The sequence below is a fragment of the Oncorhynchus clarkii genome, chromosome 12 (assembly GCF_045791955.1).
Source record: "Oncorhynchus clarkii lewisi isolate Uvic-CL-2024 chromosome 12, UVic_Ocla_1.0, whole genome shotgun sequence".
Classification (NCBI taxonomy): domain Eukaryota; kingdom Metazoa; phylum Chordata; class Actinopteri; order Salmoniformes; family Salmonidae; genus Oncorhynchus; species Oncorhynchus clarkii.
In genome coordinates this window covers 16,490,930-16,543,212 of record NC_092158.1, presented here as the reverse complement: position 1 = coordinate 16,543,212, position 52,283 = coordinate 16,490,930, and the positions used below count along the sequence as shown (strand labels likewise).

Here is a 52,283-nt window from a genome sequence, read left to right as displayed (position 1 = left end):
GATAGCTCAAGCTGGTTGACAGCTCTGGCAGCTTCTGGCCGACTGACGGCTCTGGCGGATCCTGGCCGAATGGCGGCTCTGGCGGATCCTGGCCGAATGGCGGCTCAGGCGGATCCTGGCCCGAATGGCGGCTCTGGCGGATCCTGGCCGACTGGCGGCTCTGGCGGATCCTGGCCGACTGGCGGCTCCTTGCAGACTGCCGGCTCTGGCGGTTCCTTGCAGACTGGCGGCTCTGGCGGCTCCTTGCAGACTGGCGGCTCTGGCGGCTCCTTGCAGACTGCCGGCTCTGGCGGCTCAGGACAGATGGGAGACTCTAGAGGCTCTAGACAGACGAGAGACTTTAGCGGCTCTGGACAGGCGGGAGACTCTAGCAGCTCTGGACAGGCGGGACTCTAGCAGCTCTGGACAGGCGGGAGACTCTAGCAGCTCTGGAGAGACGGGAGGCGCTAGCAGCGCTGGACAGGCGGGTGGACCTGTAGCCAAAGGACGGAGAGACAGCCTGGTGCGGGGGGCTGCCACCGGAGGGCTGGTGCGTGGAGGTGGCACTGGATGGACCGGACCGTGAAGGCGTACTGGAGATCTTGAGAGCAGGGCTGGCACCATCCGCCCTGGCTGGATCTTCACCCTAGTCTGGCAGATGTGGGGAGCTGGGATGTAGCGCACCGAGCTAAGCTAAGCACGCGTACTCTTCCCCCCCTGGCGCTTGAGGGCACCAGGCTGCCCTGCATCACGCACTGCTATCATCCACTACGCAAATCTGCTTTCCCTCGTCACGCGCATCAGCAATATTGGACTCACCTGGACTCACTCATCACCTGTTTATTTCCTCCCCTATATTTGTCAGTTCCCCAGCTCTGTTCCCTGCTGCTGCATTGATTGTTCTTTGTTTGTGACGATGTTACTTTGTTTGCTGACGCTGTTACTGTCTCGTTCCATGTCCGTTCATTATTAAATGTTTGACTCCCCGTGCCTGCTTCATCACTCCAGTGTCATCCATGTGACAAATGGTTTGAAGAAGAATGCAAAAACCTAAGAAAGAAATTAAGAAACCTATCCAACCAAAAACAGAGACCAAGAAAACTTGAGCCTTCCCTATGGTGAATAACTAAAGCAATACAGAAATACACTACGGAGAAAGAAGGAACAGCACGTCAGAAATCAGCTCAAGGTAATTGAAGAATCCATTAATCTAACCACTTCTGGGAAAATTGGAAAACACTAAGAAATAAAAAGAAATTAGAAATAAATAAAAGTAACAAATAATGAAAGAGCAGCAGTAAAATAACCATAGCGAGGCCATATACAGGGGGTACCGGTGCAGAGTCAATGTGCGGGGGGACCGGTTAGTCAAGGTAATTGAGGTAATATGTACATGTAGGTAGAGTTATTAACCTGTTGGATCTCTAGGGGCGCTATTTCATTTTTGGATAAAAAACGTTCCCGTTTTAAGCGTGATATTTTGTCACGAAAAGATGCTCGACTATGCATATTCTACAGTTTTTGAAAGAAAACACTCTGAAGTTTCAGAATCTGCAAAGATATTGTCTGTAAGTGCCCTAGAACTCATTCTACAGGCGAAACCAAGATGATGCGTCAAGCAGGAAATGAGCAGAATCTCTGAAGCTCTGTTTTCCATTGTCTCCTTATATGGCTGTGATTGCGCAAGGAATGAGCCTACACTTTCTGTCGTTTCCCCAAGGTGTTTGCAGCATTGTGACGTATTTGTAGGCATATCATTGGAAGATTGACCATAAGAGACTACATTTTCCAAGTGTCCGCCTGGTGTCCTGCGTGGAATTCGGTGCGCAAACGCCAGCTGCTTGTACTTTTCCATTTGATTGAGGGGAGAAACCATGCTTCCACGAACGATATATCATTGAAGAGATATGTGAAAAACACCTTGAGGATTGATTCTAAACAACGTTTGCCATGTTTTCAGTCGATATTATGGAGTTAATTTGGAAAAAAGTTTGCGGACTTTTGAGGACTGAATTTTCGGGGTTTTTTTGGTAGCCAAATGTGATGTACAAAACGGAGCTATTTCTAATACACAAAGATTCTTTTTTGGAAAAACTGAGCATCTGCTATCTAACTGAGAGTCTCCTCATTGAAAACATCTGAAGTTCTTCAAAGGTAATTTATTTGAAGGCTTTGAAGGCTTTTATGTTTTTGTTGAAATCTTGCGTGCTGGATGCTAACGCTAATGCTAACGCTAAATGCTACGCTAGCTAGCCACTTTTACACAAATGATTGTTTTCCTATGGTTGAGAAGCATATTTTGAAAATCTGAGATGACAGTGTTGTTTACAAAAGGCTAAGCTTGAGAGATGGCATATTTATTTCATTTCATTTGCGATTTTCATGAATAGTTAACGTTGCGTTATGGTAATGAGCTTAGGTCTGTAAATAGAATCCCGGATCCGGGTTTGGTCGACGCAACAGGTTAAAGTGACTATGCATAGATAATAAACAGAGTAGCAGCAGCGTAAAAGAGGGAGGGGGACATGCAAATAGTCTGGGAGGCCATTTGATTAGCTGTTCAGGGGTCTTATAGCTTGGGGGTAGAAGCTCTTTACAAGCCTCTTGGACCTAGACTTGGTGCTCCGGTACCGTAATAGAGAGAACAATCTACGACGAAAAAGATTGCGCCGGAGGGGATGGCTGCCGTTTATTGGGCTCTTAGCCAACTGTGCTATTTTATTTATTTTTTTCGCATTGTTTGTAACTTATTTTGTACATAATGTTGCTGCTACCACCTCTAATGACCGAAAAGAGCTTCTGGAAATCAGAACAGCGATTACTCACCTTGAACTGGAAGAAGAATTTCTCTTTAATTAGTCAGACAAGAGGGATTGAAAAGGTATTAAGGAAGGAGATCGAGGTGCCTTGTGAGGATCAGCCGACAAGTGCCTAATCTGCCTTCGCCATTGGTACTATCGACCACCATTACTCCACACACAGAGACCTTTACTCCACGTACAAAGCTCTCCCTAGCCCTCGATTTGTCACATCTGACCATAATTCTATCCTCCTGATTACTGCTTATTGATTATTGACTCGGTCAATAAAAAAGTGGTCTGATGAAGCAGATGCTAAGCTACAATACTTTTTGCTAGCACTTCCAAAGACTGGAATATGTTCTGGGATTCTTCCGATCAGTCACTGACTTCATCAACGTGTTGTTAACTACCCGTCAGGAAGTCCAGGATCCAGTTGCAGAGGGAGGTTTAGTCCCAGAGTCCTTAGCTTAGTGATGAGCTTTGAGGGCACTATGGTGTTGAACGCTGAGCTGTAGTCAATGAATAGCATTCTCACATAGGTGTTCCTTTTGTCCAGGTGGGAAAGGGCAGTGCAATAAAGATTGCATCATCTGTAAATCTGTTGGGGCGGTATGCAAATTGGAGTAGGTTTAGGGTTTCTGGGATAATGGTATTGAAGGGAGCCATGACCAGCCTTTCAAAGCAATTCATGGCTACAGACGTGAGTGCTATGGGTCGGTAGTCATTTAGGCAGGTTACCTTAGTGTTATTGGGCACAGGGACTATGGTAGTCTGCTTGAAACATGTTGGTATTACAGACAAGTGAAGACACTTGCCAGTTGGTCAGCGCATGCTCGGAGTACACGTCCTGGTAATCCGTCTGGCCCTGCGGCTGTGTGAATGTTGACCTGTTTAAAGGTCTTACTCACGTCAGCTACGGAGAGTGTGATCAGTTGTCCGAAACAGCTGATTCTCTCATGCATGTTTCAGTGTTACTTGCCACGAAGCGAGCACAGAAGTAATTTAGCTTGTCTGGTTGGCTCGTGTCACTGGGCAGCTCGCAGCTGTGCTTCCCTTTGTATGTATGTAATAGTTTGCAAGCCTGCCGAGCTCCAAAGCTGGTGTAGTACGATTTGATCTTAGACCTGTATTGACGCTTTACCTGTTTGATGGTCTGTTGGAGGGCATAGCAGGATTTCTTATAAGCTTCCGGGTTAGAGTCCCGCTACGTTTTATCTTGTAAGCAGGAATCCGGAAGGTAGAATTGTGGTCAGATTTGCCAAATGTAGGGCGAGGGGGAGCTTTGTCCATGTGCACAAAGCCTTCACTATCTCATCCTGGAGTGAAGGTGGTCTAGAGTTTTCTTTCCCTCTGGTTGCCCATTTAACATGCTGGTAGAAATTAGGTCAAATGGATTTAAGAGCTCCTTGGAGCGCCGCTTCTGGTTGAGCTTTTTCCTGTTTGTTATGTTGGTAAAAAGACAGCTACGAAGAATATAGATGAAAACTCTCTTGGTAGATAGAGTATCTCATGATAAGCTGTAGACCACACTATCTCAGGTGAGCAAAACCTTGAGACTTCCTTTGATATCGTGCACCAGATGTTGTTTACAAATATCCTCTCTGGCACCAGTGGGACGGTAGCGTCCCACCTCGACAACAGCAAGTGAAATTGCAGAAATCCCATAATTCACATTCCTTAAACATACAAGTATTATACACCATTGTAAAGATAAACGTCTTGTAAATCCAACCACAGTGTCCGATTTCAAAAAGGCTTTATGGCGAAAGCACACCACGCGATTATGTTAGGTCAGCGCCTAGTCACAAAAAACCATACAGCCATTTTCCAGCCAAGTAGAGGGCTCACAAAAGTCAGAAATAGCGAATAAATTAATCACTAACCATTGATGATCTTCATCAGATGGCACTCACAGGACTTCATGTTACACGATAAATGTGTGTATTGTTTGATAAAGTTCATCTTTATGTCCAAAAACCTCAGTTGAAATTGGCGTGTTATGTACAGTAATCATTGTCTCAAACAAACATCCGGTGAAATTTCAGAGAGCCACATCAAATTACAGAAATACTCATCATAAACATTGATGAAAAATACAAGTTTTATACATAGGATTAAAGCACACCATGTGATTATGTTAGGTCAGTGCCCAGCCACAGAAAACCATACAGCCATTTTCCAACCAAGGACAGGTGTCACAAAAGTCAGAAATAGCGTTAAAATTCATCACTTACCTTTGATGATCTTCATTTGGTGGCACTCCCAGGTCTCCATGTTAGACAAAAATGTTTGTTTTGTTCTAAAAATGTCCCTCTTTATGTCCAAAGACCGTTTTGTTGGTGCGTTTAGTTCAGTAATCCAAAGGCACAATGCGCGCTCTCAACATCCAGACGAAAAGTCAAAAAAAGTACAATAAAAGTTTGTAGAAACATGTCAAACGATTTAAAATCAATCCTCAGGTTGTTTTTGTCATAAATAATCAATAATATTTCAACCGGACAAAAGCTTCGTCAAAAGAAAAGGAGAAACAAGAAAGGCGCGCTCCCGATCACACGCTGGACTCATGGCTGAAAATGTCCACTGTCTACTCATTGAAAGTGCTGTACCTCCCTCATTTTTCAGAGTAAAAGCCTGAAACAATGAACTGGGTCCTAAGTCTTTGTATGGTGGATAGGCTTTCAATGGAAAAACAGCCTTTCAAAATAATAGTACTTCCTGGATGGAGGTTTTCGCCTGCCATATAATTTCTGTTATACTCACAGACATTATTTTAGAGTGTTTTCTGTCCAAATCTACTACTTATATATGCATATCCTAGGTTCTGGGCCTGAGTAGCAGGCAGTTTAATTTGGGCACGCTTTTCATCCAAAATTCCGAATGCTGCCCCCTACCATAGTGAAGATATACATAGACCGCCACCCCTTGTCTTACCAGAGGCTGATGTTCTATCCTGCCGATATAGTGTATAACCCATGTTGATCATGTTGTTGTTCAGCCTCGGTGAAACATAAGATATTACAGTTTTTAATGTCCTGTTGCTAGGATATCTGTGCTTGTAGTTTGTCCAATTTATTATCCAGCGATTGTACGTTGGCTGATAGTACCAATGGCGAAGGCAGATTAGGCACTTGTCGCCGGATCCTTACAAGGCACCCCAACCTCCTTCCGCAATATCTCTGTCTCTTTCTCCTGCGAATGATGGGGATGAGGGCCTTGTTGGGTGTCTGGAGTAAATCCCTCTCGTCCGACTCATTATAGAACAATTCTTCGTCCAGTTCAAGGTGAGTAATCGCTGTTCTTATGTCCAGAAGCTATTTCCGGTCATGAGAGACGGTGGAAGCAACAAAATAAGTTACAAACCATGCAGATCAAAAACTAAATAGCACGGTTGGTTAGGAGCCCATAAAACATCAGCCATCCCCTCCGGCGCCATCTCAGTTTTGTCCCTATAACAAATAACAAACAGCAAAAACATATACATGAGCAAATACAAATCTTAGAATCAACTATTAAAGACTAGCAGAACCCACTGGATTCTCCAATTACATTGAATAATACATGACAAAATACAAACCCTCCAACCCAAAAAGGCCTGTGGTGTTGATGGTATCCTGAATTAAATTATAAAATATACAGACCACAAATTCTAATTGGCTATACATAAACTCTTTAACTTCATTCTTAGCTCTGGCATCTTCCCCAATATTTGGAACCAAGGACTGATCACCCCAATCCACAAAAGTGGAGACAGATTTGACCCCAATAAATACCTTTGTCACGCCCTGATCTGTTTCACCTGTCTGTGCTGAGACAGGGATGCAGCTTAAGCCCCACCCTCTTCAACATATATATCAACGAATTGGTGAGGGCACTTGTACAGTCTGCAGCCCCCGGCCTCACCAAAACTAGAATCTGAAGTCAAATGTCTACTATTTGCTGATGATCTGGTGCTTCTGTCCTCAACCAAGGAGGGTCTACAGCAGCACCTAGATCTTCTGCACAGATTTTGTCTGACCTGGGCCCTGACAGTATATCTCAGTAAGACAAAAATAAAATGGTGTTCCAAAAAAGGTCCAGTTGCCAGGACCACAAATACAATTGCACACAAACTATACACACCAAAGCCTGAACATCAGCGCCACAGGTAACTACCACAAAGCTGTGAACGATCTGAGAGACAAGGCAAGAAGGGCCTTCTATGCCATCAAAAGGAACATAACATTTGACATACCAATTAGGATCTGGCTAAAAATACTTGAATCAGTTATAGAACCCATTTCCCTTTATGGTTATGAGGTCTGGGTGCCGATCACCAACAAAGATTTCACAAAAAGCGACAAACCCCAAATTGAAACTCTGCCTGCAGATTTCTGCAAAAAAATATCCTCTGTGTACAACGTAAAACACCAAATAATGCATGCAGAGCAGAATTAGGCTGATACCCGTTAATGATCAAAATCCAGAAAAGAGCCGTTAAATTCTACAACCAACTAAAAGGAAGCGATTCCCAAACCTTCCATAACAAAGCCATCACCTACAGAGAGATGTACCTGGAGAAGAGTCCCCTAAGCAGGCTGGTCCTGGGGCTCTGTTCACAAACACAAACAGACCCCCAAAAAAGATAATTACACATTGGAAAAAATTAACATAAAACTGAATAAACTAGAATGCTATTTGGCCCTAAACAGAGAGTACACAGTGACACAATACCTGACCACTGTGATTGACCCAAACTTAAGGAAAGCTTTGGCTATGTACAGACTCAGTGAGCATAGCCTTGCTATTGAAAAAGGCCGCCGTAGGCAGACCTGCCTCTCAAGAGAAGACAGGCTATGTGCACACCGCCCACAAAATTAGGTGGAAACTGAGCTGCACTTCCTAACCTCCTGCCCAATGTATGACCATATTAGAGACACGTATTACCCTCAAATTACACAGACCCACAAAGAATTTGAAAACAAATTTTGATAAACTCCCGTATCTACTGGGTGAAATACCACAGTGTGCCATCACAGCAGCAAGATTTGTGACCTGTTGCCACAAGAAAAGGAAAACCAGTGAAGAACAAACACCATTGTAAATACAACCCATATTTATGTTTATTGTTTTCCTTTTTATACTTTAACTATTTGCACATCGTTACAACACTGTATATTGACATAATACTACATTTGAAATGTCTTTATTCTTTTGGAACTTTTGTGAGTGTAATGTTTACTCGTCATTTTTTATTGTTTGTTTCGCTTTTGTTCATTATCTATTTCACTTTCTTTGGCAATGCAAACATAAGTTTCCCATGCCAATAAAGTAACTTAAATTGAAATTGAGAGAGAGAGATGCCAAGAGAGAGAAATACACAGAAAGACAACAAGATGGTAGGAAGACAGACAGAGAGAGAGAGAGAAAGAGAGCACGAGAGAGAGAGAGGGTGAGTGGGTCGAGGGTGGTGGAAGGTGATGTACGTGCTGAATGGTGCCTGTGTGAAGTTAGTGGAACAGCTGCTGGCTAGTCTGTGGGCTGACTGACTGGATGGGTCCATCTGGTAAGAGCATTACCTGGGTCCTCTTACCACTGAGGGGGCCTCCATTAGCTAGTCTTGGACAATCCTTCCTGAGAATTTCAGTGGGCACTAAAAGGCTGTGTAGTTTGTGAAATTATACATTTCCCCTCACATGTACTGTAGTTGTTTTGAGAATACCTTGGTAGGTACACCTTGTGCAATAATTACACTTCCAGGAAAAGTATAATTTCTCCACTTGTCCACAGTGGAGAACATTTTGAGTGATTTCACAGACAACTTCATTGATTGGTAGATAGACTTTATGGCCAAGCAAATGGAAAAGGTGTGGGTATTACAGCATACTAATTATCTAAACTGAGTCCTATTGGTCTCTTACAGGACATAAAGCAATCATGTAGGACCAGACATGTTTCCGGACCATGTAATCAGTGCAGGAAAAACTCTAGGCTATAACTAAAACCCAGAGTTTTTCCTGGTCAGGTCACCTACATATAAAGGATAAATTATCTGTCTGGAATGTGTCCTATCCTTGGCTAAGAGCAGACCTGCCTCAGGTTAGGTAGGTTTATTCTCAGGTTACACTAGCCTTTTTCTTAAACAGCCTCCTAAAATTACAGCTAAAGATGGAATAAATCTGCATCAGTAATACCGAATGCATTACATTTTAAAATCCTAATTTACATACATTGGCTGAGAATATATTTTCCAGTCTTCTTTTGACCCTCAAAAAAATTAAGCTTTGTATAATTCATACTTTCGACTGGTACGACCTGGAAAAACTTGGAACCTAAACAGACAGAGTAAGATGGATGAGATCCTCCTCACCATAGCACCTAGGGGCTTAACTCAAGTCAACTTCTATTCTTACCTGGACTGCCTTAGAAGACCATTCTAGAAACAAATTGGCTCATATGTTTAAAGACAAATACCCACAATCCCATAGGATGTGGGAGGATTATTAAGCCTTTGGCATTAGAGCTGAGTCTAATGACGGAGTAAAGCCCAATGTGGAGGCTGTAATTTGGGGTTTGGAGTTGCCTTCCCTCTACTGGACCAGCCTAAGCTCTGATACATGTCTTAGTCTAATTAGAAGATGAATAAACTCTCCTCACGGCTACTGATTACAATTGTGCAACTTCATTCATTTGAGAACATCCCCATCACAACACAACACATCATAACGCAGCACAACGCAACACATAACACAACACATCACAACGCAGCACATCACATCACATCACAGCACATCACAACCCAGCACATCACAACCAAACACAACAAAGAGTAATGACACTATACAGTACAATAGCAGCAAGACGTACTGTACTATGTGTGTGTATATGTGTGTAGGCTAACGCTTGATAAAAAGGGACATACTGTAGGGATAAGAAAAGGGGTTTAGGGATGAGAAAACCTGCACAATTTCACATCTGTCTCCAGTCTAAGAATAGCAGCAGCCTGTCTGTCTCTGGGGTTTGGGTTGATACAAACCCAGTTACACGGTTCACTCTGAGCTCACCAACCACACTATGACGTGACTCAGTCCAGGGTCTCCAGCAAACGGATGTGGGCTGTCCAATAATTAATTATATGCAGAACCTCACTTCTGTGGAAGGCCTTTGTGATAACTCAACCAATCAGAGGAGAGTTTAGTCTTTGGGTGTCCTACAGAATCTCTGTCAACTACTTAGATGGAGTCCACACCATAAAACACCAAAAGACTGAAGAGACATGCAAGTGACCACACAAAACACATGTGGTATCTGGGTACAGAAACTGTCTCGCTTTCTCAATGCTGTCTGCTGATGAAGCTTCTATCTTGCTCCTTCTGTTTGTCCATTTAAGGAGCAGCTTTGCACTGCTGCAGACATCTTGAACAGACTTCAGTTTAAGACTGAATCAATGAAGAATGCACTACTGACCACACATCTAGCTTCTTGTTATGCAACACAGCAGCAGTGCAACCTATAACTTCTTATATATACACATTTCCTGGTTTCCTATCTCCATCTGTGCTACAACTCTTAGTCATGAGTTTCTTCAGCGACTAGCTAGGTGTTCACTGCGGGAGTCTGGACTAGCGGAGTACTTGGAAACCACAAACGCCTTGAAATCTCAAAATGTAACAAGCCTCCATACTCTTAAAAGTCACAAAATACACAAAAAATGAGAAAAACAAACATTATTAAGCCTCCGGTTTGTTCATGTCTGCAAAATGTGACAAGTAGTTTGGTGCCAGATAGTGTGACAACCTCCGGCCGTGTGTTCCGGACTGTCTTGCGGTATGTTGGCACCAGTGACTGTGTTGGGCCCGGTGACTGTGTTGGGCCCAGTGACAGTGTTGGGTGTTGGGCCCAGTGACAGTGTTGGGCCCAGTGACAGTGCTGGGCCCAGTGACAGTGTCGGGCCCAGTGACAGTGTCGGGCCCAGTGACAGTGTCGGGCCCAGTGACAGTGTTGGCCCCGGTTGGCCCCGGTGACAGTGTTGGCCCCGGTGACCGTGCTGGGCTTGTTAAAGCTACAGTCTGAGATCTGGGAATTTATTCAATGGTCATTTCAATGAATGATATATAAACATTGATAATTGAAGAAAGAACTTATAAATGCTTCATGAGCTCAGTAAAACGGTCTTATCTTGGTAAACTATGCAGTATTTCGTTTTTTATGTATTATTTCTTACATTGTCAGTCCAGAATTTATTTTGTGTTATTACATACAGCCGGAAAGAACTATTGGATATCAGAGCAGCGGTAACTCACCAGCACTACCAGTATTACAACCAGGAATACAACTTTCCCGAAGCGGATCCTTTGTTCACACCCCCAGGGCAATTGAACTGATTCCAGAAGCCAAATAAAAACAACGCCGGCGGAGGAGAGGTACTCGGAGTGGTCTTCTAGTCCAACTTGTGGTGCGCACCCCACCCACCACTTCCGAGTATATTACTCGCTAATGTTTACTCTCTGGATAATAAAGTTGACGAGCTCAGGGCATGGGTTTCTTTCCAGAAAGACATCAGGGATTGTAACATATTCTCTTTCATGGAAACATGGCTCTCTCAGGATATACTGTCTGAGTTGGTACATCCAGTTGGGTTCTCAGTTCATCACGAAGACAGGAATAAATATATTTCCGGGAAGAAGTAGGACCGGGGGTGTGTGTTTCATAATTAATGACTCATGGTGTAATTGTGACAACATATAGGAACTCATGTCCTTTTGTTTACCTGACCTAGAATACCTCACAATCAAATGCAGACTGTATTATCTCCCAAGATAATTTTCTTCGATTATAGTCACGGCCATGTATATCCCCCCTCAAGCCGATACCACGACGGCCCTCAAAGAACTTCAATGGACTTTATGCAAACTGGAAACCACATATCCTTAGGCTGCATTTATTGTAGCTGGGAATATTAACAAAGCAAATTTGAGGAAAAGGCTGCCGAAGTTCTATCAACATACCGACTGTAGTACTCGCGCTACTAAAACACTCGACCACTGTTACTCCAACTTCCGCGATGCCTACAAGGCCTTCCCCCGCCCTCCTTTCGGCAAATCTGACCATGACTCCATTTTGCTCCTCCCTTCCTATAGGCAGAAACTCAAACAGGAAGTACCCGTGATGAGGACTATTCAATGCTGGTCTGACCAATCGAAATCCACACTTCAAGATTGTTTTGATCACGCGGACTGGGATACATTCCAGGTAGCTTCAGAGAAAAATATCAACGAATACGCTGAGACGATGAATGAGTTTATCGGGAACTGTATAGGAGATTATGTACCCACTATGACTTTTAAAACATACCCTAACCAGTTTGTCAGAATTTGTGGGGTTTTGTTTGTCCACCCGCCTCTTGAGGATTAACCACAAGTTCTCAATGGGATTAAGGTCTGGGGAGTTTCCTGACCATGGACCCAAAATATCTATGTTTTGTTCCCCGAGCCACTTAGTTATCACTTTTGCTTTATGCAAGGTTCTCTATCATGCTGGAAAAGGCATTGCTCGTCACCAAACTGTTCCTGGATGGTTGGGAGAAGTTGCTCTCGGAGGATGTGTTGGTACCATTCTTTATTCATGGCTGTGTTCTTAGGCTAAAATAGTGAGTGAGCCCACTCCCTTGGCTGAGAAGCAACCCCACACATGAATGGTCTCAGGATGCTTTACTGTTGGCATGACACAGGACTGATGGTAGCGCTCACCTTGTCTTCTAAGGACAAGCTTTTTTCCAGATGCCCCAAACAATCGGAAAGGGCATTCATCAGAGAAAATGACTTTACTCCAGTCCTCAGCAGTCCAATCCCTGTACCTTTTGCAGAATGTCAGTCTGTCCCTGATGGTTTTCCTGGAGAGAAGTGGCTCTTTGCTGCCCTTCTTGACCCCAGGCCATCCTCCAAAAGTCTTCGCCTCACTGTGCGTGCAGATGCACTCACAACTGACAGCTGCCATTCCTGAGCAAGCTCTGTACTGGTGGTGCCCCAATCCCGCAGCTGAATCAACTTTTGGAGACGGTCCTGGCGCTTGCTGGACTTTCTTGGGCGCCCTGAAGCCTTCTTCACAACAATTAAACCACTCTCCATGAAGTTCTTGATGATCCGATAAATGGTTGATTTAGGTGCAATCTTAGTGGCAGCAATATCCTTGCCTGTGAAGACCTTTTTGTGCAAAGCAATGATGATGGCACGTATTTCCTTGCAGGTAACTATGGTTGACAGAAGAAGAACAATGATTCCAAGCACCACCCTCCTTCTGAAGCTTCCAGTCTGTTATTCGAACTCAATCAGCATGACAGAGTGACCTCCAGCCTTGTCCTCCTCAACACTCACACCTGTGTTAACGAGAGAATCACTGACATGATGTCTGCTGGTCCTTTTGTGGCAGGGCTGAAATGCAGTGGAAATGTTTTTTTGGGGGATTCAGTTCATCTGCATGGCAAAGAGGGACTTTGCAATTCATCTGATCACTCTTCATAACATTCTGGAGTATTTGCAAATTGCCATCATACAAACTTAAGCAGCAGACTTTGTGAAAATTAATATTTGTGTCATTCTCAAAACTTTTGGCCTCCACTGTACAATGTAGAAAATAGTAAAAATGAAGAAAAACCCTTGAATGAGTGGGTGTGTCCAAACTTTTCACTGGTACTGTAGCTCATTACATTTATCCAGTCCCATCCATGTGCTTTATAGCAAAACCAAGTGGCAGGGCTGCCGTTTTCCTGATAAAATGAATTTCGGATTTCAGATTTGGGTTTCAGATCGCTCATTTCCTGTCAAAAGCCTGTAGATTAAAAGGAAGTCGGGATGCAGGGGAAAGGTGTTACATCTGAAGCCCTGAAAAGCTGAAAGAATCCCTAACAGTGTTTGGGAGGAGGAGGTGTGTGCCAATAAAATGCCTCCTGACTGCCAGGAGACCGACTTTATTGCTGTACTATTAACACACGTTTTTTCTCTAAAGTCTGAAGAGTGGCACAGATCAAAAAGTTGCATATTGTTTAGTCTGGCCTACTGTAAGTACAGAATGTTCACTGCCCACAATGAGGTCGTGAACCATGGAAGAACCCCTGCATGCATATACACACACACACACACACACACACACATTAATGGGAGCCAATACGGTGGAGAATGTTTTGGTCACTCCTCTGCATGTGGCTGTCTGAAGAAAGCTTAAACCATCTCCGACCCTGCTCCTCCTCCCTCAGTCAGCCTCCTGTCCTCCCCACTCAGCCACACACACACACAGACAGCAGCTGTTCCGTGCCTCACTATGACAGCCTAGCCTCACCTCTGTCTCTACTGTGAGCCATACACACCACACACATCCCAGGCAACAAACAGTACAGGAGGACCAAGAGCACCACTCTGCCTGATAAAGATAAGTCACTCCAGAGAAACAGGTCTGGGAACAGTGAGAGGACAGAATGGGGTTGTGGACGACACTGATCGTGGCTTCGCAACTGATCTTCAACCTGTGTTCGGAAGTGGGAGCCCAGGGCTCAGGTGAGTGTAGCTGACAATGACTTTCTTAAATTATTACTGAATGTGATGCCATTATGATCTTGATGTGGTCATTGAAGTCTGTTGAAACCATGCAATTGCACCACAAAGTACTTTTAAGGTATTGCTTTGTAATCACAGGACACAACCGCTAAAAGTAAAATTTCAACAATTTGATCTTAGCCAAAGACATACAGTTTAAGTTGACATAAATGACTGTGATGTCATCTTCAGATGCCCTTTATCAGTCTTCTAAAGCTCTCAGCACTCTACCTCAGAGTATTCCAATCGAGAACCATGAAGCTCTGAGGTAATGATTGATCTAACAGACACTGTGATTGAGAATATCACATACATTTTTCTCCAAAAGTTTAAGGTAACAAAATCAGTCAACACAAAAATCTATATTGCTCTCATTTAGATTGCAATCACCATTGTACAGTTGCTTTTTTACTTTGTAAAACGAGAATATCATATTCATTCACACTCAAGCCAATATACACAGAGGGCTAGACAGGACATTTGATACTCTGTTGAGTAAGAATAAATGTTCTGATAAATAGTCCTCTGTGTCCTGTGTGGTAAGAATATTGAAAATACATGCTTCATAAGAATGTTGTGTACTGACTTTAGACTGAGGAAGAGTAAGAGGTGATGACTGAGATGTGGCCGCTGTATTAATTGAGTGTGTGTGTGTGTGTGTGTGTGTGTGTGTGTGTGTGTGTGTGTGTGTGTGTGTGTGTGTGTGTTTAGTGGGGGGGTCTGGAGTCTGGAGTCTGGATATGATTTAAAGTACCAGCTATAGCACACACATGGGAATAATCACTAATGGTCTGCATGCAATTTTGGAGTCTGAAAACACACACACACATGCACCACAACACACAGGCCTTTAAATGGCATCTACACTGAGGTACAGGCCATAACTGTCACATTATTTTACAAAATATATTCACAGCTATACTGCACACAGTTGTCGCCGTTGATAAATAGTAAACATTTGACTCACTAGCAGTTCATACAAATATAAATTATTGGCAATTATTGCATGAGGTTTCACTATAAACAAACACAAGTTTGGACTTATTAAGTAAATTGTCAATTATATGCCTTGTGTTTACAGTACAACTTTGTTATTACTTATAATAATACAATATATACTATTTTGCAGACACTTTTATCCAAAGCAACTTACAGTCATGTATGGTATCGAACCCACAACCCTGGCACCACGCTCTACCAGCTGAGCCATACAGGACTTAAATTGATTATTTACCTATTAAGGCACAATATACATATCAGACAACAATAATGCAGTTGTTTATTATCTACTGCATCTAGGTGATTTTATTGTCACTTTATGACTTCAATTGACTTTATGTGGTAGATCATGTCACATGTGTCATACTGTATGTGAGCTGTTCAGGTGAATTTGGTTTTGTATAGCTTAACAGATCATGATAGGACAAGCGGTGGCTCTGGGGATGAAATCTAACCCTTTCTCATGGAACTTTGTGAGGAGATCCTGACACACAGATGGAAGAGAGAGAGTGTGTATAATGTGTCTAAACAGACAGATGAGAATAGAAAAAGAGTTGGTTTGTTTAGACTGTTTTATTGGTGCACCCCCCAGTCCCAGTTTGCAGGCCAAGTCAGGTTGAACCATACAGAGATCTATCTGTTAGTGTTTGCCTAACCTCCCTCCTCAAGTGACGGGGACAATAGTGATGCTGAAGCCTTTCACAAACCAGGCATCAGTGTGTTTGTAAAGGTGAGATTGAGTGCAGGAAACGGCATGAAAAGGAGGCTCCAGTCACGTTTAACCACACACCTTTAAAAGCACCCATGCTTCTCCCTGGTGAGCTGGAGCAAATTGAGGCCAGGCAGGGGGAACGGGAGGAAAGACTAGAGGCAGGAGAAAATAAGAAAGATGTCTGAAGCTGACAGACACAGATGGAAGCCCACGCACGCGTGAGCACACACACACACGCACACACACTGAGAAGAGAGAAGATGAGAGCAATTTTCTAGAAGCATTTGGGAGCAATTTGGTGCGTGCCTTCATTACACTGTGCCTTGTAGACGGCTGCTAGGACACTTGTGTATTCATGTACGGTCTCAGACTGGCGGGGAGGGATTCAAGGCACATCCTCCCACGGCCTGCTGTGTCCCGGAGGGACTTTATTGGAATAGAATTGTAACCTTGAGCCTAACCGTCCACTCAAGAGAAAGCTTCTCACTGTAACCAGTGACTGTAATCTGGTTTAGGTTATTAATCAACCTACCAGGTTGTTTATAAACACTACAGGGACAAGATTATCCACATGTATCGATCACATTTTAACTAATAGTGTAGAACTTTGTTCTAAAGTTGTATCTGTACCCATTGGATGCAGTGATCACAATATTGTGGCTATATCCAGGAAGGCCAAAGTTCCAAAAGCTGGGCCTAAGTCTTATGTGGATGATGTTAAAAATATTTGTTGGTCTGATGTGATTAATAAGGAGCATCCAGACACTGCACTTGATGAATTTATGAAATTGCTTCTTCCAATTATTGACAAACATGCACCTGTTAAGAAACTGACTGTTAGAACTGTTGAGGCTCCATGGATTGATGAGGAAATTAAAAACTGAATGGTTGAAAGAGATGAGGCGAAAGGAGTGGCTAATAAGTCTGGCTGAACATCTGACTGGCTGACTTATTGCAAATTGAGAAATGATGAGACTAAACTCAACAACAAAAAATAAGAAACTGTATTATGAAGCCAAGATCCATGATACAAAGAATAATGGGAAAAAAACATTGGAGTACATTAAATTAAATTATTGGCAGAAAGACAAATTCAACTCCATATTTTATTGAATCAGATGGCTTATTCATCACAAAACCATTTGATGTTGCAAATTATTTTAATGATTACATCATTGGCAAAGTGGGCAAATTTAGGAAGGAAATGCCAACAACAAACAATGAGCCATCATATTCATGCATAAAAAAAATTCTAATGAAAGTAAAGCATTGCAAGTTTGAATTTTGTAAAGTTAGTGCGGGAGAGATGGAAAAATCATTGTTAACGATCAATAATGACAAACCTCCTGGCATTGACAACTTAGATGGAAAGCTACTGAGGATGGTAGCTGACTCTATAGCCACTCCTATCTGTCATATATTTAATCTGAGCCGAGAGGAAAGTATTTGTCGTCCGGCCTGGAGGGAAGCCAAAGTAATTCCGCTACCCAAGAGTGGTAAAGCAGCCTTTACTGTTTCTAACAGCAGACCTTTAAGCTTGCTGCCAGCTCTTAGCAAACTGTTGGAAAGAATTGTGTTTGACCAAATACAACGCTATTTCTCTGGAAACAAATTAACAACAGACTTACCGCAGGGTTATAGAAAAGGACACTCAACATGTACTGCACTGACACAAAGCTTCTCTAATGTTAAACATGTAAAGTGTGGTGTACCGCAGGGCAGCTATCTAGGCCCTTTACCCTTTTTTAATTTTTTTACCAATGACCATCCACTGGCATTAAACAAAGCATGTGTGTCCATGTATGCTGATTATTCAACCATAAAAGCATCAGCAACCACAGCTAATGAAGTCACTGAAACCCTTAACAAAGAGCCTTGTATTTGGTAGAAATAGTAGACCTCAGCTGAATCTGGTAATGAATGAAGTTGCAGTTGAACAAGTTGAGGATAATAAATTACTTGGCATTATCTTAGATTGTAAACTGTCATGGTCAAAACATATAGATTCAATGGTTGTAAAGATGGGGAGAGCTCTGTAAGTAATAAAGAGATGCTCTGCTTTTGTAACATCACATTCCAAAAAGCAAGTCCTGCAGGCTATAGTTTTGTCTTATCTTGATTATTGTCCAGTCGTGTGGTTGAGTGCTGCAAGGAAAGACCTAGTTAAGCTGCAGCTGGCCCAGAACAGAGTGGCACGTCTTGCTCTTCATTGTAATCAGAGGCCTGATATCAATACTATAAATGTCAGTCTCTCTTGGCTAAGAGTTGAGGAGAGACTGACTGCATCACTTCTTCTTTTTTATAAGAAACAATGTGTTGAAAATCCCAATTTCTTTGCATAGTCAACTTACACACAGCTCTGACACACACACACACCAGACATGCCACCAGGGGTCTTTTCACAGTCCCCAAATCCAGGACAAATTCAAAAAAGCGTACTGTACTATATAGAGCCATTATTGCATGGAACTCCATTCCATCTCATTTTGCTCAAATGAACAGGAAACCTGGTTTCAAAAAACAGATAAAGCAACACCTCACGGCACAACAACATTTTTTTTAACCTTTATTTAACTAGACAAGTCAGTTAAGAACAAATTCTTATTTACAATGACAGCCTACACCGGCCAAACCCGGACGATGCTGGGCCAATTGTGTGCCGCCCTGTGGGACACCCATTCACGGCCAGATGTGATACAGCCTGGATTCTAACCAGGGACTGTAGTGACGGCTCTTGCACTGAGATGCAGTGCCTTAGACCACTGCTCCACTATTTGACCTAGATAGTTTGCGTGTATGTATTGGTATTGCTATATAGGCAACCTGTGACTTAAAAAAATATATATTGATGTAGTTCTGTCCTTGAGGTATTCTTGCCTATTAATGTTTTGTATTATGTCATGTTTCATGTTTTGTGTGGACCCCGGGAAGAGTGGTTGCTGCTTTTGCAACAGCTAATGGGGATCCTAATAAAATACCAAATACCAAAACTCTTTAGTGGCTTCTACATTCCCCTCCCTGAGCACTCAGTACAGTCTATCCATATGTGTGTGGTAAAAGTGGTCAAGCAAAAGACCCACTACGTTATTTGCACCGAGAAAACTCATTTTGATCTTGATCTTCCAGCCCATTCTAGTCTACTGACGTAAAGTATTGTCTCGGAACATCAAAACTACTAGCTCAAGATTGATCAAAATACCATACATTCTGATAAAAGGGAAAATGTTTTACCCCAAACTCTGCCTCATATGCCTCATCAACAACTAGCCTACTCTCTCGTGACGACCAGCATCTTCTCAGCACTTTAAAACCTCTAGCTCAGCAATCCTCACCATTCAGGTTGATGTGATCAAGTGGACACTACAGGCCAGGCAATCTAACATTTCTCCCCAGCTAGCCAAACTCACTGTGATGTTCCAGCCCAGTTTAGTCTCTAAAGTATTGACGTACACTTTCCCCCCGATACATCCAAAACACTGTCGTGTCTTTACTATCATTAAATGAAGACTTTTAGTTTTTATCAAAGATTCTCTGTAATTAGTATTATGCGATTAAACTGATTAATCATGTAACTGTAATTAACTAGGAAGTTGGGGCACCAAGGAAAATATTCAGATTACAAAGTTATCATTTCCTAATATAACTTTTCAGATATTTTATATCTGATCAATTAGTCTTCGAATTAATGAATTATTTACTTTACCTCACGTTAGTCTCATTCCAAACGTTGTAAAATGTTGGTTATCTGCACGAACACAGTCTTCACTATGAGTCATCCATACATCAATTGTCTTAAATCATTTATTTACTAACTAAGTAATTCACAGAAGTGCATAAACAAACAAACAAAGTAAATATGGTTACAAGAAATTATAGGGGAATGTGCCCTAGTTGGCTAAACCGGCATGGCGGCTTGTCGTATTAAAATGTAACAAATGGACCAGTTCGTAGCTGGATACTTCACCGATCTTTTATACCTTCTCCAGGAACATAAATGTTGTTCGGACCTCAAGTTCTGTGAGGTGGAAGAAATTCCCTTGTTCTCTATGAAACTTCACTCTGTCGCTATACTGCGTGGCCATGAGGAAGGATCTTCCTGGAATTTACGACCTCTCTGACCACAGCAGCCTAGTTGTAGGAGGCAGGGAGAGGGGGATGGGGCTTGCTGTACCCAAAGAGGGCAATGTCATGACAACACCTTGCTCAAAAACCATCCTATTCATCTACACGTGTCTTTATTCTCGCTGTACTGAGCAGCAGACCTTTACTTTGTTACTTGACTTCCTCTCAAAGATTACTTTACTTTATTTTACTTTAGTTTATGTTTCCATTTACAGTTATTTTACTCTATTTTATGTTTCTCTTCACAGGTATTTCACTTTACTTTATGTTTCCTTTTACAGTAATTTTACTATACTTTATGTTTCCCTTTACATTTATTTTTACTTTATGTTTCCCTTTACATTGATTTTTACTTTACATTTCCCTTTACATTGATTTTTACTTTACATTTCCCTTTACATTTATTTTACTTTACATTTCCCTTTACAGTTATTTTACTTTACATTTCCCTTTACATTTATTTTACTTTACATTTCCCTTTACATTTATTTTACTTTACATTTCCCTTTACATGTATTTTACTTTACATTTCCCTTTACAGTTATTTTACTTTACATTTCCCTTTACATTTATTTTACTTTACATTTCCCTTTTCATTCATTTTACTTTACATTTCCCTTTTCATTCATTTTACTTTACATTTCCCTTTACAGTTATTTTACTTTACATTTCCCTTTACATTTATTTTACTTTACATTTCCCTTTACAGTTATTTTACTTTACATTTCCCTTTATAGTTATTTTACTTTACATTTCCCTTTACAGTTATTTTACTTTACATTTCCCTTTACAGTTATTTTACTTTACATTTCCCTTTACATTTATTTTACTTTACATTTCCCTTTACAGTTATTTTACTTTACATTTCCCTTTACATAGATTTTACTTTACATTTCCCTTTACAGTTATTTTACTTTCCATTACCCTTTACAGTTATTTTACTTTACATTTCCCTTTACAGTTATTTTACTTTATTTTTTCCTCTGTAGTGTATGATCTCCTCAATTCCCCGGACTGTCTGCCAGACCTGCTGCAGGGTGGCTTAGTGGAGCAGGGCGTTAATGAGGCGTTCATCCTCACCACCTTCAAGCTGCAGCCCAAGACTGGCACCACAGTGTTCGGCCTGTACAACCCACGGGACAACAGCAAGTACTTTGAGTTCACCGTGCTGGGGAAACTCAACAGAGGTAAGGGGTAGGAAGGAGAGGCAGGGGCGTCATGCCCAATGAAACTGATGGTTTATCTACTTATACTCTGAAAATATAGAAGATATTGTTTCTTTTACTCATTATTAATTCAAAGGTATCGATTTCTGGCCACCATTTCCCCTCAAAGAAATGAGGTGCACAACGGGGAGAGGGATGCATAATACATTGGTCTTGCTGAATGCACTTTTCTGTACTATGTCAAATTAAATAACATTTTAATTGTCACATGCTTCGTAAACAACAGGTGTAGACTATCAGTGAAAAGAGTCTTAGTTCTCTCTCTCTTTTAATTTAATTTGTGTTTAAAAATCATTATTTTCGCTCTCTGCTTCTACATTATTAATGTATTAATTTCATTGACGCATTTGCTGTGATTCCCTTTTCATCACATGTCCTTTTCCTTTAACTATCAAGTTCTTCTCATCTCTCTCTCTCCCTCTAATTCTTTCCCTTCCTCTCTCCCAGCCGTGCTGCGTTACTTGAGGAGTGATCGGAGGATGAGCTCCGTGACCTTCAACAACATCCCGCTGGCAGACGGTCAGCGCCACCGACTCCTTTTCCACCTGAAGGGCATGCAGCAGGGACCTGGGGGGGTGGAGCTACACCTGGACTGCAGGCTGGTGGAGACGGTCCGGGATCTCCCCTCCGTGTTTCAGGGTCTGCCTGCAGGCTACGGTGTGGTGGAGCTGAAGAGCATGCAGGGCAAAGCAGAGGTGATGTTATTAAATATGTTTCAAATGGCAACCTATTGCTTTTATAGAGAACTTATTTAGACCATTGTCAAATTGGGTGCAGTTCAAATGTAGTGCATCATATGGAATATAGTTATTATTTACTCATAGATCCAGACAAAATCACAGAACCTTCAACCGAGGATTGGTTGTCAGTCTGTTTCCATTTAAGCCATTTGACCAGAGCTACCCAGACACTCCCCAAACCATTGCTTTTGTTGACTTTGTACTCAGGGAAACTATGAGTGATGTCACTTATTTACTCCTAGATCCTCCTTCCAAATTCAAATGACCCTAACCCCCTAGCCTGATAGTCTGTGCCAGATAGTCTGTTTCTGCTTTGGCCAAATGCTTGTCCATCGGAAATTAGAGTTGGCTACAGCAGGTAAAAATCGGGAAATCGGGAAACAAATTTGGTAACCACCTTGTCCTAATCTAATCAAACCCATCCATCAGCATTCAGCACTGATTCCAACTAATGTGTCCCTGTTGTTGGACTTCTTCATAAACAGGAAGAGCTGGAGGAGCTGAAACTAGTGGTGGGAGACACGTTTGAGAACGTAGCTTCTCTTCAAAACTGTCACCAACAAGGAGACTCAGTGCAGACTCTGGGTAAGAGTTTATGACAAAAAAAATACAAAAAATAAACCAACTTCTATTCCTGTGTGTTCCCTAGTACTGTCTAGTTTACACAGACAAAAACATTTTGAGGAAAGTATTTTTCTTGAACGTTGCCCAACTGTTTTTCAAGAAGCAAATAAATGGTGATATATTATAGATATCTATATCTATATATATATATCTATATATCTATATAGATATATATATATGTGTCTCTACTTTCGAATTCACACAAAGACAACAGTTACTGTAGATTGATGTTAAACAAGAACCCCCCCCCTCGAGTCTGTTGGTATGACTAATGTTATTTTCCAATGCTGCTCTCCCGTGCAGGGGTCAACACAAAACAGCTGTCCAATCAAATGCTTGATCTCACAAAGGTGATAAACGAGCTGAAAGATGTCCTCATTCAGCAGGTAACTATAGTGCTCAAGCTCATCTGGGAGCTATTAATAAACTGTACCTCCTGACCCACTGAGTCCATAAAAACTCAAAACATGTATATGTTGCTTTCTAAAGGTCAAAGAGACATCTTTTCTCAGAAACACCATCTCTGAGTGCCAGGCTTGTGGTAAGAACATCCACCATCACCATTATATTACAAATTATGTATTAAAGTTCTGTTATATGTTGTTTATAGATTGGGCAAATAGCTTTTTCCTGACCATGAGGAAAATCACTGGGTCCTAGTAATAAAACTAGTTTGAAGTATGTTCGCTTATAACACATTCATTACTAATACATGAGAAACCACTGGTATTGTGGAAACGAGTGTCATAAAAATATATTTCCTCTGGGTGTCTTTGAAGGACTGGGTGGAAGCGAAGTCATGAAGCAGAAGTGTGCCCCTGGCGTTTGTTTCCGCGGTGACATGTGTATTGAGACAGAGGACGGGGTTGAGTGTGGACCCTGCCCTGACGGATACACAGGGGACGGCTTCAGCTGTGATGATGTGGATGAGGTAGGGTGTGTTTGTGTGTGTATGTTATATTCAGGTGCATATGTGTTTACTGTATGTATTTATATGGTTGTAATAATTCTGAAACACTAACCAAGCGTCTTCTTTCATCTCTCTCTCCAGTGTCAATTTAACCCATGCTTCCCCGGGGTGAAATGTGTGAACACGGCTCCAGGGTTCCGCTGTGACGCCTGTCCTCTGGGCTACTCTGGTCTGGCTGTGGAAGGGGTGGGAGTGGTCTACGCACAGACAAACAAACAGGTCAGTCAACATAACCAACATTACCAAATACAGTCAAGGTCTCCAGGTCAGTCAACATCACCAGCATCATTAAATGCAGTCAAGGTCACCAGGTCATTCAGCATCACCAAATACAGTCAAGGTCTCCAGGTCAGTCAACATCACCAAATACAGTCAAGGTCTCCAGGTCAGTCAACATCACCAAATACAGTCAAGGTCTCCAGGTCAGTCAACAACACCAAATACAGTCAAGGTCTCCAGGTCAGTCAACATCACCAAATACAGTCAAGGTCTCCAGGTCAGTCAACATCACCAAATACAGTCAAGGTCTCCATTTTAATTGGGTAAAAGAAAAAGCTGCACACTCTAGTAGGTCTGTTGTAATAATTTATTCACCATCGTTTCGACAGGAAGGTTTAAAGTCAGTCAATGGACAATTCAAGAAGATTCATTTAAATTAAATATACTCCTACCCACCCGGTGACATTGTTATTAGGATAACTAATCATGGAACACCTTTTCAAGATATGTATCATAATAATCATCTCCAGTCTTGTACTTTATACGGTCTCTTAGGTCTGTGATGACATTGACGAGTGCAAAGAACCCAACAATGGACAGTGCACCGCCAACTCTCTCTGTCACAACTCTGCGGTAAGGCCTGAGTGTGTTACTCTGTCATAAATCTGCGGTAAGGCCTGAGTGTCTGTCTGTCTGATAGCCTGGTGGTCGACTAGATCGGTTTGTTGCTTCAGCCAACTCCTGACCTTCGTTTCCTTCAACAGAAATTGCTTGAAGCACAAACAGATCTGGCACCAGGCTAGTATCTGATAGCCTGGAATAAAAAACGGAATATTGCTCAGTTTAAACAATAATGCAAGGAGGGAACAATGTTAACTGGATTCCAAATCTCTGACTGCCTGCTACAAGTACTACATTTATTCCTATGTCTCTCATTGCCTATTACCCTACATTATCCCTGTAGGGTTCATATGTCTGTGGGGGCTGTAAGACAGGCTACACAGGGGACCAGGTGAAGGGATGTAAGCCAGAGAGGAGCTGTGGTAACAGTTTGACCAACCCCTGTGATGTCAACGCCCAGTGTTTCCAAGAAAGAGACGGCTCCATCACCTGTCAGGTGTGGTCCTAAGAATCACAAACTGGCCTCCATTGACAGAACTCTCCCTCACACACACAAACACACGCACACATACGCACATACACACGCAAACATACACACGCAAAAACACACAAACACGCACTGCCTCTTAAGTGTTCTCTCTTCTTTCTCCTGTCAGTGTGGGATTGGCTGGGCTGGTAATGGCTACCTATGTGGAAAGGATACAGACATTGATGGATACCCTGATGAGAAACTTAAGTGCAAGGATATGCTCTGTAAAAAGGTAACCATGACAACACAAGAAATACAACTATCCTGGGATAAACAACCCCCCCCTCCTCTCCCTTTTCCCCTCCCTCCATCTTCTTTTTATGGTGTTTCTGTTAAAGTGATAACCATATATCGGTCAATAAATAAATCTGTCTGTTTTCAGGATAACTGCATGCGCGTTCCTAACTCTGGCCAAGAGGATGCTGACAAGGACGGACAAGGAGACGCTTGTGACACCGACGCTGATGGTGACGGTATTCTGAATGAACAGGTAGACCTTATACCTTTACACACACACACACACACACACACACACACACACACACACACACACACACACACACACACACACACACACACACACACACACACACACACACACACACACACACACACACACACACACACATTAATTTAAATGCATTTATAAAGACCTTTTTACATCAGATTTCACAAAATGCTTATTTAGAAACCCAGCCTAAAACTCCAAACAGCACACAATGCAGATGTAGAACCACGGTGGCTCGGAAAAACTCCTTAGAAAGGCAGGAACCTAGTAAGAAACCTAGAGAGGAACCAGGCTCTGAGGGGTGGCCAGTCCTCTTCTGGCTGTGCTGTGCTGAGAATTTGAAGGAGCATACTTAAGTTCACACAGGACACCGGTTAAGACAGGAGATTTCACCAGATAAGACAGACTGACCCTATTCCCTCTGTGCCCCTCTCCCGTGCAGGATAACTGCTGGCTGAAGCCTAACGTGGACCAGAGGAACAGTGACAAGGACAGCCATGGTGACGCCTGTGACAACTGTCGCACGGTGGAGAACCCTGATCAGAGGGACACTGACAGTGATGGGAAAGGAGACGCCTGTGATGATGACATGGATGGAGATGGTACGTACAGCGACACATCACTGCCACATAGCTACAGTCCGTCACAGTAGTATGTTCCAACAGCCGCTTGTCTAGAATCCTTGAACATACAGTACCACCAAGCACCAACCCTACCCGGACCCAATGATTTATATACTAGATGATTGACAGGGGGTGCTGTTTTGAAGCCACCGCACCTACATCTTGGCATTCCCCATCTAGCGTAAAAAAAGGTTTCGGAAGCTATATAAATTCATTAATTCATTTCTACGTTAATTATATTACAGACACCTTAATGCATACTTTTAAATTATAGAATGTGAGCTAATCATGAAAAATATCTATTAAAAAAATTGTTACTGTCCCCACTAAAAACTTTTTTTTAAATACAAGTAATTTTGTCCTTGACACATTTAATTTAAATACTGTAGCGTTCCATTCATTCATATGGAGGACTGCTTCTTCTGGGGGGTGTCAATATGCCCGATCTGTGGCTTCAAAGCCTCTCACTAGCCAGTACATAGAGTAGCATCAGCAATCCAGGGTTTATATACATAATTGCCATGACCCCACTACTAAAATGACCTCTCAAGTTAACAGAAACATACAGTATGCCTTTATCATCCTCACTCTTTAATAATGTAGATGACTGTCTGGGTTTCTTTTTATAGACCCTGTCTACAGACGGCTTGACCTTTATGCTACAACCACAGTACTGTTGCTTTCCAGAGATAAATGAGAAATGACACACACGGCCTACCATATTTCAACAGTTCAATCAGATGACAAATGCAACAGTGCCTCCTTGTGGCACAACTATTGAACTATTAGAAACAGCATATCAATGGAAATAGAATCAACCACATGCAGTTTGCTTTTAAATCCCAATGCATTGATTCAACGTCAGTGGTTAAGCCTTCAAATCATACAAATCATGTTTTATAACTTTCTCCTGGGCCACACTTAAAGTTCACTTTTTGCATGTATCCAACCGAGATTCACACATGTTCTAAATGTGAAATATCTAGAACAGCCATCGCTGGTGTTCATACGTCACAAAGCAGCGCTCCTAAAGGAGTCCACTTGAAGCTGAAGCACTCATGTATTTCACCAACACTTCTGCAGAGTGGTGGGATACTATTGGTCAGATAACTTTACAAACTCAAACTTTGTAATTGAATTGGTCTCCAGGCTTGAAGAACTTCCTTGACAACTGCCAGCAGGTGGTGAACCGAGACCAGCTGGACCGGGATGGAGACGGAGTGGGAGATGCCTGTGACAGCTGCCCTGATATCCCTAATCCTAACCAGGTCAGACTGCTTCCACAGGCCTCCTTTAGGGTTCTGAGACCTGTTCAGTTTACAGATATAAAATGGGATATGGAGCAACTGGACTGTCCTACCCTGTAATAAATATTATACTGAGTGGTCAAAAAGTGTTTTAACAAATCTGTGCTCTAATTTTAGTCCGACATTGACCATGACCTGGTTGGGGATTCTTGTGACACAAATCAAGACAGGTACAAGAAAAACACATTTTAAAAGTGTCTGACTTGAGAAAACGTATGCTCTTAAAATATCCACTTCATGATTTAATTTATTTTAGTCAATTCATAATTGCAGTAGTCAATATATCCCTTTATTTTGACAAATATTCCTATTTTACTGTATATTTTAGTATACAGTGCATAAAGTAAGTTGCCAGTGCAATGTTACTAAACTGCCAGCCATTCCCTACTAGCCTGAGTCCCAGATCTGTTTATGATGTCAACTCCATTGCTGTAAGCAACACTCAGGCTAAATCCATTCATATAATGACCTGAACCTATCTTTTCTGTCCCTCCTTCCTGTGTGTCATCCCCTGGTCTGTAGTGATGGCGATGGTCACCAGGACACCAAGGACAACTGTCCCAACGTGATCAACAGCTCCCAGCTGGACACAGACAAAGACGGCCTGGGGGATGAGTGTGACGATGACGATGACAACGACAGCATCCCTGACTTCCTGCTACCAGGACCCGACAACTGCAGACTGGTGCCCAATCCCGACCAGCTGGATGAGAACAGTCAGTCTTTAACATTTCTTTCAAATAATTTACTTTACTGCTTCAAACAAATTGCAGAGCAACGGGACAATCTGAATGTGAATTCTTGAGTCATCACCTAAAACCTATTGCCTGGTGATCCAGTCTGTTTGTGCTTTGGCCAACACCTCTCTGTGTTAGTTTGTGTCCTGCCAAACAGACAGTAAATGGTGTGACAACTGTAGAAGAGTTGACTACACCAACAGTATGGGATCAGACTACATTTTAAGTGAAAGTAAAACACAAGAAAGTGAGCACCTATGCATTAACAAGGTTCTCTATCATATTAAATTTTATTTGTCACATGCTTCGTAAAACAACAGGTGTAAATAACAGTGAAATGCTTACTTCACAATGACATCTGCAAAAAAAATAACTGTAGCTTAATTGGTCTACTACTGTATCATTCATCATTGATATTCAACCAATTTGTGGCAGGTAGCCTAGTGGTTAACCCTATAGCTCCTGTATGTTGCTCTGGATAAGAGTGTCTGCTAAATGACTCAAATGTAACTCTCCACTCTACCAGTGTATTGTCTATGCTTAGAACCTTACTGGGCATCATTTCCTTTGTGTATTCTCTCCTTCCAGGTGATGGTGTTGGAGATGTGTGTGAGTCAGACTTTGACCAGGACAAGGTGATAGACAGGATAGACAACTGTCCAGAGAATGCTGAGGTCACTCTGACAGACTTCAGAGCCTATCAGACGGTGGTGCTGGACCCGGAGGGTGATGCCCAGATTGACCCCAACTGGGTGGTACTTAATCAGGTCAGATGGTCATTTACTGGATGGACTTACAACACAATAAGTTCAACATGGCAGAAATGCTTTGACTTTGTCAACATAACTGACATTTAATCTCTCAAACAGGGAATGGAGATTGTTCAGACCATGAACAGTGACCCTGGACTTGCTGTCGGTAAGAAAGACTTCCAAATCGTTATCAGGTATCGAACCATGTTATCTCATATGGTATTGTATCAAGTCGTATCCTATTTTATCGCAACATTTTTGTTGTGTATTGCTCCCTAGGTTACACTGCGTTCAGTGGAGTGGACTTTGAGGGGACATTCCATGTTAACACGGTGACTGACGATGACTACGCAGGCTTCATCTTTGGCTACCAGGACTCCTCCTCCTTCTACGTGGTCATGTGGAAACAGACTGAACAGACCTACTGGCAGGCAACACCCTTTAGAGCAGTGGCCGAGCCTGGCATCCAGCTCAAGGTGTGTGTGTGTGTGTGTGTGTGTGTGTGTGTGTGTGTGTGTGTGTGTGTGTGTGTGTGTGTGTGTGTGTGTGTGTGTGTGTGTGTGTGAGATTGTGTTTTTGAAGTAAGTACAAAAAGACAAAGATAGATAGATTAGGTTTAGGGTGTCTCTTGATTGTACAATTCACACACATGTGTACTATGGAGAGCCACCCAAAACACAATCTGTCTTGAACAGACCTACTAGCTGGCCACACCCTTCAGAGCAGTGGCTGAGCCTGGCATCCAGCTCAAGGTGTGTGTGTATGATTGTATGTGAGATTGTGTTTTGAAGTAAGTACGAAAAATAAAGATAGATTGTATTTAGGGTGGCTCTGTACAATTTAACACACACACGTGTGCTATGGACAGCACAGGAGGTTGGTGGCACCTTAATTGGGGAGGATGGGCCTGTGGTAATGGCTGGAGCGGAATGGGTGGAATGATATCATGACATCCATGTGGTTGATACCATTCCATTTGCTCCATTCCTGCCATTATTATGAGCCGTCCTCCCCTCAGCAGCCTCCACTGATGGAGAGCCACCCTAAGCCAAATCTGTCTTTGTTTCTTTGTACTTACTTCTTAATGACCTTCTCTCCCTCGCCATCTCCTCTCTCCATCGCTCTCTCCCTCCCCAGGCTGTGAAGTCTAAGTCAGGTCCAGGGGAGCACCTGAGGAACTCCCTGTGGCACACAGGGGACACCAACGACCAGGTGCGTCTGCTGTGGAAGGACCCCAGGAACGTGGGCTGGAAGGACAAGGTTTCCTACCGTTGGTACCTGCAGCACCGACCCCAGGTCGGATACATCAGGTGAGACAGCTGAGAGAAAATTAGAGAGAGAGAGTGTGTGTGTGATGTCATGGCTACATTTAATACACAATGGTGTACAACAATGGCTAATGTCTGTTGGGTGTTTGGACAGGGCCCGTTTCTATGAGGGGACAGAGCTAGTGGCTGACTCTGGTGTGACCATCGACACCACCATGAGAGGAGGCCGACTGGGCGTGTTCTGTTTCTCTCAAGAAAACATCATCTGGTCCAACCTAAAGTACCGTTGCAATGGTAAGCAGCATGCTTTCATCGAGTGTCGCAGCGGTCTTAGGCACTGCATCTCAGTGCTGGATAACTAAAAAAAAAATACAATTGTTTTGAACTCAAATTAGTCAAATTCATCAACCAAAGTGGCAACCTTAATTTAACTGACTCTTGGTAGAACTTGACTTTGACCCTTAACCTCTGACCTCTAACCTACACAGATACCATCCCTGGGGACTTCCAGGAGTTCAGCATGCAGCACGGCGTCGTCGACGGTCTCTAAGCATACAGAGAAAAACTGAAAGAGAGACCGTTTCTCCAGATGTGTTTGGAATGTACTGTATGTGGTGTGTGCGTTTGTACACAGTGGCAATACTGTATGTATGTGGTCTGTTTCCATGTCTACCCACTTCCCCAACAAAAATCTAATCAGCTTGTCTTCATGGGTGTTATAATCAGTGTCCTCAGTGGTTTAAATTAGGACTACTAGAGTAAAATATAATTCACATTTCACATTTCAAACTTAAGATTTTATTATTTGAGCTCATTTTGCAATAACATCCACAAACAGAAACATCAGCCATTGATATAAGCTTCCTTCTCTCTCCCTCTCTCAGAGCTTTGATTCTCAGTGTGTACCAGCCCCACACAATGTCATCACACAATATGGACATGAGAGAAAACACAGGAGATGAATCAGACCATGGGGACTTGGTCATGTCTGAGCATATTCCATTGTCTTATACCCTGGTACCAGATCTGTTTGTGCTGTCTTGTCCTGTTGGAAAGACAGCACAAACAGATCTGGGACCAGGCCAATTGTCTTGGACCTGTGACCTCAATCCTCCCCAGAGGCCTAGTCTTGACCAAGAGTTTTGTTATCAGTGAATATCCCGGCTCCTTAAAACAACTCTCTAGAGGCCAATAGAAAGCGATTTGAAAATGATTCCCAAATAAACTCAACTCTTCTGCCTGGTTTAAGTCTTAGTCCCCTGTGTAGGTGTTTGTAAGTTTGAAATGTTGATTATTTTATAAGTATAATGCTATCAACAAAGGAATTTCAAATAAAAAAATGTGATAAGAGATATTGTATTGTGTTTTTTTGGTCTTATTTATTAGCCTTATTGAATGTGTTTCTCCAGATTTTCATCGGCCAGTCTCTCAGTTCATGTGGCTGAAAGAATAAAGAGCAGTGAGGAAACAAGAATATTGACCTGTTAACCTAGTATTATTATTATTGCCGGTGACCATGTGGCACGGGCATCCATAAGGTATGCTAATATATTTAAAAAACAAATCTAATCTCATTCCATAGTCACCCTCATATTTTGGTCGTGCCTCCGAGCGAGTTGGTAGGGGCGAGGTGGTGGTTTGGGATGTATGACAAGTTATTTGGCTATAGAACTTCGGTGATAACAAAGTCCTGAGGGACTTTATGTGGCCTAATGTGGGAATGTATATTGATAGGCCTTCACCAAATGTGTCACTTAAGATCCTAAAAAGACTATTCAGGAAAGAGTTTAAAATGGATTTAAGATTGTATTTTTAAGGTTTATTTAATAGATTGACTTTCTATCATTGAAAACAAGTTTCACCCCAGCATTCCTGCTCGTACATTCTTGCTCTTGCTGTACAACCCTTTTCATGAAACTCAAAACTACACAAGAATATATTTATTCTGAAGGCTTTGTCAACAACAGAAAAAGCAACACAAAGGAGGTTTGAAAACAGTTCAGATACTCCACTAGAATCTGGTCTTTGATCCTTGCACGCTATTGGCTCTCAGCCGTCACCTGCTGAGAGCCAACTCTTGTTGCGAAAGCCCCTCTCAGACATGTTTTCCAAACTTGCGTAATAAAACCATGTAACCCTACCCGAATAAACTGATCTTACCTGACTGTGTTAGTCATTAGCTTTCATCATTGCTTTTCACACACAGGGTTTGTGTCTGAATTGAAATGGCAACCTATTCCCTATATAGTACACTACTTTTGATCATGGCCCATACACCTCAAAAGTAGAGCACTATGTAGGAATTAGGGTACCATTTCAGACACACAAGGATAAACATCTTTAAAAAGTGGAGCAGCGACAAAAAGAACACATTGGATTGACCTATGACCTGTACTTTAGACTCAGCTTTTCTCAGGAACATGCACAGAATGCATACTTACCTAACAGGGCTGATAGCCAACAGCTCATAAAATAGTTGTATGGAAAATTATTGATTCATATTTTCAATAATAAATGATTTATGATAATCTAGGCTATTATACCAATGTGCTGACCTCTAAGTAATTTCATCATGACAGATTTTGCACCCGGTTTCTGTGGAGTATCTCTGGTACCTTTCATTACTTGTCAGACTGGTTTCCCAACACTAAATGACATATAAGACCCCACCAGACACCAGAGACACTGAATATCTGAAACCAGCTACAGAATGGTTTCTCTCATAACATTTGTACAAGTATTGGATTCATAGCCTGTCATTGTATTGTAGGCTAGGCCAACAGTACATAATCCCACGTAAATGTAATTTGTGGCTTGCACTAAAACTAGTTCTCTCATTCAAAATGTATCTAACTGCACACTATTCGCATTCTCCATTTGATCTATTTATGGATCATGTAGGCCTATCCAATTGATTGCCTATATAGCGTGCTGACAAGTCTTGTTCCATTTCAGCCAGCATCATCTCTTTACTACTTAGTTGTTCACTAATCTGAAAGCCAAATGCCAAATGACAGATGTGGATAGGTGAAAGCAACCATATTGAATGGCCATTGGCCAGGTGCAGCCATCAACATATTGCTTACCAGTCCTTTCAGATGTGAAATCCCCCCAAACGGGTTAGGGAGAGAATGGGTGGAGTAAATGGACAGTTTGGAACCAGGTCAACATTTTTGCTAACCTGTTTATACCTCTCAGCCAGTGCTCAACCACGCCCCTCCCGGTGAAAGGCCAACTGTGATTGGTTCAAACACCTGCACACCCTTTAGTTCAAACACCTGCACATCCTCTCAACTCTTTAGTTATATTTTAACTTTAGGGTGAGGCTTTGAGGAACTCATCTGTTCCGGTCCCCCAATCAGCAGGAATAGGTCGCGCGGCAAACAAGCTCAAAGAACCAGTACAGTTCGTCACCATGTCCGAACGATGCGCGTTCGATACTAATGTCGTTACCCTCACGAGATTCGTGCAGGAGGAGGGAAGGAAGGCGAAGGGAACGGGAGAACTGACTACCCTCCTGAACTCTATCTGCACAGCCGTTAAAGCTATCTCCACCGCTGTCAGAAAAGCTGGGATTGCCAACCTGTAAGTTTCTGTGTATGCATGTGAAAGTCTTGGTGTCCATTCAATTGGTCCTGTGTTGCTCAGTTGGTAGCGCATGGCGCGTGTAACCCCAGGGTTGTTGGTTCGGTCCTCACAGGGTAAAGTAGGAAAATGTATGTATGTTAAATGACAATGTAAAATGGCGACAGATTAACATGAGAATATTTAAAAAGCCACATGGATTTTTTAAATATTTTTTCCACCAGAGATGTTTCCATCAAATTGACTTGTTGCGGATAAAAGGCTGTCCGTGATGACGTAGTGTACATAAAATACATATTGCGGTTGAATTGCCATGTAAGCTACCCCAAAATAGTGGTAAACTCCTTAATGTGCAAATATTGATATGATATAATAACCATCCTATCTAAATAAATTTGGAGTCACGTGATATGTTGTGGTCCTCCCACGACAACTCGGGAAAGCATGCAGTTGATTTAACTTCACAGTGTGGTGAATGGAAAAGGGGATGAGCTTAATGCTCCTTTCCAATAAATAGAGGGTCTTATTCTGGTGGCATGATGGTGAGTGCTTGGCTGCCGTTTTACAAATAAAAATAATATTGCTCTTCTCTATAATAATCTCATAATGTAGGTAGCCTACCTACACTGTATCAGCGAGCTGTTGGTTAAAGCACATGAGCCAACACCAGAATGGACACATTTTCTATATAATGAAACAGTTTTTGTGACAACCATCAGTAGAGTTTAAAATGTGATGGACACCCATTTAACTTATATTTTTATTTTTGGTACATGGGAATTTAAAGGCAAAGTTATTTGTATGTGCATTACGTCATCACGCACAGCATTTAAACAGTTTGTTTTAATGGAAATAACATCTAAAAAAATTTAATATTCACATAAAAATCTGTAACAAATTGGATGGAGAACTAGCTAGTGATATGGTCTGACAGTGATCATTTTTGTCACATCATGATGCTGCAGAAAATGTGAGTTGTGGATTCTTATCCCCTCTGTGCTGTATGGTAATCACAAAGCACTGGCAATAAGTGAATGATTATATCAATAGCAGGGACCGTCCAACCAACCAACCATATGCGGGTAGGGAGACTAAATCAAATATTTACCTAGTCGGATATTATGCATGAGTCTGACAGTCCAGCTAATCAGGTAATACTGTTGTCAACTTCGACTCGGGTCAATGTCCATCCAATTCTTTCTTTGGACTCAATGTTGTTTTCATAAATGCAAGCCAGAGCTATTGTAATGCAATAGGCTACTCTCAAATCATTCATTTATTTCCTCTTGAGACATGTCTATTGTCTTCATTAGGAGGAAGTATAGGCCTATTACCTATTTATTGGGAATTTCTTTATAGTCCTCCATTGTCTGGAATTTCCTTGATGACTGACAGTCAATGAAGGCCAAAATATGGTATCACTCTCTGTGACCTGTGAGTTGAACCAGACACTGCATGCCCACTATCACAGAGCCACCCTAGAAACACTTTACCCTTGTCCCTCCCTCCTTCCAATTGTGACAGAAATAGGCCTACTATGGTGATATTACTACTCACATGTCTGCCCCCTTCCATCTCTCTATCCCTTCCTTCTTTCTCTCTCCTCTTCTCTCCCTCCCCTCCAGCTATGGCATTGCTGGGAGCACCAATGTGACCGGTGACCAGGTGAAGAAGCTGGATGTTCTGTCCAATGACATGGTCATCAACATGATCAAGTCCTCTTTCACCTCCTGTGTCCTGGTGTCAGAGGAGAACGAGAGGGCCCTCATTGTGGAGCCAGAGAAACGGGTAGGGGTGTGTGTGGTCCAGATTGAAGTTGAGATGTGTCTTGTAACATCAATGTGACAACGTCCTCTTATTTCACAGGGAAAATATATTGTGTGCTTCGACCCACTGGATGGCTCGTCAAACATTGACTGTCTTGTATCAATTGGAACCATTTTTGCCATCTACAGAAAGGTTGGTGACTCTTTTGTTATTATTCCTCTACGAAGCCCTTAGGCCCAAGGCAAAAAAAAATTACTAAGTTGTTCAAATGAAATATTGTTGTTCAAACAAGTTACTAAGTCGTTTGAACAGGTGATCTTATTTGAATGACTCAGCTGTATAAGGAAATTAGCAAACAGGAAACCACTCACCCAGAGGCGGCGCTCCTAGTGGCCAGAGACTTTAATGCAGGGAAACTTAAATCAGTTCTACCTAATTTCCATCAACATGTTTAACTTCACTAGGGTAGGGGCACTATTTTCACCTCTGGATGAAAAGCTTGCCCAAAGTAAACTACCTGCTACTCAGGCCCAGAAGTTGGGATATGCATATAATTGGTAGATTTGAATAGAAGATAGTCTATAGTTTCCAAAACTGTTACCATAATGTCTGTCAGTATAACACAACTGATTTGGCGAAAACCTGAGAAAAATCTATCCAGGAAGTGGGATTTGTTTGTTTGTAGTTATTCTATTGAATGCCATTACAGTATCCATTGACTTAGGACTCAAATTGCACTTCCTATTGCTTCCACTAGATGTCAACAGTCTTTAAGAATTGTTTCAGGCTTGTATTCTGAAAAATGAGAGAGTAGACCACTCTGAATGAGTGGACCCTACAGTGTCCGAGGTTTTTAATGCGCGCGACAGAGTGCGCCTTTCTTGTTTACCTTTTATGTTGACAACGTTATTGTCCGGTTGAAATATTATCGATTAAGCTAAAAACAACCTGAGGATTGATTATAAACATCGTTGGACTTGTTTCTACAAACTTTTTTGGATTTTTCGTCTGCCTGTTGTGACTGTTTGAGCCTGTGGATTACTGAACAAAACGCTCTAACAAAAGAGGTTTTGGGATATAAACAGGGACTTTATTGAACAAAACAAACATTTATTGAGTAAATGGGAGTCTTGTGAGTGCAACCATATGAAGATCATCAAAGGTAAGTGATACATTTTATCGCTATTTCTGACTTGTGTAACTCCTCTACTTGGCTGGTAACTGTTTGTAATGATTTGTCTGCTGGGCGATGTTCTCAGTTTGCGGACGACACTACAGTGGTAGGCTTGATTGCCAACAACGATGAGACTGCCTACAGGGAGGAGGTGAGGGCCCTCGGAGTGTGGTGTCAGGAAAATAACCTCGCACTCAACGTCAACAAAACAAAGGAGATGGTTGTGGACTTCAGGAAACAGCAGAGGGAGCACCCCCCTATCCACATCGACGGGACAGTAGTGGAGAGGGTAGTAAGTTTTAAGTTCCTCGGCATACACATCACGGACAAACTGAATTGGTCCACCCACACAGACAGCGTTGTGAAAACCTCAGGAGGCTGAAGAAATTTGGCTTGTCACCAAAAGCACTCACAAACTTCTACAGATGCACAATCGAGAGCATCCTGTCGGGCTGTATCACCGCCTGGTACGGCAACTGCTCCGCCCACAACCATAAGGCTCTCCAGAGGGTAGTGAGGTCTGCACAACGCATCACCGGGGGCAAACTACCTGCCCTCCAGGACACCTACACCACCCGATGTCACAGGAAGGCCATAAAGATCATCAAGGACAACAACCACCCGAGCTACTGCCTGTTCACCCCGCTATCATCCAGAAGGCGAGGTCAGTACAGGTGCATCAAAGCTGGGACCGAGAGACTGAAAAACAGCTTCTATTTCAAGGCCATCAGACTGTTAAACAGCCACCACTAACATTGAGTGGCTGCTGCCAACATACTGATTCAACTCCAGCCACTTTAATAATTGAAATTGATGTAAAAATGTATCACTAGCCACTTTAAACAATGCCACTTAATATAATGTTTACATACCCTACATTACTCATCTCATATGATTCCAAGAACATGATTCCAAGAATGTTGGTGTCCGGTATGTGGAAAAATCTGAAGGCAGACCACAGGAGTTCATGGGGCACAGAGCCAAATGCATTGGCGAGGTCGAGAAAGACTACATGGAGGTCCCTTTTTTCCACCTTGGCCATTTGGATCTGGTGCCAGATCATGCTGGAATGTTCCAAGCATATGTATGTACTGTACTCTATCATCTACTGCATCTTGCCATCTTTATGTAATACATGTATCACTAGCCACTTTAAACTATGCCACTTTATGTTTATATACCCTACATTACTCATCTCATATGTATATACTGTACTCTATACCATCTACTGCTTCTCGCCTATGCCGTTCTGTACCATCACTCATTCATATATCTTTATGTACATATTCTTCATCCCTTTACACTTGTGTGTGTGTATAAGGTAGTAGTTGTGAAATTGTTAGGTTAGATTACTCGTTGGTTATTACTGCATTGTCGGAACTAGAAGCACAAGCATTTCGCTACACTCGCATTAACATCTGCTAACCATGTGTATGTGACAAATAAAATTTGATTTGAGATAATTGCATGGTATGCTTTCGCCGTAAAGCCTTTTTGAAATATGACACCGTGGTTGGATTAACAAGAAGTTAATCTTTAAACCGATGTATAACACTTGTGTGATTTATGAATTTTTATCATGAGCATTTCTGTTTTTGAATTTGGCGCTCTGCAATTTCACTGGATGTTGGCCAGGTGGGACGCTAGCGTACACTAGTGAGGTTAATGTGCAACCAGAGGGGGAAAAAATTCTAGATCACCTGTACTCCACACACAGAGACTTGTACAAAGCTCTCCCTCGCCCTCCATTTGGTAAATCCAACCACAACTCTACCCTCCTGATTCCTGCTTACAAGCAAAAATTAAAGCAGGAAGCACCAGTGACTCGGTCTATAAAAAAAATGGTCAGATGAAGCAGATGCTAAACTACAGGACTGCTTTGCTATCAGACTGGAATATGTTTCGAGATTCTTCTGATGGCATTGAGGAGTACACCACATCAGTCACTGGCTTTATCAATAAGTGCATTGAGGATGTCGTCCCCACAGTGATTGTACGTCCATACCCCAACCAGAAGCCATGCATTACAGGCAACGTTCGCATTGAGCTAAAGGGTAGAGCCGCCGCTTTCAAGGTGCGGGACTCTAACCCGGAAGTTTATAAGAAATCCTGCTATGCCCTGCGACGAACCATCAAACAGGCAAAGCGTCAATACAGGGCAAAGCGTCAGTACTACACTGGCTCCAACGCTCGTCTTGTGTGGCAGGGCTTACAAACTATTAGACTACAAAGGGAAGCACAGCTGCGAGCTACCCAGTGACACGAGCCTACCAGACAAGCTAAATCACTTCTAAGCTCGCTTCGAGGCAAGCAACACGGAGGCATGCATGAGAGCATCAGCTTTTCCTTACAACAGTGATCACGCTCTCCGTAGCCAACGTGAGTAACACCTTTAAACAGGCCAACATTCACAAGGTTGCGGGGCCAGATGGATTACCAGGATGTGTGCTCTGGGCATTTGATGACCAACTGGCAGGTGTCTTCACTGACATTTTCAACATGTCCCTGATTTGAGTCTGTAATACCAACATGTTTCAAGCAGACCACCATAGTCCCTGTGCTCAAGAACACGAAGGCAACCTGCCTAAATGACCACAGACCCGAGGCACTCACGTCCGTAGCCATGAAGTGCTTTGAAAGGCTGGTCATGGCTCGCATCAACACCATTATCCCAGAAACCCTAGACCCACTCCAATTTGCATACAGCCCAAACAGATCTACAGATGATGCAACCTCTATTGCTCTCCACACTGCCCTTTCCCACCTGGACAAAATGAACACCTATGTGAGAATGCTATTCATTGACTACAGCTCAGTGCTCAACACCATAGTACCCTCAAAGCTCATCACTAAGCTAAGGACCCTGGGACAAATTGCATCCCTCTGCAGCTGGATCCTGGACTTCCTGACGGGCCGCCCCCAGGTGGTGAGGGTAGGTAACAACACATCTGCCACGCTGATCCTCAACACAGGAGCCCCCCAGGGGTGCGTGCTCAGTCCTCTCCTGTACTCCCTGTTCACGCACAACTGCATGGCTAGGCACGACTCCAACACCATCAGTAAGTTTGCAGATGACACAACAGTGTTAGGCCTGATCACCGACTACGACGAGACAGCCTATAGGGAGGAGATCAGAGACCTGGCCGGGGGGTGCCAGAATAACAACCTATCCCTCAACGTAACCAAGACTAAGGAGGACCGAGCACAACCCCATTCTCATCGACGGGGCTATAGTGGAGCAGGTTGAGAACTTCAAGTTCCTTGGTGTCCACATCACCAACAAACTCGAATGGTCCAAACACACCAAGACAGTTGTGAAGAGGGCACGACAAAGCCTATGAAAAGATGAAAAGATTTTGGAATGGGGCCTGAGATCTTCAAAAGGTTCTACAGCTGCAACATTGAAAGCATCCTGACTGGTTGCATCACTGCCTGGAACGGCAATTGCTCGGCCTCCAAACGCAAGGCACTACATATCTACATGTACGTACTACCTCAATCAGCCCGACTAACCGGTGTCTGTATGCAGCCTCGCTACTGTTATAGCCTCGCTATTGTTTATTTTTCACTGTCTTTTTAACTGTTTTTATTTCTTTACTTACCTATTGTTCACATAATGCCTTATTTGAACTGTTGGTTAGAGCCTGTAAGTAAGCATTTCACTGTAAGTTTGTATTCGGCGCACGTGACACTTTGATTTGATTTATTTGGTCTTTTCTCTATGCATAACTTGTTACGCAGCTTGTCAGACCGTGTAATGGTTGCTGCAGCCGTTCATTTGTATTTATTATGGATTCCTCATTAGCAGTTATACAACTTTAAACACATAATACATTCTCAACAGATTTCACAACACATCACTGATTCCATGATTATTCATTGACTGTTCTTTGATAACCTAAAGCAGGACTGCTTCTGAATGCCATAACTTTTAAGTGAGGAGCAGAGCGTAATTCGAGCAGATCCCTCTCCTGCTCCAATTTTGCTCTGGTACTGCTCAGCCACAAGGTCTGGGCTTGTTCTGCCGAGCATTTTTTGTTTCCTTTATCACTCTTCTTTATCACTTCTTACTGGGACCCTATCCACAGTAGCCTATATCTAGTTTACAGCAGTGGTGTAAAGTACTTAAGTAAAAAATACTTTAAAGTAGTTTTTGGGGGTATCTGTACTTTACTTTCCTATTTATATTTTTTTAAATATTTACTCGTTACATTTTGAATGATTAGCAGGACAGAAATTGTCTAATTCACACACTTATCAAGAGAACATCCTTACTGCATCTGATCTGGCAGACCCACTAAAGACATGCTTCATTTGTAAATTGTGTGTTGGAGCATGCCCCTGGCTATCCATAAATAAATACAAGAAAATTATGCCGTCTAGTTTGCTTAATAAAAGGAATTTGAAATGTATACTTTTACTTTCGATACTTAATTATATTTAAAACCAAATGCTTAGACTTTTACTAAAGTAGAATTTGCTGGGTGACTTTCACTTTTACTTTAGTCATTTTCTATTAAAGTATCGTTTCTTTTACTCAAGTATGACAATCGGGTACTTTTTCCACCACTGGTTTACAGTGCCTTCAGAAGGTAAATCAGACCCCTTAACTTTTTCCACATTTTGTTACTTTACGGCCTTATTCTAAAATGTCTTAAATATATTTTCCTCAATCTACACAATGACAAAGCAAAACAGGTTTAGAAATGTTTGCTAATTTACAAAAAATAAAAAAACTAACTTAAGTATTCAGACCCTTTACTCAGTACTTTGAAGCACCTTTGGCAGCCATTACAGCAATGTGTCTTGGGTATGACGCTACAAGCTTGGCACACATGTATTTGGGGAGCTTCTCTGCAGATCCTCTTAAGCTTGTTGTCTTGGCTGTGTGCTTAGTCGTTGTCCTGTTGGAAGGTGAACCTTCGGCCCAGTCTGAGGTCCTGAGCACTCTGGAGCAAGTTTTCATCAAGGATCTCTCTGTACTTTGTTCCGTTCATTTTTGCCTCGATCCTGACTATTCACCCAGTCCCTGCCGCTGAAAAACATCCCCACAGCTTGATTCTGCCATCACCATGCTTCACCGTAGGGATGGTGCCAGGTTTCCTCCAGATGTGATGCTTGGCATTCAGTCGAGTTCAATTTCGGTTTCATCAGACCAGAGAATCTTGTTTGTAATTGTCTGATAGTCTTTTAGGTGCCTTTTGGCAAACTCCAAGCGGGCTGTCATGTACCTTTTTTACTGAGTGGCTTCCGTCTGGCCACACTACCATAAAGGCATGATTGGTGGAGTGCCTCAGATGGTTGTGGTTGTCCTTCTGGAAGGTTCCCCCATCTCTAGAGCTCTGTTAGTGACAAGTGGGTTCTTGGTCACCTCCCTGACCAAGGCCCTTCTCCCCCGATTGCTCAGTTTGGCCGGGCGGCCAGCTCTAGGAAGAGTCTTGGTGGTTCCAAACCTCATCCATTTAAGAATGACGGACAATTCCTTTGACCTCATGGCTTGGTTTTTGCTCTTACATGCAGGTGTAAGATTAAGGATTAAGGAGGGAGGAGAAGGTGAAGAGTTTCCTAGGGTTGGAGGCAGAAGCTTGAAATTTAGATAGAAAGTGGCTTTAGCAGCAGATACAGAGGAAGAGAAGGATGATAGGTCTTCCGGAAGTTTAGTTTTCCTCAGCTGACTGCAGCCCTGTTCTTTAAGGTTGCACGGAGGAAAGGGGGAAGTGCGAGTTATAGGCTGTGGAAAGGGAGGATGGTAGGCTTGACGAGGTAGAACCAGAAGGGAGGGATTTAGCAAAAGGGAGAGATGATAAGAGAGAAGATTGTGATGGCGGATGAGATTAGTAGGCGAACAGCCTCAAGTAAAGATGAGGTCAAGCGTATTCCCTGCCTTGTGATTCGAAAGGGTGAGGTCAAAAGAGGCAAGGAGGGAAATAAATGAATCGAAGGCAGACGTCGGGAGGTTGAAGTTGCACAGTATAAAGAGCGCTGAGCCACGTCAGGAAATTAGCTTATCAAGGTGTGAAGCTTATTGATGAACTCTCCAAGGAAACCTGGTGGACAATAGATGTCCACTCAAGCTTAACATTGTTGTCAAGTGACAGTAACCACATGGAATTCAAATAAGGAGAAGGACAGGTGAGGGAGTAAAGCGAATCTCAATTTAGGAGAAATCAGCAGCACTGTGCCACCACGGCAATGAACCGATGCTCTCAGACTATGAGAGAAACAGTCCGGTGAAGAGAGCAGCTGGAGTAGCAGTGTTCTCTGGGGTGATCCATGTCAACGTCAGAGCCAAAAAGTCAAGGGACTTCAGGGCAGTATAGGCTGAGATGAACTCTGGGTTCTTGACCACAGACCAGCAGTTCCAAACGCTGCTGAAGAACAATAATTCGACATGGGTTGTGCATGCATGGTACACTAAATTAGAAGGGGTTGCAGCCAAGGGGTGGGGAGTGTCTGTAAAGCCTGCAGGGAGAGGAGCGAGCAGGGATAGAAAACACACATAGTTGCCAAAGCTACAAAAGAACAAAATGAGAAAATAACTATGTAAGATACACAAGTGGTTGGGAGCCTTCCTCTCTTTCCTTCTTGGAATAACTCTGCATATGTCACCAATTGCCATTCCAAAAATAATATTTTTTTGTTGTAGGGAATTTGGGGGGGGCATATCTTCTACGTAATGGTGGCGCTCTAAAGATTGTTTAAATAACATAGGAACACAGCCATTTTAAAAGTGCAGGGCTTGTGCAACGTTCCATGACTACATTTTTTGTCTTACAGGAATGATATACATACATATGAGGAGAAAGCTGAAGTCGTAACCTTTTCACGGATGTAATATGATCTTGTCTGATTTCGAGTTTGTCCACTAGATCACATGACGTGACTTGGCCACTTGAAACCAGATACGTCTGTCTGGTTTGGGTAGTACTTCACTGTGCGAAAATTGCGGAAATAACAAGCATACAGGTGAGGTAAACATCAAAATTGTGCCCATTGGAAACGAGTGAAAGTTAGTTAGTTTGATGGATGGATGCGTTCAAGGTAATGTCATGTTAAATGGATTACATTACGACGACCACCAGGGTGTACCCTTTCCGTGCATACAACATGTTTGTACTTTTGGTGACTTGATAGTCAGTCTGATTTGCTCATGTATTATTTATATATTTTCTGTAAACTGTATATTGAATTTGGAGTGCATTTCCCATGCTCAATACACATGTGAAACTTGTTGGTGCCTGCTTCTGTGCACAAATCACTTGACCGCTGCAGTTTGAGATTTATTCCCTTTATTCCCAGTTTGAGATTTATTCCCTTTATTCCCTTGTGTTTCTATTAAAATACATTTTACAGTAGTCTATGTATTGCTTACCAAAAACATATGTTAATAAATTTGAAGTCCTTCAAAAAAAAAAGACATCCTGATGTTAGAAAGTAGAATATAAACGCAACATGCAACAATTTCAACGATTTTACTAAGTTACAGTTCATATAAGGAAAACAGTCAATTGAAATAAATGCATTAGGCCCTAATCTATTGATTTTTACATACCTGGAAAAACAGATATGCATCTGTTGGTCACAGATCCGAAAACCAGTCCGTCTCTGGTGTGACCACCATTTGCCTCATGCAGCGCAACATATCTCCTTTGCATAGAGTTAATCAGGTTGTTGATTGTGCCATGCTGTCCCACTCCTCTTCAATTGCTGTGCGACATTGGTGGGAACTGGAACACACTATTGATGCAGAGCATCCCAAGCGTGCTCAATGGGTGACAGCCACTGCTTGATTCGTATGCAGGCCATGGAAGAACTGGGTCATGTTTCAACTTCCAGGAATTGTGTACAGATCCTTGTGACATGGGGCAGTGCATTATCATGCTGAGACATGGTGATGGTGGCAGATGAATGGCACGACAATGGACCTCAGGATCGCGTCACGGTATCTCTGTGCATTCAAATTGACATTGATAAAATGCAATTGTGTTCGTTGTCTGTTGCTTATGCCTGCCCATACCATAAACCCACCATGGGGCACTCTGTTCACAATGTTTACTTCAGGAAACTGTTCGCCCACACAATGCCATACACATGGTCTGCGGTTGTGAGGCCGGTTGGACATACTGCCAAATTTTCTAAAATGACACGAGGTGGCTTATGGTAGAGAAATTCATGTTAAATTCTCTGGCAACAGCTCTGGTGGACATTCCTGCAGTCAGCATGCCAATTGCACGCTCCCTCAACTTGAGACATCTGTGGTGTTGTGTGATACAACTGCACATTTTTTTTGTGGCCTTTTATTGTCCCCAGCACAAGGTGCACCTATGTAATGATGGTGCTGTTTTATCAGCTTAAAATTGAAAAGCTGAAATGTTTTGTCAATAAGTATTTAATTCCTTTGTTAGGGCAAGTCTCCTAAGTTCAGGAGTAAAAATGTGCTTAGCAAGTAACATACTAAGTTGCATGGACTCACTCTGTGTGCAATAGTGTTTAAATTATTTTTGAATGCTACCGCATCACTGTACCCCACACCTACAATTACCTATAAGGTCCCTCAGTCGAAGTGAATTTCAAACACAGATTCAACAACGAAGACCAGAGGTTTTCCAATGCCTCGTAAACAAGGGCACCTATTGGTAGATGAAAAAAAAATATATCCCTTTGAGCGTGGTGAAGTTATGAATTACACTTTGGATGGTGTATCAATACACCCAGTCAGAAAGTAAAACTTAAAATGTGGCTGAGAAATTAATTATTTCCTGAATACAAAGCATTAGGTTTGGGGCAAACATGACATTATCACTGAGTACCACTCTTCATATTTTCAAGCGTGGTGGCTGCATCGTGTTACAGGTATGCTTGTCATCGGTAAGGACTAATATATATTTATAATAAAAAGAAGCGGAATAGAGCTAAGCACAATCAAAATCCTAGAGGAAAACCTGGTTCAGTCTGCTTTGTAACAGACACTGGGAGACACTCACCTTTCAGCAGCACCTAATAACCTAAAACACAAGGTCCCAAGACGACATTGAATGTTCCCGAGTGGCCTAGTTACATTTGACTTAAATTGTCTTAAATCTATGGCAGACTTGAAAATGGCTGTGTAGCAATGATCCACAACCAACTTGACAGAGCATGAAGAATTTAAAAGAATGTGCAAATATTGTACAATCCAGGTGTGCAAAGCTCTTAGACTTACCCAGAAAGACTCATGGCTGTAATCGCTGCCAAAGGTGATTCTAACATGTATTGCCTCAGGAGTGTGAATACTTATGTAAATTGGATTTATGTATTTAAATTTCAATACATTTGAGCACATTTCTAAAAACAGGTTTTCACTTTTGCCTCTTAAGGATCCGCCCCTTTTTTTCAATTTCTGCCTAAAATGACATACCCAAATCTAACTGCCTGTAGCTCAAGACCTGATGCATAGATATGCATATTCTTGATACCATTTGAAAGGAAACACTTTGAAGTTTGTGGAAATGTGAAATTAATGTAGGAGATTAGCGCATTAGATCTGGTAAAAGATAATACAAAGAAAAAAAAAGAAGTTTTTCTGTACCATCTTTGAAATGCAAGAGAAAGGGCATAATTAATTATTCTAGCCCCTGCGCAATTTATACTTTGGCGACTAGATGGCAGCACTGTATGTGGAAAGTTTTAGAGTGATCCAGTGAAATCTTACACATCTATTTAAAATGTTGTTTCAAGACATTTTGTATGAATGCTTCGATAATGTATTTTGTATAAAGCCCCACTTACATGCTATGGCACTCAGAAACAGCCCTATTTTAGGCGATCAAAGAACTGTCAATGAACAATCCTATCAATGGATGGGATCAGTGAATGAATGGCTGCAGTAATCATTACACGGTCTGACAATCTGTATAACAAATGAGGCCTAATTAGACAAAATAACAATTACTCTCCTTTTGAATGACTTATCTTGTTTGAACGACTTAGTATCTTGTTTGAACACATTTTTTTTACTAAGTAGTTCAAACAAGAATTCCAAGAGGCACATTATAAAAAATGGAAAAAAAGAAACTGCCTTGGGCTTCAGGGCTTCCTAAAATGGATTCAATAGTTTATTTTCCCTCATCAATCTACACACAATACCCCATACTGACAAAGCAAAGACAGGTTTTTACAAATGTTTGCCAATTTATACCAAAAAATAACTGATATTACATTTACATACGTATTCAGACCCTTTACTCAGTACTTTGTTGAAGCACATTGGCAGTGATTACAGCTTTGAGTCTTCTTAGGTATGATGCTACAAGCTTGGCACATCTGTATTTGGGGAGTTTCTCCCATTCTTCTCTGTAGATCATCTCAAGTTCTGTCAGGTTGGATGGGGAGCGTTGCTGCACAGCTATTTTCAGGTCTCTCCAGAGATGTTCGATCGGGCTCTGGCTGGGCCACTCAAGGACATTCAGAAACTTGTCCTGAAGCCACTCCTGCATTGTCTTGGCTGTGTGCTTAGGGACGTTGTTGTGTTGGAAGGTGAACCTTCGACCCAGTCTGAGGTACTGAGCGCTCTAGAGCAAGATTTCATCAAGGATCTCTCTCTGTACTTTGCTCCATTCATCTTTGCCTCGATCCTGACTAGTCTCCCAGTCCCTGCCACTGAAAAACATCCCCACAGCATGATGCTGCCACCACCATACTTCACCGTAGGGATGGTGTATGGTTTCTATATGTTTCTGTATGGTTTCTGTATGGTGCCTTTTGGCAAACTCCAAGCAGGCTGTCATGTGCCTTTTTACTGAGGAGCAGCTTCTGTCTGGCCACTCCTACCATAAAGGCATGATTGGTGGAGTGCTGCAGAGATGGTTGTCCTTCTAGAGTTTATCCCATCTCCACAGAGGAACTCTAGAGCCCTGTCAGAGTGACCATCGGGTTCTTGGTGACCTCCCTGACCAAGGCCCTTCTCCCCCGATTGCTCAATTTGGCCGGGCGGCCAGCTCTAGGAAGAGTCTTGGTGGTTCCAAACTTCTTCCATGAAAGAATGATGGAGGCCACTGAGTTCTTGGGCATCTTCAATGCTGCAGAATGTTTTAGGTACCCTTCCCCAGATCTGTACCTCCACACAATCCTGTCTCTGAGCTCTACAGACAATTCCTTCGACCTCATGGTTTGGTTTTTGCTCTGACATGCACTGTCAACTGTGGGACCTTTTATAAACACGTGTGTACCTTTCCAAATCATGTCCAAACAATTGAATTTTCCACAGGTGGAATCCAAGTTTGCAAAAATGTCTAAAAACCTGTTTTCACTTTGTCATTAGGGGGTATTCTTTGTAGATTGCTGAGGATTTTTTACAAATTTATCCATTTAGAATAAGGCTGTAACGTTACAAAATGTGGAAAAAGTAAAGGGGTCTGAATACTTTCCGAAGGCATTCTATATTCTGTCTCGGACGTTCCGTAACAGTTCCACACATTTGTTTCGTTCTTAGACACTTTGTTTCAGTATGTCAGATTAGTGTGCCAGTTTCTACTGTAGTTAGTTACTGTTTCATTGTTCTTCTGTTATGGGCGGCAGGGTAGCCTAGTGGTTAGAGCGTTGGACTAGTAACCGGAAGGTTGTGAGTTCAAACCCCCGAGCTGACAAGGTACAAATCTGTCGTTCTGCCCCTGAACAGGCAGTTAACCCACTGTTCCCAGGCCGTCATTGAAAATAAGAATTTGTTCTTAACTGACTTGCCTGGTTAAATAAAGGTAAAAAAAAAAAAAAAATGTTTGGTAACAACTATCCACGTGTTTGTCTCCCAGACAACAGATGATGAGCCCAATGAGAAGGACGCGCTGCAGTCTGGACGTCACATTGTTGCTGCCGGTTATGCCCTCTACGGCAGCGCCACCATGATGGTGCTCTCCACAGGTCAAGGGGTCAACTGCTTCATGCTCGACCCTGTAAGTTTCAAATCAAATCAAACCTAGGGGTGAACTGCTTCATGCTCAACCCTATAAAATCCAAATCAAATCGAACTTAAAAAATGTAAAAGTGCATTTTTGAAATAGCAACACACTACCGTAAAACTATATAAAATGGAATATATAACCAAATAAGAAATGGCAGTCAAAGAACATATAAACACGTCTAAATCAAATAGTCGATGAAGAGACACAGGAGAGGTGCCCTTCATTGATTTATAGTTCATCCATGAGGTGCTCTTTGATCTTCCGATGAATTACTATAGAACAAAAAATAAGTTCATGCTGGATGGTAAACAAAGCCTTTGTGCAAACAAACTTCCAGAAGTAATCAAGACAGTCACGTGTAGTGGGGAAAAAGTCAACGAAGTTGCTGAGTCAGGTCCCTGTTCTGTATGTTTTTAGTCTATCGGGGAGTTTATCCTGACAGATAAGGACGTGAAGATCAAGAAGAGGGGGAAGATCTACAGTCTGAACGAAGGCTATGCTCAGCACTTCTACCCAGACATCACAGAATACCTGAAGAAGAAGAAATATCCAGAGGTAATTTACTAACTATACACCTGAAAAGACTTAAACTATAATTCTGCACCACTAACTCACTCTTTAGGTACTATGAAGTGACCGATGCAGTTAATGAAATATGCCTCGTGGTTGTCTTACTTACTTTTAAATGCACCTATTGTAAGTCTTACTGGATACATTGCTTTTTGTTTCCAGGATGGGAGTGCCCCCTATGGTGGGCGTTATGTTGGCTCCATGGTGGCTGATGTGCACAGGACTTTGGTGTACGGAGGAATCTTCTTATACCCTGCCAATGTCAAGAGCCCCAAGGGCAAGGTGAGTGAGACAGAGCTAATCAAGTCATATAAACGTTATATCTACTTTGCAAAAAAAATAAATATATATATATATATATATATATGTTACATACAAGTAACCAGAAGTAGAGTGCTGGCTGTGCCCAAACAATCAATGATAAAAGGTAGAATGAACTAGACCATTTCTCGATATATATTGAAGTGACTAACCATCGTCTCTCTTTCACTCCATCCGGTGTAGCTGAGGCTACTGTATGAGTGCAACCCCATGTCTTTCATCATCGAGCAGGCTGGAGGCATGGCCACCACGGGGGAGATGAATGTCCTGGACATCAAGCCAGAGAACATCCACCAGCGAGTTCCTGTGGTCCTGGGCTCCCCTGAAGACGTCCAGGAGTACATCGCCATCTACAAGAAGACACGCATGTGAGGCTGCGCTGGAGCCTTCTGTGGATCCACCATGACCTGCTTGTCCTCAAGGGTCGACCTTTGACCTGAACTAGTAATCTTTGTATCATATGAATGGAGCTGAGGATATACAGTATATATCATGGAATATGTATGTATGTATGTATGTATGTATGTATGTATGTATGTATGTCATGCCCAGTTGTTTAGAAGTTGAGGTGATTGGTTGATCAGATAATTGGGGCAGTGCTTTTCTCCGGCTGATCCTTTTGAACAAGCGGAGTAGTATTTTACCTCCACCATCTGACCAACCAGATCTGGGACCAGAGATACTTCAGAGGGAGAAAGTAGGGAGGAGACTTTCAATGACCTGGGCCTACGTTTCTTTCCCTATTCGTTTCTCCTTCTAGAACTGTGCTGATCTAGCAAGACAGGATAGGGGAGAGAGGAGAGGAGTCCAATTTAGATGATTGGGATGCAACCCTTCAGCGTCTTACTGTTTGGATCCCTGAACTAAGAGACCCCGCATGGACAAATATTAGGCCTACCTCAGCCTTATGATGTAGTATATTGTAGGGTTGTTGTGCCATGTGTCATTTGCACTGGTGGACCTAAAATATGTTTTGAATAAAACCCAATGTTAAAATCCCTCCACTTGTTGTCCATGATGTGTTGCTGACCCACTAGCAGGGGGACGTAGTACTCCTTCATAGGCATACAGCATATTACAGTGTGTCAAACCATGAGAAGCTGGTTTCTAATATTATCAACACCAGGTGGTGTAGTGGTAATTCTTTGCTTCAGTTGTCAATCCAAAAACAATCTCGGACGATACTAATTTGTGGTGGGTGCAAAAGGAAACAGCAGGTTATAAAAACAGAAAATGTAGAGTAGGTCTACTCATGTAATAACAATTATACCACAGCCGTCCGTGTATGTTGTCAATCATGTACATTTGTTTAATTGTTTTATGTTGTACATTTACAGCAATTTGTTCAGGAAAGTTAAACAAACTAAAAATATATATTTTTAAAGAAGTGAAACTGATGACTAAAAGTGGATGTTTCTTGTCTTGACAATGCTTGGCACGTGATTGTAGATTACACAATATAACGCATACATCACTCTGCTACATACTCCATCAGCTGACCGAAGCCAAGCCGCGTCATCCTGGGGCATAGGTGATGGGGGTTGTGGTCATACAGCCCAGCGTTTGGGAAGGTAAAAGAGGAAAACCTTTTCTAATCAAGTAAGAGGAACTATGACACGGTAGAAGAGCAGGAAGACAGCGTGTGCTCTCTTGTGTTCTTTTTAGCGTGATTAGTCATGTAGCTGAACAAGCAGAAACAATACCCTGTGACAAGCAATCATCACAGCGCTGCTGAAAAGCCAGACCTGCAGAAAGTAGGCCTGACTGGACAATGCCTATCGCAGTCATGGAAGCCTATTATCAGCCTATGAATGTGTGATGATAGGGGAAAAGTATTCAAATAGGGGTCCTGTTACCAAGGTGTTGTTGATCTTGCTATACAATAGGCTTACGAGTTACTTAGTACCCTACTTGACGATAGGATTAGATCTTATCTACTCTCAAGTGCTTTCTTGTACAACATTGCAACACAAAGAACAAACATGTATTGTAAAGGTAAGGCTAGTATTTATCAAGTGCCATTCGCTGGCAAGCAAGACTAGCATAAGAAGGTCTGTAAATGGTGAGGATGGAGGAGGGAGAGTATTGGTATTGGGTAAGAAGAGGAAAAACACCTAGAGTAGCATAACCTTTTCCCCTTACTCATTTCCCCTAGACGACGTTGTCAGTCAATCGCACAACATCACGAAAACCACAAAATACCAGTTCTGTTTTGCTATTACAAATACATCCAAACAAACCATATAGATTGAATTAGTCTTACTTTTCTCTCACTCCTTACTCACAAAGTAAGCAGCAACCACTCCCCCATGGTCAACTTTGTTACCCAAACAGCTCACCATTCATGAAGCACCCACAATGTTTCCCATTCAAAGTATTCTGGAGCTCCATGGGGACAACACTCCATTCATATGAATGAGAGATTATGCTATACTGTATTTGAACTGAATACATTTAAGAACAAAGAGGCCGCATAAGTATCAGTGTCCTGCATAGAAAACAGGTTATTAATCAAAGGCTGTTGCTCTGGCTCTTAGCTGTAATGCCTTTCCTAGATCCATAATGTACTGGAGCCAAAAATGTTTTTAAAGTGTTCAATTATCCTTGCTACACATTTGTGACTTTCTCA

The 52,283-nt window shown here is 42.2% G+C and overlaps 2 protein-coding genes across 3 annotated transcripts; both read left to right on the top strand.

Annotated features, from left to right (window-relative positions):
- Window positions 1–13,993: 13,993 nt before the first annotated feature.
- On the top strand, window positions 13,994–31,651 carry LOC139422780 (thrombospondin-4-B-like). Of its 2 annotated transcripts, XM_071174119.1 has the most exons (22): window positions 13,995–14,305; window positions 21,167–21,364; window positions 21,851–22,098; window positions 22,629–22,728; window positions 23,071–23,153; window positions 23,257–23,308; window positions 23,547–23,698; window positions 23,819–23,956; window positions 24,512–24,589; window positions 24,921–25,073; window positions 25,234–25,338; window positions 25,489–25,596; window positions 26,057–26,216; window positions 27,387–27,505; window positions 27,662–27,714; window positions 28,067–28,260; window positions 28,870–29,048; window positions 29,151–29,199; window positions 29,313–29,509; window positions 30,171–30,343; window positions 30,456–30,595; window positions 30,790–31,651. In XM_071174119.1, the coding sequence occupies exons 1-22, from the start codon at window positions 14,227–14,229 to the stop codon at window positions 30,849–30,851; spliced, it is 2,820 nt and encodes a 939-aa protein (XP_071030220.1). In that variant the 5' UTR covers window positions 13,995–14,226; the 3' UTR covers window positions 30,852–31,651. The 2 variants fall into 2 exon arrangements, with proteins under 2 accessions (XP_071030219.1, XP_071030220.1); XM_071174118.1 differs by having other exon boundaries at window positions 13,994–14,305; window positions 25,234–25,596.
- A 1,955-nt stretch (window positions 31,652–33,606) lies between these two features.
- LOC139422771 (fructose-1,6-bisphosphatase 1-like) lies at window positions 33,607–50,655 on the top strand. Its single transcript, XM_071174104.1, has 8 exons — window positions 33,607–33,886; window positions 35,512–35,674; window positions 35,753–35,845; window positions 48,614–48,754; window positions 49,181–49,318; window positions 49,496–49,615; window positions 49,838–50,022; window positions 50,415–50,655. Exons 1-8 carry the CDS (start codon window positions 33,717–33,719, stop codon window positions 50,428–50,430), a joined length of 1,026 nt encoding a protein of 341 aa, XP_071030205.1. The 5' UTR covers window positions 33,607–33,716; the 3' UTR covers window positions 50,431–50,655.
- Window positions 50,656–52,283: the final 1,628 nt, after the last annotated feature.

What these genes read in the sequence shown, in the direction of transcription:
- LOC139422780 (XM_071174118.1), top strand. Translation starts at nt 14,227, where the DNA reads ATGGGGTTGTGGACGACACTGATCGTGGCTTCGCAACTGATCTTCAAC. An exon ending in AGACTCAGTGCAGACTCTGG is followed by an intron (nt 22,729 to 23,070) that starts GTAAGAGTTTAT and finishes TCTCCCGTGCAG; the next exon opens with GGGTCAACACAAAACAGCTG. An exon ending in CGACCAGCTGGATGAGAACA is followed by an intron (nt 28,261 to 28,869) that starts GTCAGTCTTTAA and finishes CTCTCCTTCCAG; the next exon opens with GTGATGGTGTTGGAGATGTG.
- LOC139422771 (XM_071174104.1), top strand. Translation starts at nt 33,717, where the DNA reads ATGTCCGAACGATGCGCGTTCGATACTAATGTCGTTACCCTCACGAGA. An exon ending in TTGTGGAGCCAGAGAAACGG is followed by an intron (nt 35,675 to 35,752) that starts GTAGGGGTGTGT and finishes CTTATTTCACAG; the next exon opens with GGAAAATATATTGTGTGCTT. An exon ending in TCAAGAGCCCCAAGGGCAAG is followed by an intron (nt 49,616 to 49,837) that starts GTGAGTGAGACA and finishes CATCCGGTGTAG; the next exon opens with CTGAGGCTACTGTATGAGTG.